This window comes from Rutidosis leptorrhynchoides, chromosome 2 (genome assembly GCF_046630445.1).
Source record: "Rutidosis leptorrhynchoides isolate AG116_Rl617_1_P2 chromosome 2, CSIRO_AGI_Rlap_v1, whole genome shotgun sequence".
Lineage (NCBI taxonomy): Eukaryota > Viridiplantae > Streptophyta > Magnoliopsida > Asterales > Asteraceae > Rutidosis > Rutidosis leptorrhynchoides.
In genome coordinates this window covers 660,863,285-660,935,373 of record NC_092334.1, presented here as the reverse complement: position 1 = coordinate 660,935,373, position 72,089 = coordinate 660,863,285, and the positions used below count along the sequence as shown (strand labels likewise).

At 35.3% G+C, this 72,089-nt stretch overlaps 1 protein-coding gene, 1 long non-coding RNA gene and 1 pseudogene across 12 annotated transcripts; 2 read left to right on the top strand and 1 right to left on the bottom strand.

Moving 5' to 3' along the window:
• Positions 1-36,253: 36,253 nt before the first annotated feature.
• Positions 36,254-38,849, top strand: LOC139893851 (uncharacterized). Of its 5 annotated transcripts, none has more exons than XR_011774729.1 (6): positions 36,254-36,447; positions 36,560-36,684; positions 36,761-36,897; positions 37,008-37,097; positions 37,543-37,705; positions 38,394-38,849. It is a non-coding gene; the product is annotated as an uncharacterized lncRNA (long non-coding RNA). The 5 variants fall into 5 exon arrangements; XR_011774727.1 differs by having other exon boundaries at positions 36,560-36,897; positions 38,394-38,438; positions 38,606-38,849; XR_011774728.1 differs by lacking the exon at positions 36,560-36,684.
• A 705-nt stretch (positions 38,850-39,554) lies between these two features.
• On the bottom strand, positions 39,555-42,811 carry LOC139893849 (uncharacterized). 7 transcript variants are annotated; one of them, XM_071877037.1, is made up of 8 exons: positions 42,490-42,811; positions 42,330-42,404; positions 42,144-42,193; positions 41,949-42,000; positions 41,464-41,723; positions 40,259-40,336; positions 40,043-40,111; positions 39,555-39,889 (listed from the first exon to the last, which is right to left on the bottom strand). In XM_071877037.1, the coding sequence occupies exons 5-8, from the start codon at positions 41,569-41,571 to the stop codon at positions 39,818-39,820; spliced, it is 327 nt and encodes a 108-aa protein (XP_071733138.1). In that variant the 5' UTR covers positions 41,572-41,723; positions 41,949-42,000; positions 42,144-42,193; positions 42,330-42,404; positions 42,490-42,811; the 3' UTR covers positions 39,555-39,817. The 7 variants fall into 7 exon arrangements, with proteins under 7 accessions (XP_071733138.1, XP_071733136.1, XP_071733133.1 ...); XM_071877035.1 differs by lacking the exon at positions 42,144-42,193; XM_071877032.1 differs by lacking the exon at positions 42,144-42,193 and having other exon boundaries at positions 40,259-41,723.
• Positions 42,812-44,392: 1,581 nt separating this feature from the next.
• Positions 44,393-46,673, top strand: LOC139893848 (HVA22-like protein f; annotated as a pseudogene).
• The last annotated feature ends 25,416 nt before the right edge of the window (positions 46,674-72,089 follow it).

The following is a 72,089-nucleotide window of genomic DNA, read 5'->3' as shown; positions in this document are numbered from 1 at the left end:
CGGGGGTTCGGGGGCAGCGCCCCGGATAAGCGGGGTCCAAGGGGTGGCAACCCCTGGCTGGGGTCGAGCTGCCTGGTCAGCTTGGAATTTTTTTTTTGGCTAACATTGCTTTATTAAAAATGTCTTAAAATTTTATTTTGGCCCGGTTTGACCCAAAAATAAAAGCCCAGTTTTGAGCCTCTTTTACAGTTATAAATCCGTCCATATTTGAATTCTCGTTCCGATTCCTCAAAATTTCTACAAGTATATCTAGGGTATATGTAACCGTATCATACCCAGCTTCTATACGTATTTACTATTGGTATATACCAACAATAAACTTCAATGATCAGCCACTAGACATGATGTTACATGTGGGAACCAGCCATTTAACCTCATGTGTGACTTTTGTGCAAGAAAACAAACTAAATCTCCTATATATCCATCCCATAATCATGCTATTTTGCACACACACACATACAATTTCATTTCCAATTTTCTTTCAAGTTAATTCACTCCCTAATCTCTCTTCATTTACCTACTCAAGAACGTATCAATATAGTCATTCGATTTCAAGGAGATTACTTCCAATCTTTCAATCCCACTCCACCACTCTTTTGATTCCAAGATTTTTCTTACCTTTTCCAGTAGCTTTGTCCAAGTAACTTGAGGTAGTAACCTTATTCATAACCTTATTCGATTCATATTTATATAGCTATCTTATTTTGTGCTATAAAATTTTAACAACAAGAACATAGTTTGAGTGATTTCAAACTTGTTCGCAAACTAAATAGATCCTTCTAATTTGATTTTTAAAAAACACTTCAAGACCTGTAATATATCATATTATGACAAAATCGGATTAATCATATCTGGGCTAATTAACATAATATTTAATATATATTTACTTATGATTTTATTTTATATATTTCAGGACCGCCCGTAAACAACACGAGAAGATTAATCATAAGACCTCATGATTGTACGCAACACGTCATTTGACAACACGGTACTTTATGTACGCAACACGTCATTTGACAACATGGTACCATGGGTCAAGATTAATTCTGATCAACACGAATACGATGGGGTCTTTATTTATTTTATTTAAGCAACTAATTGTGGACCACTAACATCGGACTGCTAACTACGGACTAAGAAAATATTAAAAGTATATATATATATATATATATATATATATATATATATATATATATATATATATATATATATATATATATATATATATATATATATATATATATGTAACGATTACTTGAAAAGAAAATATGTTGATATATTATATATATGGTTAGGTTCGTGATATCTATCGGAGACCAAGTCGAGTTAAATACCTTCAAGACAAAAGTGAGTATATAGTCCCACTTTTAAACTCTAAATATTTCGGGATGAGAATACATGCATTTTATGATTTACGTTATGGACACAAGTGATTAAAAATATATATTCTACGTTGAGTTGTACCACTGGCATACTTCCCTGTAACTTGGTAACTACTATTTACATGAGGTATTGTAAACGCGAATCCTGTTGATAGATCTATCGGGCCTGACAACCCCAACCGGACTGGACGACCAGTATTCAACGGTTGCACAGTACTTCGTTTCGGTGACTACACTTGGTACGGTGTAGTAAGATTTCATAATAAAGGGAATATGCGACGTTGATTAAATGTTAAGTATGGTTATCAAGTGCTCAACAACTTAGAATATTTTTATTAAAACGTTTATATATGAAATCTTGTGGTCTATATTCATAACGCTGCCGGCATTAAACCTATATCTCACCAACTTTATGTTGACGTTTTAAGCATGTTTATTCTCAGGTGATAACTAAAAGCTTCCGCTGCAACATGTTGAATTTAACCAAGATCTTGAGTATGCATATTTGTGTCAAAAATAAAACTGCATATCGGAGGATTTGTAATGTAAAATATGTTGGAGGCCGTATTGTTATTATCACATGTAAAGTTTGTAAGTCTAAGATTATCGCTAAACGATAATCATTATTAAGTTGTTTAAACCTTGTATTTGTAATAAAAGCTATGGTTTGTATTGTAAAAACGAATGCAGTTTTTGAAAAATGTCGCATATAGAGGTCAATACCTCGCGATGAAATCATATGTTATTGTATTCATCCTTATGGTTAAGGTCGGGTTATGACATGTGGTATCAGAGCGTTGGTCTTAGAGAACCAGAGAATTTGCATTAGTGTGTCTTATCGAGTTTGTTAGGATGCATTAGTGAGTCTGGACTTTGACCGTGTTTGATTTCGAAAACTATTGCTTATCCTTGTTGGTTAAAAATTAATATGTAAATATTATGTGGTATTAACGTGCTAGTTGTTATGTGATAGATGTCTGGCTTAGAACTTATTATCACATTCAGCGACTCCGAACCAGACTCTTCAGATGGTGTTCCAGTCATTAATCTATCTGATGATGAAAACGATACCTTTGGGGAAGACTCACAAGTTTCGGATGAATCAATTGAAGAGGAACTGGAAAGTGATCCTGAGGAGGAAGAAATACAGGAAATTACGAAATACAAGTTCGAACGAGGAAAGAAACGAAAGGCTACTGAAATGGAAAATCTAAATCCCGAGTCTAGAGAGGATGTTGTGGCACCAACTCCACCAGATACTTCCACACCTATTCCCGCTATTCCTATTAGTTCTATCCCGACATCCAGTTCTTCGGTTCCTCAGCCAAAACGCAGGGAGACAACCAGGATAACCTTTAAGCGATTTCTTTGAACACAAACGCTTTGGGTTAAATGATGCGCTGTTGTTTTAAACCATGGGATCATATAATGTTTTGTATAATATTACTAGTGTGTTTTGCTTAATGTTTGATGTAAGATAAGCATATGTAAAATAGTGAAGTGTGAAATGCAATAATTTTCCATGGTTAAGTATTATTTGGGTGGTAGTAATTGATTTTCGTACTAAGCTATTAAGTATGAACTTTAACGGGTAGGTACTACCCTAGATATAATTATAAAACGCTAATAAGAAGAAAAGGCTTTTATAATAATAACTGGTTCATATTATTAATAAGCTACGATGTACTGTAAATACATACTACATCTATAATATTCCATGTGAATAATTATTTTTTTTCATTCTTGTTGAAGATTATGGCGCGATTGAACCGAATTACGGAACAAGAAATCCAGGAACTCATCAATCAGCGAGTGAACGACAGAATGTTATGGGTCGAGGCTGCAAGAGGTGCTGCAGTTAACCCAAATCCTCATGTGGGGTGCACTTACAAAACTTTTCAAGGTTGCAAGCCCTCATCATTCAGTGGAACAGAAGGACCGGTTGGTTTAACCCGGTGGATCGAAAAGATTGAGTCTGTGTTTAAAATCAGTGGTTGTATTGAGAAGGACATGACCAAGTATGCATCATGCACCCTACAAGATAGTGCACTCATGTGGTGGAAAAACTATGTGAAGGCCGTAGGAGGAGATGTAGCTTATGATACTCCTTGGGAAGAATTCAAAACAATGCTAATCAACGAATATTGTCCAAGGAACGAGGTTAGGAAGTTGGAAGCTGAATTACGAAGCCTGAAAGCTGTTGGTACTGAACTCACCACCTACAATCAGCGATTCATGGAATTAGCTTTGCTATGTCCCGAATTGGTACTAACCGAAGAACGGAAGATTGAACTGTACAAAGACGGTTTGCCTAAAAAGGTCAAGGCAAATGTTACAGCATCCAAACCCAAGACTATTCATGAAGCTATCACCATGGCAAACGAGTTGATGGACCAGATTATTCTGGATAAGAACACCGATGTCAAGATATCGGGAAACAAAATAAAGTGGGAAGGTAATCATCAACAATCCAACAAGAAACAAGAAACCATGTAAGGTGCGGGTAGTGATTCGAACTCAGGTTACAAGGGACGAAATCCTTTATGTAACAGATGCCACAAATATCACTCTGGTTATTGTAATGTGGTGTGCAACAATTGTAATCGAAAAGGTCATCTTGCTGAAGATTGTAGGGTTCCCGCTACAAATACAAACGGTACCAAGACTCCTGCCACCAATGCAAATAGAACTGCCTTGGCCACTGTTACTTGTTATGGGTGTGGGAAACAGGGTCATTATAAGAGTCAGTGCCCGAATCCAGAGAAGAATAACGGATCTGCACGTGGAAGAGCATTTATTATTAATGCTAGAGAGGCGTATGAAGACCCGGAGCTTGTTACGGGTACGTTTACCATTAATAACTTATCCGCATCTATTATATTTGATACTGGTGTCGATAGAAGTTATGTGTGTAGAGACTTTCACGCTAAATTGAATTGTTCATCATTACCTCTAGATGCTAAGTACATGATTGAGTTAGCTAATGGTAAACTAATTAAAGCCGATAAAATTTGCCGTGATTGTAAAATAAATTTAGCCGGAGAAACATTTAAGATTGATTTGATACCCGTAGAATTAGGAAGTTTTGATGTAATAGTCGGCATGGACTGGATGTCCAAAATAGGAGCTGAAGTTGTGTGCGCCAAGAAGGCAATTCGCATTCCTCGTAAGGATAGAACGCCATTAATGATTTATGGAGAGAAGGGTAACTCAAAGCTAAAATCATTAGTTGTTTGAAAGCTCAAAAGTGCTTGAAGAAAGGGTGCTATGCTATCCTAGCACATGTTAATAAAGTCGAAACGAAGGAAAAAGTGAAGAGCATCAACGACGTGCCTGTGGTAAGAGAATTTCCTGAAGTATTTCCGGAAGAGTTGCCGGGATTACCTCCATTTAGATCTGTAGAATTTCAAATAGATCTAGTACCAGGAGCTGCACCAGTGGCTCGTGCTCCATATAGACTTGCACCATCTGAGATGAAAGAGTTACAAAGCCAGTTACAAGAATTACTGGACCGCGGTTTCATTCGACCGAGCACTTCACCGTGGGGAGCTCCGATTTTATTCGTTAAGAAGAAAGATGGATCTTTCCGAATGTGTATAGATTATCGTGAATTAAATAAGTTAACTATCAAGAATCGGTATCCACTACCGAGAATTGATGACTTATTTGATCAATTACAAGGATCATGTGTGTACTCGAAAATCGACTTAAGATCGGGCTATCATCAATTACGTGTCAAAGAAGAAGATATTCCGAAAACTGCTTTTCGGACACGCTACGGTCATTATGAATTTTTGGTCATGCCGTTTGGGTTGACTAATGCGCCAGCTGTATTCATGGACCTCATGAATCGAGTTTGTAGTCCGTATTTAGATAAGTTTGTTATCGTTTTCATTGACGATATTCTTATCTATTCCAAGAGTGAGCAAGAGCATGAGCAGCATTTAAGGTTGGTATTAGAATTATTAAGAAAAAAACAGTTATACGCCAAATTTTCTAAGTGTGCATTTTGGTTGAAAGAAGTGCAATTTCTTGGCCACGTTGTTAGTAGCAAAGGAATTCAGGTTGATCCAGCTAAAATTGAGGCCATTGAAAAATGGGAGACTCCTAAGACACCAACGCAGATACGCCAATTTTTGGGTTTAGCCAGTTATTATAGAAGGTTTATTCAAGATTTTTCCCGAATAGCTAAACCATTGACAGCGTTAACACAAAAAGGGAAGAAGTACGAATGGACCGTCGAGCAGGAGAGTGCATTTCAATTACTCAAGAAGAAGTTGACCACGGCACCTATTTTATCGTTACCTGAAGGGAACGATGATTTTGAGATATATTGTGACGCTTCGCGACAAGGTTTTGGTTGCGTCCTTATGCAACGAAAGAAAGTTATTGCATACGCATCTCGACAATTGAAGATTCACGAGCGGAATTATACGACGCATGATCTAGAATTGGGGGCAGTAGTGTTTGCATTGAAGATATGGAGACACTATTTATATGGAGTTAAATGCACTGTGTTTACTGATCATAAAAGCCTTCAACATATTTTCGATCAGAAACAGCTGAACATGAGGCAACGTAGGTGGGTCGAGCTGATAAACGACTATGATTATGAGATTCGCTATCATCCCGGGAAAGCGAATGTAGTAGCCGACGCTCTAAGCAGAAAGGAACGGGAACCAATTCGAGTACGAGCAATGAACATAAAAATTCGCATGAATCTCAACTCAGAAATCAAAGAGGCTCAACGAGAAGCTCTTACTAAAGAAAACATAGGAAATGAAATAATGAAGAAGTATGAGAAGCAACTCGTTATGCGGGAAGATGGAATTCGATATTTTGCAAACCGTATTTGGGTACCGAAGTTGGGTGGATTAAGGAAGTTGATATTGAATGAGGCACATAAGACAAGATACTCGATACATCCTGGAGTTGGAAAGATGTATCAAGATCTTAAGACGCATTATTGGTGGCCTAATTTAAAGACAGATGTTGCAACATATGTTGGGGAATGTTTAACTTGTTCTAAAGTCAAACTAGAACATCAGAAGCCGTCAGGGTTACTTCAACAACCAGAAATCCCAGAATGGAAATGGGATGGTATTACCATGGATTTCATCACAAAGTTACCTAAGACTGCCTGGGGTTATGATACTATTTGGGTAATAGTTGACCGTCTCACCAAATCTGCACATTTCTTGCCTATAAAGGAAACGGATAGAATGGAGAAACTATTACGATTATACATAAAGGAAATTGTTTCAATGCATGGAATACCTATTTCCATTATATCCGATCGTGATAGTAGATTTACATCAAAGTTTTGGCAATCACTACAGGAGGCCCTGGGAACCCGTTTAGATATGAGCACCGCATACCATCCGCAAACTGACGGGCAGAGTGAAAGAATAATTCAGACTCTTGAAGACATGCTCAGGGCATGTGTGATCGATTTTGGAAATGGATGGGATAAATATCTACCATTAGCAGAATTCTCGTATAATAATAGTTATCATGCGAGCATTAAAGCTGCACCATTCGAAGCACTGTATGGAAGGAAGTGTAGATCCCCTATCTGTTGGAAGGAAGTAGGAGATCGACAATTAACTGGTCCCGAGATTATCCATGAAACTACTGAGAAGATAGTGCAAATCAAGGAGAGATTGAAAACAGCCCGTAGTCGCCAAAAGAGCTACGCCGATGTCCGAAGGAAACCATTAGAGTTTCAGATCGGTGACATGGTTATGCTAAAGGTGTCACCTTGGAAAGGTGTAATACGTTTTGGAAAAAGGGGTAAACTGAACCCAAGGTATGTAGGCCCGTTCAAGATCATCGAACGCATCGGACCGGTAGCTTATGGACTCGAGTTACCACAACAACTCATCGGGGTACATAATTCATTTCACGTCTCAAACCTCAAGAAATGTCTTGCAAAGAAAGATCTCACCATTCCTCTTGAAGAAATCCAAGTCGATGAGAAACTACAATTCATAGAAGAACCAGTCGAAATCATGGACCGTGAAGTTAAACGGCTCAAGCAGAGCAACATACCAATCGTTAAGGTTCGTTGGAATGCTCGAAGGGGTCCCAAGTTTACTTGGGAACGAGAGGATCAGATGAAACAAAAGTATCCACATTTGTTTCCGGACAACGCAAAATAGGTACAACTTTAAAATTTCGGGACGAAATTTATTTAACGGGTAGGTACTGTAACGACCCGGATTTTTTCGATCGTTTTATACTTATGAGATTAATATTTACATAAAATAAACCTTACCAACATGATAAGTAATTCAAACTGTTGAGACTTATGTTTTTGAAAAGAGTTTCACACAACGTTTGACCGTCCAATTTGACCGATGATATCACGAACTATATAACACACGATAATTATACGATTATGTATATGTACATATCTATACATATTTAACATGATTTAAGGATGGTTTAACATTTCATTGTGAACTAACAACAATGAGTTATAAGTATACTTTGAGACCACTAACTTAAGTTATCAAAACGATAACTATATGTAACATTCTTTGACATATATACTTACAGTATATAATGTGTTGGTGATCTATGTCACCAATATGATTTAAGTGTAATGGGATTAATTTGTAACCAAAATAATCTTGATAAATATCGAACAAGTTTGGGGAAGTGTGGAGTGCACACTTGTTTGAACTTATCTTGATTATGACGGGGGTTCGGGGGCAGCGCCCCGGATAAGCGGGGTCCAAGGGGTGGCAACCCCTGGCGGGGTCCAAGGGGCAGAGCCCCTGGCTGGGGTCGAGCTGCCTGGTCAGCTTGAAAATTTTTTTTTTGGGCTAACATTGCTTTATTAAAAATGTCTTAAAATTTTATTTTGGCCCGGTTTGACCCAAAAATAAAAGCCCAGTTTTGAGCCTCTTTTACAGTTATAAACCCGTTCATATTTGAATTCTTGTTCCGATTCCTCAAAATTTCTACAAGTATATCTAGGGTATATGTAACCGTATCATACCCAGCTTCTATACGTATTTACTATTGGTATATACCAACAATAAACTTCAATGATCAGCCACTAGACATGATGTTACATGTGGGAACCAGCCATTTAACCTCATGTGTGACTTTTGTGCAAGAAAACAAACTAAATCTCCTATATATCCATCCCATAATCATGCTATTTTGCACACACACATACAATTTCATTTCCAATTTTCTTTCAAGTTAATTCACTCCCTAATCTCTCTTCATTTACCTACTCAAGAACGTATCAATATAGTCATCCGATTTCAAGGAGATTACTTCCAATCTTTCAATCCCACTCCACCACTCTTTTGATTCCAAGATTTTTCTTACCTTTTCCAGTAGCTTTGTCCAAGTAACTTGAGGTAGTAACCTTATTCATAACCTTATTCGATTCATATTTATATAGCTATCTTATTTTGTGTTATAAAATTTTAACAACAAGAACATAGTTTGAGTGATTTCAAACTTGTTCGCAAACTAAATAGATCCTTCTAATTTGATTTTTAAAAAACACTTCAAGACCTGTAATATATCATATTATGACAAAATCGGATTAATCATATCTTGGCTAATTAACATAATATTTAATATATATTTACTTATGATTTTATTTTATATATTTCAGGACCGCCCGTAAACAACACGAGAAGATTAATCATAAGACCTCATGATTGTACGCAACACGTCATTTGACAACACGGTACTTTATGTACGCAACACGTCATTTGACAACATAGTACCATGGGTCAAGATTAATTCTGATCAACACGAATACGATGGGGTCTTTATTTATTTTATTTAAGCAACTAATTGTGGACCACTAACATCGGACTGCTAACTACGGACTAAGAAAATATTAAAAGTATTAAAAGTATATATATATATATATATATATATATATATATATATATATATATATATATATATATATATATATATATATATATATATATATATATATATATATATATATATATGTAACGATTACTTGAAAAGAAAATATGTTGATATATTATATATATGGTTAGGTTCGTGATATCTATCGAAGACCAAGTCGAGTTAAATACCTTCAAGACAAAAGTGAGTATATAGTCCCACTTTTAAACTCTAAATATTTCGGGATGAGAATACATGCATTTTATGATTTACGTTATGGACACAAGTGATTAAAAATATATATTCTACGTTGAGTTGTACCACTGGCATACTTCCCTGTAACTTGGTAACTACTATTTACATGAGGTATTGTAAACGCGAATCCTGTTGATAGATCTATCGGGCCTGACAACCCCAACCGGACTGGACGACCAGTATTCAACGGTTGCACAGTACTTCGTTTCGGTGACTACACTTGGTACGGTGTAGTAAGATTTCATAATAAAGGGAATATGCGACGTTGATTAAATGTTAAGTATGGTTATCAAGTGCTCAACAACTTAGAATATTTTTATTAAAACGTTTATATATGAAATCTTGTGGTCTATATTCATAACGCTGCCGGCATTAAACCTATATCTCACCAACTTTATGTTGACGTTTTAAGCATGTTTATTCTCAGGTGATAACTAAAAGCTTCCGCTGCAACATGTTGAATTTAACCAAGATCTTGAGTATGCATATTTGTGTCAAAAATAAAACTGCATATCGGAGGATTTGTAATGTAAAATATGTTGGAGGTCGTATTGTTATTATCACATGTAAAGTTTGTAAGTCTAAGATTATCGCTAAACGATAATCATTATTAAGTTGTTTAAACCTTGTATTTATAATAAAAGCTATGATTTGTATTGTAAAAACGAATGCAGTTTTTGAAAAATGTAGCATATAGAGGTCAATACCTCGCGATGAAATCATATGTTATTGTATTCGTCCTTATGGTTAAGGTCGGGTTATGACAGTTTAGTTCACAGGCAGTCTTCATTTCGTAAAAACCTAAAAAAATAAAAATTCAGAATGGGGGGAGAAGACTAGTTCTTTAGGGTCTGCTAGGGAAAGACCATTCGGGTTCCATTTTCGAGAACTACACGAAAACAGACAATCTAACTCTAACAGAAATATATATTATCCTTTAAAGACTTGATTCTCCCCACACTTAGTTAACTGTGGTGTCGAAATTGTGATTAACTTCGTTGTCGACTTCCATCGGACTATCTATGTAATGTTTAACTCTGTGACCATTAACTTTAAATTCAATTCCTTTTGAATTTATTAATTCTACTGTTCCGTATGGGAAAACTCTTTTGACTATGAATGGTCCAGACCATCTTGATTTCAATTTTCCAGGAAATAGCTTGAATCGTGAATTAAAAAGAAGAACTCTGTCTCCTTCTTTGAATTCTTTTAAACTTCTGATTCTTTTATCATGCCATTTCTTCATTCTTTCCTTATAGATTAATGAATTTTCGTATGCTTCATGTCTTAATTCTTCTAATTCATTTAGTTGACTTAATCGTAGACGTCCAGCTTTATGTAAATCAAGATTACATGTCTTCAAAGCCCAAAATGCTTTGTGTTCAATTTCTACTGGAAGATGACATGCTTTTCCATAAACAAGTCTAAAAGGTGTGGTTCCAATTGGAGTTTTGTAGGCTGTTCTAAAAGCCCAGAGTGCATCCTCCAATTTAATGGACCATTCCTTCGGATTTGATCCTACAGTTTTCTCTAGAATACATTTTAAAGCTCGGTTGGTATTTTCAACTTGTCCACTTGTTTGTGGATGATATGCGGTGGAGATTTTATAGAGTTACTCCATATCTTTTAAGAACTTTCTCAAGTTGATTATTACAGAAATGAGTACCCCGATCACTTATTAAAGCTTTCGGTGTTCCAAACCATGCAAAAAGACGTTTTAAAAAGTTGACTACAACTCGTGCATCATTAGTTGGGAGAGCTTGTGCTTCCGCCCATTTAGATACATAATCAATGGCAACGAGAATGTAGAGATTATTATGAGATTTTGGAAATGGACCCATAAAGTCAATACCCTAAATGTCAAATACTTCACATACTTGTATGACATTTTGTGGCATTTCATCACGTTGACTTATTTTTCCGGCCCTTTGACATGCATCACAGGATTTGCAAAGAAGGTGTGCGTCTTTGTAAATTGTAGGCCAATAGAATCCAGCATCGTAAACTTTTCTTGCTGTTAGTTGAGGTCCATAATGCCCTCCTGTTGGTCCTGTGTGACAATGGTTTAAAATTTTACTAGCTTCATCTTCAAATACACATCGGCGTATTATTCCATCGGGACAACTTTTAAACAGATGTGGATCTTCCCAAAAATAGTGTTTTATATCACTGAAGAATTTCTCTCGTTTTTGGTACGATAATCCTTTTTCAAGGAATCCACATATTAAGTAGTTTGCATAGTCTGCAAACCATGGTATTTCATTATAATCTATCTTCAATAGATATTCATCAGAAAAGTTGTCTTGTATGGCCGATTCATTTAGAACTTCTAACTCAGGATTTTTAAGACGAGAAAGATGATCAGCGGCGAGATTTTCTGCTCCTCTTTTATCTCGGATTTCAATATCGAATTCTTATAAGAGTAAGATCCAGCGGATTAATCTTGGTTTAGCATCTTGTTTCGAAAATAGGTATCTAAGAGCAGAATGGTCGGTATAGACCACTGTTTTTGCTAGAACGAGATATGAACGAAATTTGTCAAAAGCAAAGACAATAGCAAGGAGTTCTTTTTCAGTAGTTGTATAATTTATTTTTGCTCCTTGTAACGTCTTACTAGCATAATATATAGGTTGAAATCGTTTTTCAATCCTTTGTCCTAAAACGGCTCCCATTGCAAAATCACTTGCATCGCACATTAATTCAAACGGTAGATTCCAATTTGGTGTTATCATGATTGGCGCATTAGTGAGTTTCTCTTTAAGAATATTAAAAGATTTGATACATTCATCTGAAAAGATGAATGGAGCATCCTTTTCTAGGAGTTTATTCATAGGAGTGGCAATTTTAGAAAAATCTTTTATGAAACGTCGGTAAAAACCGGCATGCCCTAGAAAACTCCTAACTCCTCTAATATTGGTGGGATGTGGAAGTTTAGCAATTACATCTAATTTAGCTCTATCCACTTCAATTCCTTCCTTTGAAATTTTATGTCCAAGAACGATGCCTTCTTTAACCATGAAATGGCATTTCTCCCAATTAAGAACTAGATTTGATTGTTCGCATCTAATAAGTATTCGTTCTAGATTAACTAGACATGATTCAAATGTATCACTGAAGACTGAAAAGTCATCCATGAAAACTTCCATGCATTCTTCTATCATGTCGTGAAAAATCGCCATCATACACCTTTGAAAGGTTGTAGGGGCGTTGCAAAGTCCAAATGGCATGCGTTTGTAAGCAAAAGTACCATAAGGTCACGTGAATGTGGTTTTCTCTTGATCTTCGGGTGCTATTGGAATTTGAAAATATCCGGAAAATCCATCAAGAAAACAATAGTAACTATTTCCAGCTAGCCTTTCCAACATTTGATCAATGAAAGGTAAGGGAAAGTGATCTTTTCTGGTGGCGTCATTTAATTTTCTATAATCAATACATACACGCCATCCTGTTACAGTCCTAGTAGGAATAAGCTCATTTTTCTCATTTGTAATGACAGTCATGCCACCCTTCTTAGGCACGCATTGAACTGGGCTTACCCATGGACTATCAGAAATTGGATATATTAAACCTGCATCTAGCAGTTTAATAATTTCTTTCTTAACAACATCTTGCATATTAGGATTTAGTCTTTATTGGCGTTGCACATACGTTTTATGACCTTCTTCCATAAGGATTTTATGTGTGCAATACGAAAGACTTATTCCTTTAATATCATGAATCTTCCATGCAATGGTTGGTTTATGAGCTTTCAACACAGAAATGAGTTGTGATTTCTCATTTTCAGTAAGAGAAGATGATATTATTACAGGTAATTCAGATTCACCATGTAAATAAGCGTATTCCAAATGGTTTGGAAGTGGCTTTAACTCTAATTTCGGTGGTTCTTCTATCGATGATTTATATCGATATCTGTCTTCTTCTTTTAGCATTTGAATTTCTTCTGTTGTTGGTTCATATCCATTAGCTATAAGTGTAGCTAATATTTCAGCTTCATTAATTGGTTCATTACCTTCTCCTAAAGAACATTCTCCTGTTCCTTGTAATTCTGGAAATTCTTCTAACAATTCTGCATGTGAGTCTATAGTTTGAATATAATAACATGTATCATCTGCAGATTGCGGTTGTTACATTACTCTATCAACTGAAAAGGTAACACTCTCGTCCTCTATACTTAGGGTCAATTTCTTACCGAACACGTCTATCATTGCTTTAGCCGTGTTTAAGAATGGTCTTCCTAATATGAGAGGAACTTGAGAATCTTCTTCCATGTCCAGAACAACAAAATCTACTGAAAATACTAAAGTACCAACTTTAACTAGCATGTTCTCCATTATCCCTCTAGGATATTTTATTGATCGATCAGCTAGTTGTATGCTTATTCTTGTTGGTTTCAATTCTCCAAGGTCTAGTTTAGCGTATAGTGAATACGGCATTAGATTTATACTAGCACCTAAGTCTGCCAATGCTTCTATTGAACTAAGACTACCCAGAAAACATGGAATTGTGAAACTTCCTGGATCAAATAGTTTTTCTGGTATCTTATTCAACAGCACTGCTGAACAATTAGCGTTCATAGTAACAGCCGAGAGTTCTTCCATTTTCTTTCTATTCGTGATCAGATCTTTCAAGAATTTAGCATATCTAGGCATTCCTGAAATCACATCAATGAAAGGAAGATTTACATTTATCTGTTTAAACATATCCAAGAATTTGGATTGCTCGGCTTCAAGTTTCTCTTTCTTCATTTTACTCGGGTAAGGAAGTGGTGGTTGGTATGGTTTAACATAAGGTTTAGCCTTAACTGTGTTATCTTCATTAACCTTCTCAACTACCGGTTCTTTTTCCTTATCTTGATTAGGTTGTGGTTCTTGTAGAGTATGAATAGCTTCATCAGAAGTTACAGGTATTTCAGGTGGTTTAAGTGTTGTACCACTTCTTGTGGTAATAGCTTTAGCTGTTTCATTCCGGGGGTTTGCATTTGTATCACTAGGTAAACTTCCCGGTTTTCTTTCACCTATTAACCTTGCTAGGTTACTTACTTCTTGTTCCAGATTTTGAATAGAAGCTTGTTGATTTCTAAATGCTTGAGCATTTTGTTCATTAGTTTGTCTGCGTTTGAGTTTCAACTAGCTTCGTCATCATATCTTATAAATTCGGCTTTTTATCATCGGGTTGTGGTGGTTTGTTTTGAAAATTAGGTATTTGCTGATTGTAAGTATTGTTGGATACTTGTTGATTGCTAGGACCTTGTTGGTTGTTGTATGGAATATTTCGGTTATAATTCTAATTTTGATTGTAGATCGGTCTTGGCGGTTGATAATTATTCTGATAATTATTTCCAGGCCTTTGGTTTATGTATGAAATATTCTCTCTTTATTCCATTGTTAATTCAATACTGAGACAATCTTTTGTCAAATGTGGTCCTCCACACTGCTCACAACTAATTCGTATTGAGTGTATATCTTTAGTCATCTTTTCTATTCGTCTCTCGACAGCATCTATCTTTGCGGAAATGGAATCTAAGTCATGGCTAGAATCGGCTCTAGCTGCTTTAGATGATCTAACGATATCTTTTTCTTGGTGCCACTCATGTGAGTGGGAAGCAGTGTTATCAATAATTTTATAAGCATCAGTTTCTGTTTTCTTCATAATAGAACCACCAGCTGCTATATCGATGTCTTTTCTTGTAGTGATGTCGCATCTTGGTAGAATATTTGTACTATTTGACAGGTATCTAAACCATGTTGCGGACATCCTCTTAATAACTTTCCGAATCTTGTCCACGCCTCATATAGAGTTTCATTTGGCTTCTGTGTGAACGTAATAATTTCTCCTTGAAGTCTTACGGCTTTAGATGCAGGAAAGAATTGTTTAAGAAATTTTTCAACTAAAACATCCCATGTATCAATCGCCCCTTCAGGTAACGATTCCAACCAATCTTTGGCTTCTCCCTTTAAAGTCCAGGGAAATAACATGAGATATATCTGTTTATCCTCAACTTCTCTTATTTTAAATAGTGTGCAGATCCTATTAAAGGTACGAAGATGTTCATTTGGATCTTCCTTCGGTGCACCACTAAATTGGCATTGATTAGTCACCATGTGTAGAATTTGTCCTTTGATTTCATAATCTGGCGCATTAATGTCTAGATGAGTAATTGCGTGACCTTGGCCAGTGCGTTTAGCTCTCAATCGGTCTTCCATAGTTAAAGGTTCCAGATTCTCCATAATTGAATTTGTTGAATCGGAATCACTAGAGGATTCTGATTTAATGGTTCGTTCCTTAACAATCTCTGTTTGAATGATTGGTGGTTCCGGAGGAAAGTTTAGTGGTTCAGGATCTATGAATCGTCCCTGAATATTCTCCGAATTCTCAATTGTGAGGTCGGGTTCAAAAAATGGATTATCGGAAATTTGAACTGGAGTACTTGGTCGACTGGATAACGATTCTAAAGAAAAATCAACGGCGGTAATATTTGCTAAATGTCTTGATCTAGTTACAGGTGGTGAACGTACAAAAGGTGGTGAACGTCTTGCTCGGTGCATTCACTGAATATCCTATTAGTTTTTTAAAAAGAAAGAAAAATTATATAAGTTATCCAATTAATAGACTTTTCTGATTTTGCCCACGTTTCGAATAGCCAAAAGATGCAGCAGAGGGGCAGGATTCGTTTGGTCTCAATATAATTGAGGACTGTTTGGCTCCAATAACCCGGTCCACGTACAAATCCAACTATTACTACGAACCAGAAAATTTTGATGTCTATCAATTTAACCACTTAAAATAAATTTTCGTAATTTTAAGAAATTTAGATAAGAAGTAGAATAAAAATCTATGTCCTAAAACTAGAATAGCGAGAAATAAGAAAGAAAAAGAGTTCGTCGGAAAAAGGTCGGAAAATAAAAATAAGAAAGAAAAAAAATGACTTATAGAACTTAAAAACACTCGACTAACCCAACCTTATTACTATCACTAACTTAAAATTATAATCGCAAATTGAGATTACTAATTGAAATGATAATTGATACATAGGTAAAAGGCGTCTAAAAATATTAAAGCTTACAAGTAAAACTATATCCCAAATGAAAATATCTTAAAAAGAGGTAATAAAACTTAAAAAGGCGTCACAAAATTCTAAGCACCTAAATCTTAGTCTAAAGAAAAAGCACTTAAGAAATTTTACGGCAAAGCCTAAAAATCTAGAAGTAAAAAAATAACTATGGCAAAAACTATATCTTAAAACTAAATACGAGCGAAAAATACAAATATTACGCTAAAATAATTAAAAAGGGACAAAATATAAAAATATACAAAAAGTTGTAAAAAGTACAATTTTTATAAAAATATTATTTTTATATTATTTATTTTATTAAACTATTAATTTTATATTTTAATTAAACTAAAATACAATTTAATTTAAAAACTTAAAACTAATTATAATAATAAATAAGTAATTAGGGTTAATAATAATAAATAAATAATAATTACCCCGTATTTAATGCTGATTAGGGTTTCTGTCACGTGTGTCAGGGAGGCTCCGCGAGTTGCGGTATTCGAAGCTGCAAACTCCGCGAGTCGCGGGGTACCAAAATTCAACTCTGGTACAGGATTTAATTCGACGTTTTTTTATTATATATTTTAATAAAAACAAAATATTTAAATAAAACTTATATTTTTATAAAATAAAAATAAAGAAACTTTAAAAAACTTAAATATTTAACAAATTCTTAAAAATATTTATATTTTTGTTTTCTTTTTATGTTTTCGAATAATTAAAAACGTATTTTTGCAAAAGTGAATTTTAATAAAAGTAAACTAAAAATAAAAATCCTTTTTTTTTATTTAGCGTTGCGCTTCCGGCTTTTAAGTTTGATTGTTCCCCGGCAGCGGCGCCAAAAATATACTTGATGTTATGCGAGGTGTATATAAAATAGCTTTATATTTTACAAGGAAATACTATTAAATACGATACAATTTTACACAAGATATTTATTTATTTATAGAATGGATATACTTAAACCTTGCTACAACACCTATAGGCAGTGTACCTAATCGTACAGTAGTGTAGTTTTTAGTAAGTCCGGTTCGTTCCACAGGGAAAATCTTTAAACAAAGCTTAACGCTATATTAGTTTACTTTTATAAAAATACAAATATATATGTAAGTAATATTATTATTATAAAGGGGGGGCTTTTACCGTTTAATGACCGGTTTGTCGATTTTAAAACTTTAGTCGAAGTTAAAACCAAATGTAAAATAATAAATAAATACAAGACTTAATTTAAAGCGTAAAGTAAATAACGATAATGAAATTGCGAATAATAAAAGTGCGATAAAATAAACTTGCGATAATTAAAAAGTACGATAATTAAAAGTGCAATTAAATACAATAACAATAAAAATGCGATAATTAGAAGTGCCATTAAATATAAAATAAAGGAAATTAAATATGAAATAAAAGAATTATGCTTATTTAAACTTCCGTAATCATGATGTTTGACGTGTTGATTTTAGTTTTATGCCCATGAGTTAATTGTCCTTTGTCCTGGATTATTTAATATATCCGTCTGGTTTTTGTCCATAACAGTCCATCAGTCATAAATATAAAGTGCGAGTATCCTCGTCAAATTATCCTTATACCCGAAGTCAAATATTCCAACTAATTGGGGACTTAAACTGTAACAAGATTTTAATACTTTGTTTAATAATTACACCAGGATGTCGACTGAGTGTAACCCAAGGTTTTAATACTTTGTTAACAATTATGCCAAGTGTCTTTGTACATAATTTCACCCCTGTTTTAATAATTCTAGTGACTATTAATCCATTCCCGTGTCCGGTTAAATGAACGATTATTCGTACATATAAATACCCCGCCCATCGTGTCCGATCGAGTGTATGTGGTTATTTATAGGTACGTCCAATTGTAAATCTTTATATTAAAATTAACAAACTATCATTTAGTTAAACAAATATAAAGCCCATTAATAGCCCATAGTCTAATTTCCACAAGTGTCGTTCTTTTGTCCAAACCCCAATTATGGTACAAAGCCCAATTACCCAATTTTAGTAATTAGCCCAACATCATGATTACTTCGTTTTAAATAAGCATAATAATTACTTAGCTACGAGACATTAAATTAAAAAGGTTGAACATAACTTACAATGATTAAAAATAGCGTAGCGTTACACGGACAGAATTTCGACTTACACCCTTACAACATTCGCTAACATACCCTTATTATTAGGATTAAAATTAAAATTAAAATTAAAATATAAAATATAAATATAAATATTACGTATATAGATAGAGAGATTGATATATATTGATATATAAAATGATCAGAATTCGTTTGCTTTTATAGGGAATTGAGTTCAGGAGGTCTCCGCGACTCGCGGCTTTTTCTGCCTTCAAACTCCGCGAGTCGCGGAGTTTGAAATTCCAGCTCACCAACTTTGGAGTCTTTCTTGCCGATGGATTTTTATTATTTATATAATATATAAATAATTATAAGAATTATTTAAATATTATATTATATTTATGTGCATAGTTGACTTGTAATTTTTAGTCCGTTGCGTCGAGCGTTGAGAGTTGACTCTGGTCCCGGTTCCGGATTTTCGAACGTCCTTGCGTACAATTTAATATCTTGTACTTTGTATTTTGAATCTTGTACTCTTATAATTTCGAGACGTTTCTTATCAATAATTGGAACCTCTTTGATTGTATTTTGTACTTTTGAGCTTTTTGGTCGTTTGCGTCTTCAATTCGTCGAATCTGTCTTTTGTCTTCACCTTTTATTATTTAAACGAATATCACTTGTAAATAGAACAATTGCAACTAAAAGCTTGTCTTTCTTGAGGAATAATGCTATGAAATATATGTTCATTTTTAGCATTATCAATACCACAATTCAAATATTGGGTCTCAGTCATATCGAATACTTAACCTAGAAAATGAAATTTGGTACCTTTTGCATATATTTTATTGAATCAAAGCGATGTATGAATCGAATGTTACTGTCAATGGATTGTTTCGAGCTTCTGACGTGATTCGACTTTGAATCCACTAACCTAGATAGAAAGTTGATACAAACCTGTTGTGATAATATATAAATCAAGTGTGAATCACTGTCCTGTTGAAAATTACGAAAGCAACTACTGATCAGTTTGTTCAATCATATGTCACACATTGACTATATAAACTGTTGTGATAATATATAAATCAAGTGTGATTCCCTGTCCTGTTGTGATAATATATAAATCAAGTCTCAATTCCTGGATAATTCTCATTGATACAAACCCTATTAGATTCAAAAGACAGGGATTATCACTGAATTTATATAAATTTTTTTAAGGCAAACTCACACACACTTTACACGAATATGTCCACGACGGGACTTGAACCCGCAACCTCTTGGTTAAAAGGGCCATGATAGGAAACTGATATAATAACAGCAGCAGGTAGCAAGTAATTAACAATAAGATGATGAACAGATGATGAAATAACAGATTGATTAACGAATAATTGATGAACTGATCTTTGTTATTATTGATAATAAAAGAAGGTAAACAGAAATCAGAGGAGATCTACTCAAACGGAAAACACTGCCTAATCAGAGAAGAAGCTCCATAGCTTACTTCCTGCCCAAGCTCAAAGAGCCAAACACATACTTAATTCATGACTGACTTCTCTAACCCTAACCCACACTATTTATAAGAGTTCCTTTGGGCTTAGAGTTGTTGGGCCTCGTGTGGGCTTGGACTGCTCAGCTATGGTTGCTTGTTCTCTATCAGGCCACCACAATACCGCCAGGCCAATGGCCCTTTGGTAATTTATATAATTAGTTCAATCATATTTCACACATTGACTATATAAACTTATTAGACAAAAGTCAGGAATTGCTAGATAAGTTAGTGAACATAGTTTGAGTTAAAATTGACCATTTCCTAAGCATGGATCTAAATGGGTCAAGGTTTGGTTTATCTGCAATTAACTTATGCCCGTTCTTAAAAAAACTTCCATTTGTGGAAAACTTTTATAGCAAAAAAAATATTGTTACCGTAATAATTTTAGATTAACCAAACTATATTTAGTAGAATGTACTATTAGCAAATTAACAATAAGACGTAAGCTACACTGAGTTCATTAGACCCATATAGATAGTAACAAATATACAAATATACAATATTTATATCACCCAAAAAACCTTCATTTATAGTATCCAAATAACTAATAACTGAAATTAATATAAATGAAAGGACTATAACATTGTAGAAATTTTGTAAGTCATTCTGGCATATCTCGATTATTTCTAAAGGTTATGCATAGATTAATATCCTCTATTACACTATATGAAACTCATTTACAGTGTAACTTCTTAAAATTAAATCCTTTAATACTGGCACTGAAAACATTTACCGAATATTAACGAAATTTACAAACAATAAAGCACATACCTTGTCGAGATTGATAAAGCAATGAAGAAGAATTGACAATAGAGAAACGTGCATGAGCCCATCCTGCTAGCATCAACAATAAATTCAAGAATTGAGAATGAGCGAACACATATCGAATTGATCAGTTAGAAAATTGTAGAAACATATCAAAATTGTAACATCCCAATTATTTAAGGTATTATTTTATATAATTTAATTATCAAGTATTTGGATGGTATGATTTAAATTAAATAAATGGTTAATAGTTAATGTTTGTTAGTTAAGTTGGAAGGGACTAGAGATGAAAAGTTAGATTTAAGGACCTCCCTCATTATAGTTTTGGTGGGGAGGGTAGAAAGTGCAATTTGGTCAAAGTTATTTTAATAAAAAGAAGTAAAATGCTGAAAATTTAATTAGTTGCAAAAAATTACAGAAACTAGTGTGTGTTGTGTGTGTGTCGACACAAGCAAGGAGGAGAAGAAGAATTCATTAATTGAAGAAATTTTGTACATGCAATTGGAAATTGGTGTAATCTAGTGTGCTTTAATCATCCTAGCAAGTCTTAATTCTCCAATTTCTCCTCCTTTGTGCACAATTAGGGTTCTTGAATCCTTAAAGACAAGGTATGAACCTTTGTATCTATGTATTGCTAAAATTGGGTGTTTATGATGAATCTTAAGCTTAAAAGTTGTAGTATGTTTATATATATTAATTGAGATTGATATTTACATGATTAAATGTTTCTAACATGTTAAGCAATCAAACTTGTTAAGACTTGATTAATTGAAATATGTTTCATATAGACAATTGACCACCCAAGTTGACCGGTGATTCACGAACGTTAAAACTTGTAAAAACTATATGATGACATATATATGGATATATATATAGTTAACATGATACTATGATAAGTAAACATATCATTAAGTATATTAACAATGAACTACATATGTAAAAACAAGACTACTAACTTAATGATTTTTAAACGAGACATATATGTAACGATTATCGTTGTAAAGACATTTAATGTATATATATCATATTAAGAGATATTCATACATGATAATATCATGATAATATAATAATTTAAAATCTCATTTGATATTATAAACATTGGGTTAACAACATTTAACAAGATCGTTAACCTAAAGGTTTCAAAACAACACTTACATGTAACGACTAACGATGACTTAACGACTCAGTTAAAATGTATATACATGTAGTGTTTTAATATGTATTTATACACTTTTTAAAGACTTCAATACACTTATCAAAATACTTCTACTTAACAAAAATGCTTACAATTACATCCTCGTTCAGTTTCATCAACAATTCTACTCGTATGCACTCGTATTCGTACTCGTACAATACACAGCTTTTAGATGTACGTACTATTGGTATATACACTCCAATGATCAGCTCTTAGCAGCCCATGTGAGTCACCTAACACATGTGGGAACCATCATTTGGCAACTAGCATGAAATATCTCATAAAATTACAAAAATATGAGTAATCATTCATGACTTATTTACATGAAAACAAAATTACATATTCTTTATATCTAATCCATACACCAACAACCAAAAACACCTACAAACACTTTCATTCTTCAATTTTCTTCATCTAATTGATCTCTCTCAAGTTCTATCTTCAAGTTCTAAGTGTTCTTCATAAATTCTACAAGTTCTAGTTACATAAAATCAAGAATACTTTCAAGTTTGCTAGCTCACTTCCAATCTTGTAAGGTGATCATCCAACCTCAAGAAATCTTTGTTTCTTACATTAGGTTATCATTCTAATACAAGGTAATAATCATATTCAAACTTTGGTTCAATTTCTATAACTATAACAATCTTATTTCAAGTGATGATCTTACTTGAACTTGTTTTCGTGTCATGATTCTGCTTCAAGAACTTCGAGCCATCCAAGGATCCGTTGAAGCTAGATCCATTTTTCTCTTTTCCAGTAGGTTTATCCAAGGAACTTAAGGTAGTAATGATGTTCATAACATCATTCGATTCAAACATATAAAGCTATCTTATTCGAAGGTTTAAACTTGTAATCACTAGAACATAGTTTAGTTAATTCTAAACTTGTTCGCAAACAAAAGTTAATCCTTCTAACTTGACTTTTAAAATCAACTAAACACATGTTCTATATCTATATGATATGCTAACTTAATGATTTAAAACCTGGAAACACGAAAAACATCGTAAAACCGGATTTACGCCGTCGTAGTAACACCGCGGGCTGTTTTGGGTTAGTTAATTAAAAACTATGATAAACTTTGATTTAAAAGTTGTTATTCTGAGAAAATGATTTTTATTATGAACATGAAACTATATCCAAAAATTATGGTTAAACTCAAAGTGGAAGTATGTTTTCTAAAATGGTCATCTAGACGTCGTTCTTTCGACTGAAATGACTAGCTTTACAAAAATGACTTGTAACTTATTTTTCCGACTATAAACCTATACTTTTTCTGTTTAGATTCATAAATTAGAGTTCAATATGAAACCATAGCAATTTGATTCACTCAAAACGGATTTAAAATGAAGAAGTTATGGGTAAAACAAGATTGGATAATTTTTCTCATTTTAGCTACGTGAAAATTGGTAACAAATCTATTCCAACCATAACTTAATCAACTTGTATTGTATATTATGTAATCTTGAGATACCATAGACACGTATACAATGTTTCGATCTATCATGTTGACACATCTATATATATTTCGGAACAACCATAGACACTCTATATGTGAATGTTGGAGTTAGCTATACAGGGTTGAGGTTGATTCCAAAATATATATAGTTTGAGTTGTGATCAATACTGAGATACGTATACACTGGGTCGTAGATTGATTCAAGATAATATTTATCGATTTATTTCTGTACATCTAACTGTGGACAACTAGTTGTAGGTTAATAACGAGGACAGCTGACTTAATAAACTTAAAACATCAAAATATATTAAAAGTGTTGTAAATATATTTTGAACATACTTTGATATATATGTATATATTGTTATAGGTTCGTGAATCAACCAGTGGCCAAGTCTTACTTCCCGACGAAGTAAAAATCTGTGAAAGTGAGTTATAGTCCCACTTTTAAAATCTAATATTTTTGGGATGAGAATACATGCAGGTTTTATAAATGATTTACAAAATAGACACAAGTACGTGAAACTACATTCTATGGTTGAATTATCGAAATCGAATATGCCCCTTTTTATTAAGTCTGGTAATCTAAGAATTAGGGAACAGACACCCTAATTGACGCGAATCCTAAAGATAGATCTATTGGGCCTAACAAACCCCATCCAAAGTACCGGATGCTTTAGTACTTCGAAATTTATATCATATCCGAAGGGTGTCCCGGAATGATGGGGATATTCTTATATATGCATCTTGTTAATGTCGGTTACCAGGTGTTCACCATATGAATGATTTTTATCTCTATGTATGGGATGTGTATTGAAATATGAAATCTTGTGGTCTATTATTATGATTTGATATATATACGTTAAACCTATAACTCACCAACATTTTTGTTGACGTTTTAAGCATGTTTATTCTCAGGTGATTATTAAGAGCTTCCGCTGTCGCATACTTAAATAAGGACGAGATTTGGAGTCCATGCTTGTATGATATTGTGTAAAAACTGCATTCAAGAAACTTATTTTGTTGTAACATATTTGTATGGTAAACCATTATGTAATGGTCGTGTGTAAACAGGATATTTTAGATTATCACTATTTGATAAACTACATAAAGCTTTTTAAACCTTTATTGATGAAATAAAGGTTATGGTTTGTTTTAAAATGAATGCAGTCTTTGAAAAACGTCTCATATAGAGGTCAAAACCTCGCAACGAAATCAATTAATATGGAACGTTTTTAATCAATAAGAACGGGACATTTCATATAGGGGGTAAAATGGGCGGGTCAAGAGTGGCTTAGTGTTCTCGGATTGCATCCGTGCAAGAGAGTAACGACTAAGTGCACTAGTTGAGTAGCTTAGATAGAATTATTAGGTTCACCTAATAATTGTATCTATGGTTGATGTTTAGCTTAGGCAAGATTATTACATTGCTAATAATCTTGTCTATGGTATGGTTTAGCTAGACACCTCGGGTGTCTATGTGCTTATGTATGTTTGAAATGTGATTGAGGTAGCTTAGACATAAGTACATGTCTATGGTTGTGTTAGCTTAGACATAATTACTAAGGTTGGCCTTAGTAAGTTATGCCTATGGTAAGTAATGGGTCGGATCCGAAAGTAAGTAAGCAATCGTTTGGTTGAAGGACAAAGTAATGGGATGATTATGCCCAATGTGTTATGCTATATTATTCGCCTATAACTCACTAAGTGTAAAAGCTTACCCCCGTGTTGTTTTATGTTTTATAGGAACGAAAGGTCATCGCGAAGGTAAGGAACCCGTTTGAAGGTAGCGGAGCATTGGCATTAGAGTAAGTGGTAATGCAAGTCTCTATTTTGAATCAAGCTCTTTTGGGTACCGCTTATCAACGCCAAGCCTTTTGTATTTAACGATTATGTTTTCGCTATGCTTTGGGACCAAATAATGTTGTTAAATTGTGTGAACACGTGTTCTTAATTCAAAAGATTTTAGTAATGTCTAATGATGTTTGAAACTGGTTTAGTCAAGTTTAAATATGTCTTGTGATGTTAAAAAAATGTGTTTTGAGCTATTGAATTGGGTAAAGTGTGATTTTGTTAATAAGTTGCAGGTTGGTGCCAGTTCGTGGGTTATGTCGCGCCGCGACATTTGGTGTCGCGCCGCGGTATTAAACGCATTTTGGTAACAGAAAGGCAGGTTAACATAAGATAAAAACCCTTTATATGTCGCGCTGCGACAAAAGGAGCCGCGCCGCGGCAAATGCCTTGACCTGGGCAGGCACCCTTTTTATAAAAAAAAAAAAAAAAAAAAATTCTATCGTTTAAATGGCGTTAAAAAAATACCCTAGGTTCCTTCCCCGAAGCTGGTATTTGACTGGCAGAAGTGTCCAGGTATGACAAAGATATTAAATTTTGTAGAAGACTGAATATAACTTCTGTTTTGGGTCAACCTTGGTTATAGTCAAGTGTGTTTTTATCTCGATTCACCCTGTTTCTAGGACACCATATTAATAAACATAGAAATCTGAAATGTCAATCACTCCATACAATTAAGCTACTGCCCTACATAACACATATAAGGGCTATATGGGTATATGTTAATTTGTAAATATTAGTTGTGGTAGTATCGATTAGTCGAAAACATATATTGTTAACATCACCACATTGTTTTGTTAAAACAAATGGTTGAAGTACAAACTCAAGTGATAGTAAAATACGAAATAATAATACTAACTGTGATATTACGAAGCAAGAACATAAGCTAGGAAATTACCTTTGCAAAGCAGCCTTAAACTTCTACACAAAAATTTGTCATCATCGTCAACATCCAAAGCTGAATCAAAAACAAATTCAATGAAAATAACTGAATTCATAAGCAACCAACAATCAGATGATAGTAAAGATGAAAAAAAAGAAAAGTAAACAAATCTTCTGAAACAAACCTGAAATGGACGAAACAACTTCAAGGCTTCCGGCGAGAACATCAACAACGATTGAAAAGTGAATGAAACCCTGAAAATCGAAACCCTAACTTTCATCGCAATCGATGCCGCCTTCTCAATCGCCTAACGTTCAAGATAAAACCACCAAATCCAAAAACGTTTAATCTTATTCGAATATCAATCACCTTAAATCGCCGGATTGTTTTTTGATCGAATTGTATTTCATCGCCGTTATAATCGTAGTAGTATTTATATTCGAATCGAAGTTGGAGAGATAATATGTGATGACCCGAAAAATTTTGACTAATTTAAACCATTTCTCTATATGATTTAATATTATGTAAATATACATATATATATATATATATATATATATATATATATATATATATATATATATATATATATATATATATATATATATATATATATATATATATATATATATATTATAAGATGTACAAGTAGAACACTAATTGCTACTGTAAAAATGACTTTGCTACAGTAAAACACTATTTACTACAGTAAAACACTATTTGCTACAGTGAAACCGTATTTTGCTACAGTGCTGCAGTGAACACTATTTGATGTCGACGAACTAGCAAACAAAATCGGAAAAGGCGGCCATGCGATCGCATGGCAAAAACACTGAAAACTCATGCGATCGCATGAGCTACAGTAAATGAAAAGGTACTATAAAAATGCCAGTTTGCTCGACGGATTCTCACATATTTTTCTTCTTCTATATTGAATATTTATATATATATTATAATTATAATTATAATTTTAAATTTAAGTTTAATAATAATAAGGTATATACAAGGGTATTTTTAATTCGGGTTTCAAACTGTTTTAAGCTAAGGAAATATTGGGTATTGTTCGGGGTATTGTTCTTGAATCCAAGGTCAACCATACAGTCGTCTACCATCATTACGTGTACGCAATTTGCCTACAATATTGAGTCTCAATATTGAACTGTGAGTTATATTCTCCCTTTTTAAATACTTTAAATATTTTTGGGCTGAGAATACATGCAATTTATTTTAAACGCAATAAGACACAAGTACATACAAAATTCTACACTGAGTTAAGCCGAAAATCCCTTAGCTTTGGTAACTAGTAGCTGCCATTACATAGGATATGGACTGGTGGGCGCGAATAATTGTATATGGATCCATAGGGCTTGACATCCCCGTCCGAGCTAGAGCGCTAGCCTTTTAACGGACGTATGTTATTTGAGTTTAAGACACGTTGGTTTGCGTGTATTAAAACGAATGGGGTAATTATCACTATAGCGTTAAGTTTAGTTACCAGGGTGCTCTGTTACGTAGAATCTATTGATAAACTTTTGATGAAATCTTGTGGTCTATCTTTATATATGTTTATGACTCGAGCAATTAAACCTATAACTCACCAACATTCGTGTTGACTTTTTAGCATGTTTTATTCTCAGGTCCTTAGAATGCTTCCGCTGTGATGTGCTTGTTGCCTGCATGAAGTCTCTCATGCTTTGTACAAAGTTTATTGCATTCAAAATAAAACTGTGTTGTGTAATAAATAATTGGACTGTGATGTCAACCTGTAAATTAAAGACTTATGTATTTCGGGGTTTTGCTTATACCTAAGCACTCGCCCACATGTTTATAACTTTCTATGTTTAGAAAGTCACTTATTTTAATGAATGTAATATTTTATCAAAACGTATCATATAGAGGTCAAAACCTCACTGTGGAATCAATGATTAATGTGCTGCGTCAATAGCGATTTTGACGGGTCGTTACAGTTGGTATCCGAGCTTGAGGTCATAGGGAACCAGAAAATACATTAGTGTGTTTAACTGGTAATTGTTAGGATGCATTAGTGAGTCTGGACTATGACCATATCTGTTTTTACTGATTTTTGCTTATTATTTGGTTAAAAACATTATATGTGATATATTTATATGCTAACGTAATTGTTGTTTCAATTATGTGATAGATGACTTCTTCTAATCCTATCATTTTGTACGACTAGGAATCGGACACTGAATCTATTCTATCCACAACTGAAAAAGGCGTTCCAATACCTATTAAAGAAGAAATTGTGTTAGCCGGGGAATCTCAACTCCCGGTAAACCCAGAGGAGGTTCCAGCTTCACCCAACTCCAGTTTTCCGGAGCCACAGTATCGTTGGCATGGACCCATGATCCCTGGAGTAAACGAGGATCGTCCATTTCTAAATAAATATGGACATTGGTCCAGATATACCGCCGACGGGCGGGTTGTGCCGATTACGCCTGGCAGATTTCGGTTCATGACCACCGGTACATATTCTCGCAGTTCGTCATCATATTCTCCTACACATGACTCAGACAGTTCGTCATCAGACGAGATCAGTAAGGAGGAGGATTTCGCTAATGAAATAAAAGAGATCACTAAGGAGAAATTCCAACTTGCTATAGATAATAAAAACAACCACAATAATAAAAAGTCCTTAATTATTAAAAAGGAACATGACCATTCGATCCGTAACCACCCTTATTGTATTAAACCCACTGAGGCAACGGGTACCTCAAAACCCCAACCAAAAATAAAATACACTGCCAGAATGTCTGTTGGACCATGTGCACACAAACAATTGGCAGAGAGAACCAAATGGGAAGAAGTTTCTGATAGTTCTGAATAAACGACCTCGCAACCATAAATCTTCCATGCGCTATTCTATTGCTTATGTGTGCTACTCTATCTTGTTATGTAAAATAAGCATATGTAAAATATCAGTATTGTATGGTATTGTATTATTTTGGTTTATTAATAATAAATGCATGGAATGATTATTTGTAGTAATATTCTTATTATTATTATTATTATTATATAATAATGTAGTAACTCGCTATAATTTTTCATAGTGGAATATTATTAGGATTTTAGTAGTTAATTCCTTGTACTAGCTATTATGTATGAACTTAACAGGTAGGTAATACCCTAGAAATAATTATAAAATGCTAATAAGAAGAAAAAGCTTTTATAATAATCGGTTCATATTATTAATATGCTACGATTAACTATTGACAACTCATTTTACCTATAATATTCTATATGATTAAATTATATCTGTTGTGTTTATTGAAGAAACATGTCTCAAATGTCGGATGCTGAGTTTGAGCAACTAGTCGAGAAACGTGTGAATGAAAGAATTGCTGCAGCCGAGGCAGCAAAAGCAACAGCCGAAGCAGCAGCCGTAAACACAAACTCACGAAACGGATGTTCATACAAAACTTTTCAAGGATGCAAACCACAGACGTTTAGTGGAACCGAGGGACCAGTCGGTCTAACCCGATGGTTTGAAAAGATGGAGTCCGTTTTCAAAATTAGTAATTGTGCGAACGGAGACAAGTCAAAGTATGCTTCGTGCACGTTGCAAGACGGTGCACTTACTTGGTGGAACAATTATGCTAAAGCAGAAGGAATAGATACGGCATATGATATCTCTTGGGAAGAACTGAAAAAGATGCTAATCGAGGAGTACTGTCCTCGAAACGAGATCAGAAAAATGGAATCTGAGTTACGTAATCTGAAGGTTATCGGCGCGAATCTCAATAACTATGAAAAGCGTTTCATGGAACTAGCCTTGTTGTGTCCCGAATTGGTGCCAAACGAGAAACGAAAGATAGAAATGTATATTGACAGTTTATCGATCAATATCAAAGGAAATGTTACATCATCCAAACCAAATACGATGCAGGAAGCCATGACAATGGCACACTAACTCATGGACCAGATCACGGAGAGTTCGATTAAGGCACCAATTACCGAAGTCAAGACAACTGAAGGAAAGAGGAAATGGGAAGACTATAAGGGCAAAAGTACTCAACTGAAGAAACAAGAAACTTTTAAAGGTAAACTAGATGGGGCAACTGCTAGTCCAAACTATAAGGGACCTCATCCGTTCTGCAAAAGATGTTACACACATCATGCAGGTTATTGCCAAGTGGTCTGTGATAAGTGCAACAAGAAAGGACATGTGGCGAAAGATTATTATGCCACCGTTTCTGAAGTAAAGACAAAACTGACCGATGTCAAGAAATGTTATGGATGCGGGAAGTCTGGTCACTTTATAAATCAATGCCCTGATAAGGAGAAGAACAAAGAACCCGCACGTGGGAGGGCATTTAATGTTAGTACCAGTGCAGCACGTGAGGATCCTAATCTTGTCACGGGTACGTTTACCGTTAATAATCAACTAGCTTCTATTATGTTTGATACGGGTGCTGATAGAAGTTATATGTGTAAAGACTTTAGTTCTAAACTAAAATGTGCATCATTGCCTCTAGACGATAAATATACTATTGAATTAGCTAATGGTAAACTGATAAAAGCCGATAAAATTTGCCATGGTTGCGAAATAAATCTCGCTGGTGAAACCTTCAAAATCGATTTGATACCCGTAGAATTAGGAAGTTTTGACGTAATTTTTGGCATGGAATGGATGTCCAAAACAAAAGCGGAAGTTGTTTGCGCTGAGAAAGCAATTCGCATCCCTCGTAAGGATGAAACGTCATTAATGATTTATGGGGAGAAGAGCAACTCAAAGCTGAACTTTATCAGCTGTATGAAGGCCCAGAAACTTATAAGAAAAGGTTGTTATGCTATTCTGGCACACATAAAGAAGATCGATACTGAAGAAAGAAGCATTAATGATATGCCGGTTGTAAGAGAATATCCCAGAGTATTTCCAGAAGAATTACCGGGGCTACCTCCACACAGATGTGTAGAATTCCAGATTGATCTCATACCAGGAGCCGCACCTGTAGCCCGATCCCCATATAGACTTGCACCTTCAGAAATGCAAGAATTACAAGACCAGTTGCAAGAATTATCAGACCGTGGATTTATTCGTCCCAGTTTTTCACCTTGGGGTGCTCCTATTCTGTTCGTCAAGAAGAAGGATGGATCTATGAGAATGTGCATAGATTACCGAGAATTAAACAAATTAACGATCAAGAATTGGTACCCATTACCGAGGATTGATGATTTGTTTGATCAATTGCAAGGATCAAGTGTTTATTCCAAGATTGATCTACGCTCCGGATATCATCAGCTGAGAGTGAAGGAAGAAGATATTCCTAAAACCGCGTTCAGAACCCGTTACGGTCACTATGAATTTCTAGTCATGCCTTTTGGATTAACTAATGCTCCAGCAGTATTCATGGATCTAATGAATCGCATCTGAGGACCGTATTTAGACAAATTTGTCATTGTTTATCGATGACATATTGATTTACTCGAAGAACAAGGAAGAACATGAGCAACACTTAAGACTGGTACTAAAGATACTCAAGAAAGAAGAATTGTACGCAAAATTTTCGAAGTGTGATTTCTGGTTACAAGAAGTACAATTTTTGGGCCATGTTGTCAGTAAACATGGAATTAAAGTTGACCCCGCCAAGATCGAAGCCATTAGTAAATGGGAAACACCGAATACTCCAACACAAATCCGCCAATTCTTAGGTCTTGCTGGTTACTACCGAAGATTCATTCAAGATTTCTCTAGAATCGCCAAACCCTTAACTACATTGACTCAAAAGGGAAAGAAGTATGATTGGTCCACGGAACAGGAATCCTCATTCCAGTTATTAAAGAAGAAGTTAACGTCTGCACCCATTTTGTCATTACCGGAAGGAAATGATGATTTCGTGATCTATTGTGACGCTTCGCGCCAAGGTTTAGGATGTGTATTAATGCAACGCACAAAAGTTATCGTATATGCCTCACGACAACTAAAAATTCATGAAAAGAACTATACGACGCACGATTTGGAACTTGGAGCAGTAGTTTTTGCACTCAAAATATGGAGACACTACCTATATGGCACCAAGTGTACGGTGTACACTGACCATAAGAGTCTTCAGCATATTTTTGATCAAAAACAACTCAATATGAGGCAACGTCGCTGGGTAGAGTTGTTAAACGATTACGATTGTGAAATCCGTTACCACCCCGGAAAGGCTAATGTTGTAGCTGATGCCCTAAGTCGAAAAGAAAGAGTAAAACCTCTTAGGGTCCGAGCTTTGAATATTACAATTCGTACTTATCTCACAAAGCAAATTCAAGCAGCACAGTTAGAGGCTTTAAAAGAAGAAAATGAAAAAGGCGAAATGAGCAGAGGGTTAGAAAAACAGCTTGAAGAAAAAGCCGATGGAACCCTGTATTTTGCTGATAGGATATGGGTACCAAAACATGGTAATCTAAGGCAACTAGTACTGGATGAAGCACACAAAACGAGGTACTCAATTCACCCAGGAAATGGGAAAATGTACCACGATCTCAAGAAGTTTTATTGGTGGCCTAATATGAAGACAGAAATTGCTACTTATGTAAGCAAATGTTTGACGTGTGCAAAGGTCAAAGCTGAGCACCAAAAGCCGTCAGGATTACTGCAACAACTAGAAATTCCGCAGTGGAAATGGGAAAGAATAACCATGGATTTCATTACGAAATTGCCAAGGACTACAAGTAGTCATGATACTATTTGGGTGATAGTTGATCGTCTAACTAAATCAGCTCACTTTCTACCAATAAAGGAGACAGACAGTATGGAGAAATTAGCACGCCTATATTTGAAGGAAGTAGTTTCCAGGCATGGTGTACCTATCTCCATCATATCTGATCGCGACACCCGATTCACATCACGTTTCTGGCAGTCATTACAAAAAGCATTGGGAACTCGATTAGATATGAGCACCGCTTATCACCCACAGACAGATGGTCAAAGTGAAAGAACAATACAAACATTGGAAGACATGTTACGGGCATGCGTGATTGACTTTGGAACCAGTTGGGATCGACACTTACCGTTGGCAGAATTTTCATACAATAACAGCTATCATACGAGCATTAACGCAGCGCCATTTGAAGCACTTTACGGTAGAAAGTGCAGATCTCCTATCTGTTGGAGTGAAGTAGGAGAAAGACAACTTACTGGACCAGAAATTATTCACGAAACCACCGAAAAGATCATTCAAATACAACAGCGATTGAAAACGGCCATGAGTCGCCAAAAGAGTTATGCTGATGTAAGAAGAAAACCGCTAGAATTTCAAGTGGGCGACAAAGTCATGTTGAAAGTGTCACCCTGGAAAGGCGTTGTACGATTCGGTAAACGATGAAAGCTAAGTCCTAGGTACGTAGGACCCTTTGAAATCACCGAAAGAATTGGAGCAGTTGCTTATCGATTAAGGCTACCACAAGAACTTAGTAGTGTTCATGACACATTTCACGTGTCAAATTTGAAGAAATGTTTAGCTGAAGAGGATGTCGTAATTCCTCTTGACGAAATACGAATCAATGATAAACTCCATTTTATCGAAGAACCTGTTGAAATCATGGACCGTGAGGTCAAACAATTAAAACAAAGCAAAATACCGATAGTTAGGGTTCGTTGGAACGCTAGACGAGGACCCGAGTTTACTTGGGAACGTGAGGATCAAATGAAGCAAAAGTATCCACATTTGTTCACTGATATCGCTCATAAAACAGGTACTACTCAAAATTTTGGGACGAAATTTTCTTTAACGGGGAGGTTATGTGAAGACCCGAAAAATTTTGACTAATTTAAACCAATTCTCTATATGATTTAATATTATGTAAATATACATATATATATATATATATATATATATATATATATATATATATATATATATATATATATATATATATATATATATATATATATATATATATATATATATATATATATATATATATATATATTATAAGATGTACAAGTAGAACACTAATTGCTACTGTAAAAACGACTTTGCTACAGTAAAACACTATTTGCTACAGTGAAACCGTATTTTGCTACAGTGCTACAGTGAAAACGACTTTGCTACAGTAAACACTATTTGCTACAGTGCACACTATTTGCTATAGTAAACACTATTTGCTACAGTACACTATTTGATGTCGACGAACTAGCAAACAAAATCGGAAAAGGTACTATAAAAATGCCAGTTTGCTCGACGGATTCTCACATATTTTTCTTCTTCTATATTGAATATTTATATTTATATTATAATTATAATTTTAAATTTAAGTTTAATAATAATAAGGTATATACAAGGGTATTTTTAATTCGGGTTTCAAACCGTTTTAAGCTAAGGAAATATTGGGTATTGTTCGGGGTATTGTTCTTGAATCCAAGGTCAACCATACAGTCGTCTACCATCATTACGTTTATGCAATTTGCCTACAATATTGAGTCTCAATATTGAACTGTGAGTTATAGTCTCCCTTTTTAAATACTTTAAATATTTTTGGGCTGAGAATACATGCAATTTATTTTAAACGCAATAAGACACAAGTACATACAAAATTCTACACTGAGTTAAACCGAAAATCCCTTAGCTTTGGTAACTAGTAGCTGCCAGTACATAGGATATGGACTGGTGGGCGCGAATAATTGTATATGGATCCATAGGGCTTGACATCCCCGTCCGAGCTAGAGCGCTAGCCTTTTAACAGACGTATGTTATTTGAGTTTAAGACACGTTGGTTTGCGTGTATTAAAACGAATGGGGTAATTATCACTATAGCGTTAAGTTTAGTTACCAGGGTGCTCTGTTACGTAGAATCTATTGATAAACTTTTGATGAAATCTTGTGGTCTATCTTTATATATGTTTATGACTCGAGCAATTAAACCTATAACTCACCAACATTCGTGTTGACTTTTTAGCATGTTTTATTCTCAGGTCCTTAGAATGCTTCCGCTGTGATGTGCTTGTTGCCTGCATGGAGTCTCTCATGCTTTGTACAAAGTTTATTGCATTCAAAATAAAACTGCGTTGTGTAATAAATAATTGGACTGTGATGTCAACCTGTAAATTAAAGACTTATGTATTTCGGGGTTTTGCTTATACCTAAGCACTCGCCCACATGTGTATAACTTTCTATGTTTAGAAAGTCACTTATTTTAATGAATGCAATATTTTATCAAAACGTATCATATAGAGGTCAAAACCTCACTGTGAAATCAATGATTAATGTGCTGCGTCAATAGCTATTTTGACGGGTCGTTACATAATATTAGCCTAATTTTTGCTAACCCTAATCGATCCTAAATTGAAGCAAACGAATGAATAAATTAGGGTTTTTGAGCAAGACAACCAATGTATCATAGCGAAAAAGGATCGGAGCAGATGTCATCGAGGTGAATCGTTTGAGACCAAGTTTAAGCCGTTTATACAAAGCGGATACCGTTCGATTTGTAAAACTCTTAGCAATAATACTATGATGTTGCCATATAATTTCAAAACTGAAGGTGTGAAAAATGGTGTTTTGATTTATTATTTTTCTGGTTATGCGAAGAGGTAAGAGGAGATAGAGAGGGGTAAGTGAATGAATTTTTGCTTATAGATCTGGGACACGTGTTGTGTTGTAGATTTTTACGAAGGAAAAAAATAAAATGAAAGAAATTATGTGGGGTAAGACACGTGTTTGTTATGTAGGGGGAAGATTAGGTTTTGACACTTAGGATATGATGTTACGCTTTATGTGATGTAGGGGATAATAACAAAGTCAACTTCGCCTAATCATTTTCTAAAAATTTTAAATGGAGTAACAAGGACCTTTGGATCAAATACTATCTTTCAATAACAACCATTAGATTAATTGATCACTCAACAATTGTCTCTCTCATCCATTTCAATTGTATATTGACAATACTACCCTAAGCAAAGTTAAACGGGTTGATCATTTTTCTACCAGATCTATTTTCTCTCCATTATCACAAAAACACTATTCTTTCTCTCTTCTCACGATCTGCTAACTTTTAAACCAAAATAACAACAATCTTCCATGGGATATAGCGATTCTTTATAATCCATGGGATATAGCGACTTCTTAATTCGATTAAGGTTATTATTCTTATTATTAATTATCAATTATTAATCATATGAAAGATTTTTAGGGTTTTGTTATATTCAGATTTTTATTACCTTTTCAATTAATATTTATGTCTTTTTATAGGTAAAACGCCCAGATCAGCTAAAACTTTGGTTCTAATTGTGTTTATTTGTTAATACAGACACCTGGATGTCGTACAACAATTCTATCTACCTGGATGTTGTACAACAAATTCGCTTTATAATACTGTCTGTTGCAGGTTATTATGTTCACTTGAACTAAATTTCATCAGATAACTTATTTTATAAATTTTGATTTTTGCAGCTTTTATAAGCACACAAGGTGTTCGATGTAATGCCAATGAGAATTTTAGGCACCGTGTCCTCATCATGTAGTTGTTGGTGACTGGTCATAATGTTATTATTGTGAATCTTCAATTATTCCATCGTTATATTTTGTAGGTAGTATCATAATCCTAACTATGTTGATCATTTGCCAATTTTAATATCTTGCATAGTTATAAATTTACATAAAACTCAATACTTAATATTTATAACTCCTGTACTTGCAGGTGGTGTACTTATAGGTGGTGGCTTAACTGATATAATATGTATAATTGGAGGTAGTTATGTACATAAAGCATGTGGTGATGGCTTAACCGGTATTGCTCCTGCTCTTATCAAATACTTGTTGGATCTTGTATCAATGTTTATGATAATATGATTCCTACAATCTTTTATTCTTTTTTACTTTGATTTAGTCATGTATAGGTAGAATTCTTAACAATACTGAACTATGTCATGTATAGGTAGATTCCTCAAAAATATTGGTCAATCTTTATTTCTAGACCATGAACGACATCAAAGAGACATGTAAATATTACATTTTGTTTGTTTGTGTGTTAATGTCTGTGTTAGCTAAATAATGTCCTAACTACTTCTTGATCTGATTTTGGATATAAAAAAAATTTAGGTACATTGCAACAAGTATAGGAACAAGTTGCTGAAAATCAAAAGATTTAATGCTTTTTGTGCATCTTATGCATAACTAAATTTATCTGATTAATGGGGTGCTTATCGTCTATACAATTTACATTCACTTGCCAGGTTTTCTTGGTGGAAATTTTTCTAGCTTGAATGAAGGTGGATGCTTAAGGTCAGATAAGGGTCATTGGAATGATCAAGAGTTGATGAGGGTTGGTTCATGTTTGTATCTAGAGATGTGAAAACCTGCCGGTCAGTCTATTATGAAATTACGCACGAAATCACTGTAAGTGATTTTCTGTTTTACCATTAATATGAAAGCAAATCATATGAATGTAAATTACAACATCTTTCATAGTAAGAATTCATATATAGTGATTTCATTATTAAATTCTTGCTGCCTTTTGTGCTTGACATATGAAGTTGGGTAAAACTTCATATGGTTGAAAAGCATATGCCTTTTTATATGCACTGCCATAACTAATTATTTCGAATAAAATAGTACATAATTTGTACTGTTCTCTTAGTATGTTTTTACTTTGTTGGTTTATGTGTATGTTGGTATTCAAGTACGACAAACCTTTTCTCAATACCTTTTGAAATAGCAAAAAGTAAGGTTTTTTTTTTTTTTTTTACTTGGTCTTAACTTTCTTTGATTGGATTTGTTCAAAATGAGTAATTTCATTTTGTAGACAATCCTTTAAAACCACTTGCATTCGATTAAGCCATCGCGGAAATATAGTTTGTGATATTTAATACCTTGAGCCCCATAAAAGATAAAGCATGGATAAACAACTATAGACTTTGATAGAGGTTTGATGGTTTCCGATTAGTTTGAAATGTATCGAGATAGTACTGTAGATGCACCCATTTTGCAAGTTTCTTTTTCGTTTTTTTTGTCTTTGTATGCTCTATCGTAGGATCAGGCACATTATTTACGTTCTTGTTGTCTTAAGATGGGTTCCCTGTGATAGGTACATGAAGTATTCTCGCTCTAATCCAAAACATAAGAGCCACAAGTAAATTGAACGAAGACGATTCTTTTACCTATATAATAAGCATAATCATGCTAAATATTGATATGTAGGCTAATGTATATATTAAGGCTAAAATCTTATTATAATTGCCAACTTTGAGAACTCTGAATCTTAACTTCTTTTTTTATCAGATGATAAATATGAGCTAGAAATAGGATGTCTGCGCCTTCATTATAGCTTGGAAGAATTTGAGCGATCATGTATTAGAGAAGCACACCCTTATTAAAATGGGCACCTACAAGTTGCAACTTTATACAAACCACTTTAATTTCGTCATCCTTGATTATATATAAAGGCAGAAAAAGTATATGAATTGTACCATACTCTTAATCTTCATGTTACGTTCTTTTTGTACTTCTTTTTCCATTCTTATATGCAATTTACCTCTTTAGTATATAACTAGAGAAAGTCCGGCCGCGCGTTGTTGCAGCTAGACTGTTAGACAAAGGTCCAATGTGGGGCAACTGATACGTATTGATGTAGGTGCAATCCGATGTTGCTTAATGATAATATTGAAATAGCTAGCTTTACAAAATGGCCTTTTAGTAGCATATTAATATAGCTACTTTTTCCTGTTTAGTAGTGATGTTACAGGTACATTAACAAAAGTATCTTTATGGTTGATATCCGATAAAACATTTGCGTTCCTGGCTACACCTTGGTTGGTATTTACTGCTTTTTTTCTCCGTCTTGCTGCTTTTTTCAGCTACAATAATGTATGTGTGCTATTAGTATTTGCTATTTGGTTATGAAATAATTATTGTTGTTTGGTATATACTTGCTGCTTGGTTGAAATAGCGTTCTTTTTGCAGTTGGGTTGGATGGGGAACTGTCCATATTCTCTGCAGTGACAATCGAGCTCGTTAACTTAAAATCGGGTATCTTAGTAATTTGTATTTGCAAACTGTTGAGCCGCGACAATCTTTCCATTGTAGTACAATGATAACAGATGGCCAGTAAGTTGAAATTTACAACCTACATCAATGATTAAACAATGGGATGAAATACAGATATAGGATTTGAAGGGGAAAAAAACAAAAGTGATCTGGAGATTACAATTAGCTAAAGCAAAAAGATAGATGGAAAAAAAGTTAAAAAGAGTTACCCGTATAATATAAACTACGGAGCAAATATTACGGAGTAATGGTAGAGAGAGAATAAAATTAATTAAAGCAAGGATCGTAGGATCGAACACATGACGTTATGAATAGCTACACTCATCTATTACCACTTGGGATACACCCATATACACTTTTGAATAGGTTATAACAATTACGAAACGACAATTCAAATAACACAAAACGACCACAATCTGGGTGCGTATTTTCACCTTAGAAAGTATTATTAGTGAAAATTGAAAATTACCTCTTATCACGTCCATGTAAAATGATGACTTTATCAGTGAAGTTGTTGGCCTTGACAACTTCATTTACCTGGTTCAAAAATTCAATAGAGCAACATAACGATGGAAATAATTTCAAAATATCAACTATATGGGTTTTGCTAAGATGTAGAACTCTGAGTTATACAGTAGTGTATTATAGGTATGTGTGTAACTTTGTACTATAGGTGAAGTTAACAAATACCTCTAGTATGTAAAAGCGATCAATTAGTATGTTGCTGGAACGTATGTAAAAGCGATCAATTAGTATGTTCTAGGTACAATGGCAATAAAAAAAAGTCATTAACAAAATGTTGCAGCGGTACTAATATTATGACCGGGTCATGTTAAGAGGTTTATTGTGTTTGCAACGTATAACTGTAATAAATGTATAACACAATTCTTAAAAGAATTGACTTACATGATGATTGAAGCATTTGGACAGCCTTGTGAGCTTCTTCGACTGTACTCCGTACTCATTGTCACAAACCCGGAACCCCTACTTTGATCGGTATCTCACAAATAAAAAAAAATCATCACACCAAACTGCAACATACTTTCCGCATATTTTTCAAGTATATACAACTTATACCATTCAATATAAACAATCTTATATTCTCATACAATTGAAAGAGGATAAAAATTACAAAGAAACACATAACATTCACTTACTAAAGTCCTCTGGTTACCCTATGTACTAAGTAAATGCTATGAGACTGAGAATCATTTTAACGCTTTACTCAAAATGACACCAAAAAATGAATGACGGCCTAAACTCTTATCGAATGTATCCGCTTGTATTTACAATCTTAAGCATTAGTGATTATATTTATCCATGACAACGTGAAATTCTAGTCTAATTTTATTTTGCATTTGATGTTTATTAAGGTTTTGCTATGTTTTGGGTAAGTACTTTTTCAGGCAAACAATAAGAAATGCATACTACAGGTTAGCGAAAAAACATGAGTCTGAAGTTAAAGATATGAAAGTGTAACTAAATACCTTCAGACTCATGTAGAATGGTCTTCTAAAAACAGGCCCACAATAATTTTTGGAACACATGTTGCTGTTGCTGCTCAACAGCAACCCAGCAGCAGCTGCAAACCCTTCATTTTGACGCCCGTTTAAAACATGTTTACACTCGACAACACCAAACATATTATATACCATTTTAAAGATTGTCCGAAATACTTTCTATCATTATTAATAATTTTCATCCAAACTCAACCATTTTCAAGTTACGGACCTGCAAAGTAAGGCCAAGAGTCATTTTAACACTTTTACCCAAAATGACACCAAAAATGGTTGGCGACCCAAACTCTTATCCAAGGTATCCGTGTAACCCAGAATCGCTCCAAAACTTTAAAATAACATTATAAACGTGTAGACAATTTCAAATTTGCATAAATAACGTAAACGGGTCAAAATGGACAATTATGACCCAAATGAATCATAATTTCCCACCTTATTAACACATGTATTGGGCATCAAATGCAATACCCGAATTCAGAAGACGTAACGACTACCGATTATAAAGTAGCACTTACAAACACGATACCAAGTATATATAAATAAATTAAGAAAATCAGTATGTAGGAGAAGCTATGAACAACAACAGCAACATACCGTTAACACTATATGGCGAAGCCAAGTGTAAAACATTAGCATCAGAGAACTGAATCGGCCGCAGATTAGGAGAACCAACACACTCAGTTTGGGTACGCTCATAATCATCTCCAAAAGCAGACTGTTACTTGGTTTTTTTTCTTTTTCCTCAATACAGAACCGGAAACGGATGGCATAGTGGTGTCAATGGATCTGTTAATTCGTTTCTTAGGTGCCATTGTTTACCCTTTCAAATACACAACCCCACACAGCAAAATATACTGAAACAAAATAATACATAGCCGCATAGAAATTAACATCGACACATATGCATAAATGAAGGAAATTAAACTGAGAATAATAAACAACAACAATACAAAAAACTTAGAGCAATACACGACAACAAAATATACCAACAATTCGATTAAGCAATAGTCAATACATATTGCTAATATAGATACATAAATGATTCTTTTCTTTAAAGTGTAGTCTGGATTAGTGATTACCGAAGTTAGTACTGAAGCTTTTGCCTTGGAAAGATCAAGTTTTTGCACAATCCTGCATAAATTGAAAAAAAGAAGTAAGAAAGTCAGGTTGTTACATACACAAAACTATAGTTTAGAACTTCACGATAGTTGCTAAAAGGAAATATAGCAATTCATCAAGCAAACGCATCTTGAGTGGCTGGAACAGAGATCTACCAATCTTTATCACCTTTTAGCCGTTTCTATATCAAACGCCCACATCTTCACTTTTTGTGGATAAAGCCGATGGTAATTGAAAAAAACAAATACAATAAGGTATATTAAAAATGAAATTCACATAACCAAATACAATAAAAATTTAGCTACCAATGTTTAGCATTAACAAAGTTATAGAATGGTTACCCGCAACTGAAAATGGAATGGCGGAGATAGTGACGACGACGGCGGTGGACATACAACCCTAATCTTTCCCCCAATCTGAACAATTAACAAATGAAATCAACTGAAATAACCTACAATCTACATAAATTGTACTAGTAATTACGGATTGGATTTTGCTTACCCATGATGATTATCAGCCACCACTGATGATGAGGGGAATCTGAGCACCACCACCACGAATGTCGGTGACAACCATCGCCGTCGTTCATATCCGCCACCATGGACAGATCCGGTGAGAGTTGTGACGGTAATGGGTTTAAGTGGTGTTAAGTTGTGGATTTCAATGGAACCCATGAGATGGTTGCTAAGCATGCTGATTTGATGAAATCATAAAGCTTTTTGAGATAAATTTTTATTTAGAGAGGTAAGAGATGATGGAAGAGTAGGTGAATAAATAAACTAGGAGGAGGAACTCTCTGGAGTTGGGGTATTAAAATAAATTTAACCCTGAAAGTGTAGCAGGCAGAGAAATAAAGGGCGGTTTAGGTGGGTGATGATATATCCACCATGATTTTTACTTCATCCACCATAAGCTATGCATTAACAGGTTGTACTGTATAATCTGTTAATGCATAATTATGGTGGAAGAAGTAAAAATCATGGTGGATATATCAATCCCCAGGAAGTGAATGAAGCGACCAAAAGTAGCATGGGTTTTAGTATGTAAGGAAAAAAATAACATTTATTACTAAATAACAAAGAGTTATTGTGAATTTAAGTACGGGAATGTTAAAGAGAGAATTAAAGAAACGGGTTTAAATGGGTAATGAACTAAATGGGTAAGATTTTTAAAAGGATCTAAACGGGTTGGATTTTAATGGGTCAAATTGTCAAAACTAACTACAAAATCTTTTATGTAATATCCCGCGAAGTCGCGGTTATAAACTAGTTAAAGAAAGAAAAGAGAGCGGAAAAATGAATAATGTATCATGGATTAGACACATTGGTTCATTTATATTACAAACTATCTTGAATATTAAATTAAATTAAATTAGCTTAAATCATATACTAAAACATAAAACAGAGAATTAGATGGCACAATCCTATTTAGCAAGAGTGAAGTGAATAGTACCAGAAAATGATGTCATATTTTTCCCCTTACCTCAATATATTTCTTTATTTTTTCCCTCCTTTTTTTTCCTAATGAATTTAGCAAACGTTTAGTTAATAATGTACAAAAAATAATGTGACTTCTAAAATTCGTTTTAGATACGTGTTATACGTTTTTTTTTTTATCGAATTTAGCAAATATTTAGTTAATAATGTAAAAAAATAAGGTGGCTCTTAAAATTGTTTTTATATACTGGTTATATGTTAATTATTGATTATTTTATCGTTCCATTGAACAATTAATTTGTACTCCGAAATTTCATTTATGACAATTAATTTGATATATATAAAAAAAAATTATCTATGCCGCATTGCATGAGCTTCCTACCTCGTTTATAACACGTTTTAAGTTTTAGTTAATAGTAAATAGCTTATATGATATTTGGAAATCATTCAGAACTAGACGTAGTGATCGACATCCTGGACGTAGTGATCAACATCCTAACATATTTATAAGAGGTCTCAGGTCCAAATCTTACTAGCATCACATCTTAAAGTAATCAAAGAAAGGGTACATAAAATAACAGTTATAGAATTGTCTAGTTAGTCCGCGTACATTCAAATATAATTAGTTGTCCTTTGATAGTCTCAAAAAGAAAAACCTCATTTATTTTCTCGTTTACTTGATTTCACCAATTCTTTCCACCTGCCCATATATACTCTCATTTGGGATAAATGAGCATGCTTACGGCCATATGCATTTGAATGAGATGTCTGACACAACAATATGAAAATATTCCAAGGACAATTTCATAGACATTTGTCATGCACTATACACACTCTTTATTGCTTGTAACTCAAGTAAAGAAGATTATACCCAAAAGTTATGCTTTGCTTCATGTTAAACAAACAAATCAACATCAACATACTTATATAAGATGCATAATGTAATCATGTACATAAATAATAAATTTCTTCGATTAGTAAATAAGTAAACGGCATTGAAACACAAAATAACAATGGGGCTTCTTGCAACGATTGCTAGAAGTTTGGATACACTAGTCGGGTAAGTATTAGGGATTGAATCGATACATTTGAGCAGTTTTTTTCATTTGACTAATTTGCTTCATTTTGTTATGTTAATCAGGCCCGGAGTAATGCTTCTTTACCCCTTGTAAGTGTTCGTTCCCTTAATTGAATTACAATATAATAAGACGTAAATCATGTTAATTCATGTTCGTTCCCTTAAACAAACAAAAGAGTTAAGTCCTAAGGTCTAAGGTGGAAAAAAATCTTAATCTTAATTTGATTTTTTAGAAGTCACATACTGAAAAATAATGTGGATGGTGGAAGGGAAACCTAAAGCCCACTAATTGTGGACTGTTTGACCAAACAAACCTTACGTTGGCCATTGGGCCAAGGTAGCTAATGTTGTTTTCTACTACAGTATTTTTTTGAATATTCATGGAATCTTTTTTTTGTTTTTGTTTTTTTTTTTTTTTTTTTTAATTTCATCTTTATCTTTATAGTTTTTTCATCTATTTTCTAGCAAGTAATAGACTTTGTACTTAACCATCAAGACTCAAAACTTTTGCTTAATATATTGCTTTATAAGTATTGTGGTTTTGTGTGTGGAATGTATGGTTGTCATGTTATGGTCTGTTTTCTAAGGCTGTTTTTTTTTTTTTTTTTTTTTTTTTTTTTGTACAAATTAAAGAACATAATAACAACATTGTTAGCTTATTGAGCTTAACTAATTTCTACGATTGTACAAATTTATGAAAAGGTATGCGTCAATGCTAGCAATCGAGCAGGGGTCTACAACCGAAGATGACCAACAATGGCTCACTTATTGGGTTTTATACTCATTCATTACTCTCTTCGAGCTCTCTTTTTGGAAAGTACTCCAATGGTAATTAATTTTATTCCAGATACATATATTGGCAAATCTAAATGCACCCCGTAAGATCAAGATTACGGGTTGCTATGCAGGGCGCTTATTTATTTATTAATTTTTAACGCGCTTCATATTCACTTGAAAAAAAAAACAGGCTTCCATTTTGGCCCTACTAGAAGCTATTGTTTTGTATGTGGTTGGTTCTACCGGGGATCAACGGGGCAGCTTACATTTATGAAAATGTAGCAAGGAAATACGTTAAGGTTGGAAGCAATGTAAGCTCAAAGTATCCCGAGGGACAGCGTAAAGTTCTCCAAATGATGAGTCTTGATGCTCGAAAGTCTGTTGAGCGTTACATTAAAAAATACGGGCCTGAAGCTTTTGATCGAGTAGTCAGAGCGGTAAACTTATAACCTTACAACTTGTGTCACATTAATGTACCTGTGTGTGACTATTTTAACCCATTTACACATAAACCGGGTGATTTTGGTTTACTCTTTTAGCAGAGGGTATATTTGATAACATAAAATAAAATTATACTGTATTATTTAACAGGATAACATGGTTGTTTATTGAGTGATCATATGGGTCAATGGTCACCCACAAAGTATTCAAGATTCAGAAAATATGATATAAAGTATCATTTTATGGAGAGTTTAGTGAATTTTTATACGTTTAATCATATCGTATCTATATTGTATATTATACTTAGATTATTAGTAAAACTGAAAACAAGAAATTGTTCATAGGTCGCCCACCCTGTCCTGTTTCAATTCCATCCAAATTTATACTATTTCTACCCACAACCTGCTCTCCCATTTGTCCGACCCGCCCATGTTACCACTTACGTATGGCTTGAATTTGAATCCTGGCTAATGTATTTTAGGGTAAATCAACAGTTAAACAAACAAATTTTCATCATTCCATTTGTTGCTTCAGAAATCTTTAAAACTAAATCTTTATTAAAAGTTAATATTAATATATGGAAAAATGTACCTAACTGTCACTCATTAGCAAGTGTCGGTGCTAGTTTATTTTATTTTTTTTGGACAGCTGTTAGGATCACCCAAGGGGAACTTAACCACCCACGCGTTCATCTCCTACACAGTTATACCCACCCCCAACTGCGTGCCCAGGAGGAAACCCGCACCAATCCCATACGGGGCATGGACGGTAAACCTCCCTCCCCTTTACCTCCCCAACGTGATGTGGGAAAGGTGCCATGGATGGAACTTCATAGGAAATAAGCTTTAATCATTTAAGCAAGTTCTCAACTTTTTTAAAAAAATATTCCTGATTATGATTGTGGGTTGTTACAGGCTGAAAAGGAAGCAAACAGGAAATAAGAACAAATATGGGCTTCAACTCTTTCAATGCGAGCACAATATAGCTATATATTGTGGTCTAATTCTAACATTCTAACATCAAACATTTATAATAATATTAATATAAATGATTAAATGATGAATGGTGATTCAGTATGTTGTAATAGTTTGATTTCTTATCTTATAACTAACTGTAATTCAATGTCCCAGTAAGGTCTGGCAAATTCAATTTAGCAGGACACACCTGAACGTTGTTTCATTACCACAGAGCTTGAATCTATTTTTTTTTTTTCAAATATAACGAAAACTTATATAAATAGGGAAAACATTTTCGAATAAAAACGTCTTCAACGAAGGATACAAGAGAGAACCCCGATGAGGCTCGCACCTAGAAAGCGGCGATTATACAAACTATCTTTACCGAGCTTTATATTGACTAAACCGAAAAAAAACGAGACGAGCTAGGACATAAACTAACTAAAATCCAACACGCTCAACAAAATAAAAAGAAACAATCTCAAAACCGAGTAAAACAATGAAACATCAATCCAAGGAACACTGGGAAATATCTTTAACAAAAATTTCGAATTTTTCCATTTCTGCGCCATGAACAATGTTTTCTTTCCTTTTGGTTAATTCTGATTATTTAACGGCACACTAGGGATAAGGATTAGTAAGAGTAGCCGTACCCGGTTCGCTCTCCTTAGCCATACTTGTCATCATTTCATCCAATGCCGCAAAAGCCTCCACAGACATTTTTCCTTTCCCGTTTTCCGTTAAACCCCACCATTTTTATTATCTTGATAACCCATAACCAAGTTTTGAATTGTGCCCCTGTAATCCAAGTCATCAGTGTGATTTCTAAACTTTTAAGAACCCAAAGTAGAAGTCTCATTCGCCTTTTTTCTAGACCTCGGATTAGCTTCTTGGAGAAGACCTCTTGAAACATTTATATTCAAGATGTACCACGATTTACAAAAACCTTCGCACGAGGGGCCTCATAATTGCAATATTTTTTCCCACTACGACCAATCAACACCGGTAAAGGCCTATCTTTGTTTGTTTCTTCTTTATGTTTTTCCAACAATTCTTTCTTTTTCTTTTCCTTCTTCAATCGAGCCAATCTACTATAACACACTTGTATGGTTGTATGTTGATTCATTATGACAAACAATGCGTAGAGTTTGAATATACTAAATGTAACGTCCCGTCAAAATCGCTATTGACGCGGCACGTTAATCATTGATTTCACAGTGAGGTTTTGACCTCTATATGATACGTTTTGATAAAATATTGCATTCATTAAAATAAGTGACTTTCTAAACATAGAAAGTTATAAACATGTGGGCGAGTGCTTAGGTATAAACAAAACCCCAAAATACATAAGTCTTTAATTTACAGGTTAACATCACAGTCCAATTATTTATTACACAACGCAGTTTTATTTTGAATGCAATAAACTTTATACAAAGCATGAGAGACTCCATGCAGGCAACAAGCTGTAAGACTCGAATAATTATCTTGCTTGCTTGTGTATTAAGACATTCGAGAATGGGCTTCGTGGATTAATTATATGGAATTAAGATGCAAAGGAATCTGGTTCAGCTATGTCGCGCGCCGCGCGGGGTTGGGGCGCGCCGCGCCGTTTGCTGCTGACAGACCCCTTTTCTTTTAAGTGTTTTAAATGAAGGGCAAATGGGTAATTTCACTTGAGGCCGGATTTGTGAGGCATATTAGCTACTTTGGATCAGTTTTGGATCTCATTCACATCCACTCATCATCTTCACCCATTTTTAGAGAGAGAGTAAGAGTTTAGAGAGAGATTGGAGGTTTTGGTGAGGAAGGAGCTCAAATCGTTCAAAGTCTCGGTTTTCAAAGTTGTTCTCCTCGTTCCTAGCTACGTTGTGGTGGTATTGGTAAGCTCAAACTCCGAATTTCATTTGTTTAATTTGATATTCAATTTAGGGTTTTGAGTTAATTTGTTGTGTAACCCACTTAGGTGATGAAATGGGTTTATGGTGACTAGTTATTCTTGTCACTTGGCGGGTTTTGGGTTGGTTGGCGGTTTGGCCTTGATTAGGCTTTGGTTATGAGTTTAATCACTTGGACTAGTGATTATGGAAGTATTGGAACCCATTTAGGGTAATTTGGTTGACTAATTGTGACTTTGGGTCAAATTAGGGTTTGGTGGTGATTATGACCCAATTGGCGATTTAACAAAGTTTATAAACTTAAAATGGATTAAGTTGAAGTGTTAAACCGAGTTAAATATGTTTTGGTGTCAAAACTTGCTAATAGCGTGATATTGACTTCTTATGGGTCAAACTAGGGTTTAAGTGTCATTTTGGGCAAGATAGGTGTTTAACACCTATGATCGGGTTTAATTGGCGTATTAAGACCATTCTCACTTGTGTTAGTGATTATTGGTTAATTTTGGGAGCGTTTTGTACTTGGAAGTGCATTTGGGTCAAATTTGCACTAAGTGTCAATTTGGGTTGATTTGTGAATCCATTCTAAGTGTATTGTTGTAATTATGATAATGGAATAGGTATTTTCCATTGGCGAGTTGCAGATTATTTGGAAGCTTTCATCAAGACTTCAAGGTGAGTGTTAATATCCTATATGCATATGTATGTGTAGGATGGGTGCGGGTCGGGTGAAGTGATTCTCGGCTTTAGAGCTCACTTCACATATAGGTGGATTTGATGGACTTGTGCATAGGTCCAATTGGCACGATTGTGCGTTTTGGTTGACTACCTTTGGCAAAGTACACATTTTGGGTGTACGTTATCACACGTGGTTGTGAGTGGAATAATTATGCGTGTATGTATGTAATGTATTTAATTGTGTTGTACGAATGTGGTATTGTCGCGTTGTTTAAGACACCACGTTCTATGAAACGAGTAGTATTGTCGCGGTGTTTAAGACACTACTCATTGTGGAATTGACGAGTAGTATTGTCGCGGTGTTTAAGACACTACTCATTGTGGAATTGACGAGTAGTATTGTCGCGGTGTTTAAGACACTACTCATTGTGGAATTGACGAGTAGTATTGTCGCGGTGTTTAAGACACTACTCATTGTGTAATTGACTTGTGGTATTGTCGCGGTGTTTAAGACACCACAATGTCATGGGAGTGGAAGTGTCGCGGTGTTCAAGACACCACTCATTGTATTGAATGAAGTGTGGATTCGTCGCGGTGTTTAAGACGCCACATTGTTGTAAGGGTGAGTTAGTCGCGGTGTTTAAGACATCACCCGGGGGACTAGTGATTACGCGGTGTGTAAGTAACACTAGTGGATGTTATGAACATCCAACGGACTTTCATGTACCGTTCTCTTGTGTACTTGGTTAACCATGGTTGTATGAGTTATGTATTGGCATATTTAATTATGAACTATATGCTTTTGGTATTGCTAGCTATTGTGGACTTGCGGTTATTGGTATATGCACGATATGTTGCATGATTGTCGAATTGCTAATTCGTGATTAATGTTGTGTTGTCGTGATGTAGTTAACCCTCCGGGGGTAGTTATTGGCGTTGTTCACATTGGCGTTGGTGAACTTACCTTATTGATGGTATTATTAGCTTGTTGCTTAGTGATCGTATGGTACACTTAGATTAGCTTGCCTTTAGGCTTGGACGCTCCGGTATGCGGTATTTGTTTATTTATGTGGCGTGTCCATTTTATGCATATATATGTATGTAGTATATTATCATTCACTAAGCGTTAGCTTACCCTCTCGTTGTTGACTCTTTTTATAGATTGCATGCGGATTGGTGGCTCGGGTAAGCGCGAGGACTAGAAGACGTGCATAGTTGCTTTAGTGACTTACTTTTGGATCATTTAGGATTGGGTAGCGTATTCCCAATCGCCATGCTCGGCTTGTTGTATTAAAAGTCTTTTGGTCAAATATTGTATTTCGGTACTTAAGGTGGTAAAATGGGTCGTTGTGGGACCCGCTTCGTAAACTCAATTTTATTAATTAAACGTGCTAGTTTTATATATATGAATTTATGGTTAAAAGCGTTTTGGCTAAAAATATCGGGAACTAGTCAAACATTTTCGTTAAATTGACTTCCGGGGACAGCGGGCTGTCCAGGTGGTTTGGCGCGCCGCGCACCCACCTGGCGCGCCGCGCAAATGAACTGCACCAGAAATTTTTTTTTTATGTTGTGAAATTTAACGGGAATTGTCGTGGTTTGGTTTAGGTTGTTACAAGTGGTATCAGAGCATGGTCTAAGGGATTTAGGTGACTTGAGATAGGTGCCTAGACTTAGACTTTTGTGTGTGCTTAAATTGTTGCGGGACTTGTAGGATTTCGGGTCGGAATGGGTTTAGTTAGTGCCTTGTTTATAGGTCGACTAACGTATATATTAGTAATGCGGATATTATTAATATGCTTTTGTGTTGTGGTAATAATTCTCGCATGTGTTTATATCGCGTAGAATTTTGTTTGTGTTTGCATATATCATCGAGTGAGACGGTTGTTGTACTAACGAGTCGATGCGGCGTGTGTGCGTAATAAGAACTTGCAAACCTTATTACGGGTACAAATCGTGTCTAACAAGTGATGTACGACGAGTGTTTAGCAAGATGGGACGGTGTTGTGCGTGCGGTTTTATACGTTCGTGGACTAATCGTTTTGCATTCTTTTGAATGACGACGCGAAACGAGACCGAGGCGAATGACGCGGAGTTTAACGCTAGAGTTGCGGCCGCCGTTGCGGAGCAAATGGGTGCGTTGGAAGAAAGAATGGAAAGGAGGTATTCCGAACTTCAAAGTAGTAGTGAAATGGAGCGTTATCTTAAGAGCTTCATGAGGACTAAATCCCCGATGTATGACGGAAAGTCGGATCCTTTGGTGAGCACAACTTGGATTTCGGATGTCGAAGGGTGTTTTCGTACTATTGATTGCCCTCCCGAGAGGAAGACGAGACTCGCTACGAGTTTGTTGCGTGGTAGGGCAAGGGATTGGTTGGATGGTAAGATTGATCTTGTCGGTGGCGAGACGTTTATGGCCTTATCGTGGGACGAGTTTAAGGAGGAATTCTTTGAGGAGTTTCGGACTTCGGCCGATTTGTGGGAATTGCGTAATGAGTTGCGAAATTTGTGACAAGGATCTATGGATTTAAATACTCTCAAGACGACCTTTATGGCGAAGGCTCGTTTTTGTCCGGAGTATTTGGGAAGTGATCGTTTATTAATGGGGGATTTCTATCGGACTTTGAATGACGACTTGAAAAGTAAAAATTAGTCGTGGTCAAGCGAAATCGTTTTCGGAATTATTCGACTTGGCTAGGGGTTTCGAGTCGCATACACGATCGAAGAAGGGTGAACCTTCAAGGGATAGAAGGGTTGTTTCTTATGGTGCTCCGAGTAAGAGGACTAAGGGTCCGAGCGTGAGCACGGGTGGTACACGGACGAGTATATCGAATTCTAGCGCGTCTAGATGTTACAATGGTGGCATGAGGAGTCACAAGTCTTGGGAATGTTCGATGCCGTTTGAGTTTGAGTTGTTAATGCCTTGTGTTGTGCATATTGTTGTTATGGGTGACGTTCCTAATGGAAGTACCCTATGGTGACGTTTGATTGTCGGGCGAAGGGCGTAAGACTTGGTGCAACCAAGCATTCCTTGATATTTGTGAAATGTTTCTACCAAGCCACGGAAATGGTTTTGGTGTTCGATTGTTAAGCGCGTGTTCACTTTTATGTTGAAGTGATGAACCATGAGGTTCGTCGGGTGGTTGGAACCCTTGAGATCGAGTGTTTTTAATCTCGATGTGTGTTGGTAATGGAGTCTACATGATGCAACATTAGGTGCCACTTTTATACCTACTAGCGTGGTGTTCGACTCCGATTGTGTTGCGGTACGCTTTCGTTCAAAGTGTATAAGGATTGGTTAAAATCCTTCGTGAACTCGAGGTTAGAGCGAGATGTGGTGATGGGTCGTGTGTACCCAATCGTTGGTAAAGTCTGCATTTGGTAGCACTGTACGGTTGTACGAGTTGTGGATATGGAACGTAGTTCCAAGTGAGGGAGTGGCACTCCCGCACGAGGAGGTTTTAGTGTGAGATTTCGGATGATGCTTTTGTTAGATCCGGAAATTTGGTCGAGACCTAGTTTTTGGTCGATTTGTGGTGGAGTACAATTTTGGTTCAAGTTGTACTATTGGTTTGGATTTAAATTACCACCGAGGTGGTAATGTGGTAAATCTCATTGTGAGATAATGGATGTGTTTGACGAGCAAGGTGTAATCCCTCGGTTAAGGGATGTGCGTATCGGATTCTCTTCTAGAGAAATATTGTTTTGTGCCTATGTTTGATATAGGTGGTTCTTGCTCGATAGTGTAGACGGTTAGCGGTATCCGTTAGGGTTCACTATAGTGTAGCGGAGCGCGATGTTGCACTACTCGTTGTGTGAGGTATTGTTATAGTGGTGAAGCATGACTTTCGGGGTCCGCTGACTTCATCATGAGGTATTGTTATATCGGTGAAGCATGACTTTCGGGTCCGCTGACTTCATCCGGTGTTGAGTGATCTATCAGTTGTTTTATACTCCTATGGTGGGATCGTGAGGACCATGTTGTGTGATTAGGGATGCGATAGCCGTGTTTCGCTCACATGTTGTTACGGGTGTGACAATAGTCGATTTTGTACACCTTGGGCTTAGCGTTTCCATAGTCGTTTGGGCGCTATCGGTTTCTAACCGTTGGATTGTGTTGTTACGGTAGTTGCGTATGGGTCGTATTGCGCACTACAATGGATGTTTAGCGATTGGTATTATCCGTAAGGATTCGTTTGGTTCGGTCTTCATCATTTCGGGTTGTTGACCTTAGGCTGAGACTTGGTTGCCTTTAGCGTTGTACTCGGTAATATTACACTAAGGAATTAATATCTCGGTATGAGATTGGTTGAGTTTTCCCAATGTTAGGGAAGGAGTATGGTGTTAGTGCTCGGATTGTGGTTTTGATAAATCGCGGGTGACGATTTAGTTGTTGAAGGCGATTCGTTGGGAAGAATTTCCTGAGAAAGTCGGATTGGAACTTATGTTGAGGACCGTAGAGTGGGGTCCATTTGGTCAAGTGACAGGGATCACGAGGACGTGATCGAGTTTAAGTGGGGGAGAGTTGTAAGACTCGAATAATTATCTTGCTTGCTTGTGTATTAAGACATTCGAGAATGGGCTTCGTGGATTAATTATATGGAATTAAGATGCAAAGGAATCTGGTTCAGCTATGTCGCGCGCCGCGCGGGGTTGGGGCGCGCCGCGCCGTTTGCTGCTGACAGACCCCTTTTCTTTTAAGTGTTTTAAATGAAGGGCAAATGGGTAATTTCACTTGAGGCCGGATTTGTGAGGCATATTAGCTACTTTGGATCAGTTTTGGATCTCATTCACATCCACTCATCATCTTCACCCATTTTTAGAGAGAGAGTAAGAGTTTAGAGAGAGATTGGAGGTTTTGGTGAGGAAGGAGCTCAAATCGTTCAAAGTCTCGGTTTTCAAAGTTGTTCTCCTCGTTCCTAGCTACGTTGTGGTGGTATTGGTAAGCTCAAACTCCGAATTTCATTTGTTTAATTTGATATTCAATTTAGGGTTTTGAGTTAATTTGTTGTGTAACCCACTTAGGTGATGAAATGGGTTTATGGTGACTAGTTATTCTTGTCACTTGGCGGGTTTTGGGTTGGTTGGCGGTTTGGCCTTGATTAGGCTTTGGTTATGAGTTTAATCACTTGGACTAGTGATTATGGAAGTATTGGAACCCATTTAGGGTAATTTGGTTGACTAATTGTGACTTTGGGTCAAATTAGGGTTTGGTGGTGATTATGACCCAATTGGCGATTTAACAAAGTTTATAAACTTAAAATGGATTAAGTTGAAGTGTTAAACCGAGTTAAATATGTTTTGGTGTCAAAACTTGCTAATAGCGTGATATTGACTTCTTATGGGTCAAACTAGGGTTTAAGTGTCATTTTGGGCAAGATAGGTGTTTAACACCTATGATCGGGTTTAATTGGCGTATTAAGACCATTCTCACTTGTGTTAGTGATTATTGGTTAATTTTGGGCGCGTTTTGTACTTGGAAGTGCATTTGGGTCAAATTTGCACTAAGTGTCAATTTGGGTTGATTTGTGAATCCATTCTAAGTGTATTGTTGTAATTATGATAATGGAATAGGTATTTTCCATTGGCGAGTTGCAGATTATTTGGAAGCTTTCATCAAGACTTCAAGGTGAGTGTTAATATCCTATATGCATATGTATGTGTAGGATGGGTGCGGGTCGGGTGAAGTGATTCTCGGCTTTAGAGCTCACTTCACATATAGGTGGATTTGATGGACTTGTGCATAGGTCCAATTGGCACGGTTGTGCGTTTTGGTTGACTACCTTTGGCAAAGTACACATTTTGGGTGTACGTTATCACACGTGGTTGTGAGTGGAATAATTATGCGTGTATGTATGTAATGTATTTAATTGTGTTGTACGAATGTGGTATTGTCGCGTTGTTTAAGACACCACGTTCTATGAAACGAGTAGTATTGTAGCGGTGTTTAAGACACTACTCATTATGGAATTGACGAGTAGTATTGTCGCGGTGTTTAAGACACTACTCATTGTGGAATTGACGAGTAGTATTGTCGCGGTGTTTAAGACACTACTCATTGTGTAATTGACTTGTGGTATTGTCGCGGTGTTTAAGACACCACAATGTCATGGGAGTGGAAGTGTCGCGGTGTTCAAGACACCACTCATTGTATTGAATGAAGTGTGGATTCGTCGCGGTGTTTAAGACGCCACATTGTTGTAAGGGTGAGTTAGTCGCGGTGTTTAAGACATCACCCGGGGGACTAGTGATTACGCGGTGTGTAAGTAACACTAGTGGATGTTATGAACATCCAACGGACTTTCATGTACCGTTCTCTTGTGTACTTGGTTAACCATGGTTGTATGAGTTATGTATTGGCATATTTAATTATGAACTATATGCTTTTGGTATTGCTAGCTATTGTGGACTTGCGGTTATTGGTATATGCACGATATGTTGCATGATTGTCGAATTGCTAATTCGTGATTAATGTTGTGTTGTCGTGATGTAGTTAACCCTCCGGGGGTAGTTATTGGCGTTGTTCACATTGGCGTTGGTGAACTTACCTTATTGATGGTATTATTAGCTTGTTGCTTAGTGATCGTATGGTACACTTAGATTAGCTTGCCTTTAGGCTTGGACGCTCCGGTATGCGGTATTTGTTTATTTATGTGGCGTGTCCATTTTATGCATATATATGTATGTAGTATATTATCATTCACTAAGCGTTAGCTTACCCTCTCGTTGTTGACTCTTTTTATAGATTGCATGCGGATTGGTGGCTCGGGTAAGCGCGAGGACTAGAAGACGTGCATAGTTGCTTTAGTGACTTACTTTTGGATCATTTAGGATTGGGTAGCGTATTCCCAATCGCCATGCTCGGCTTGTTGTATTAAAAGTCTTTTGGTCAAATATTGTATTTCGGTACTTAAGGTGGTAAATGGGTCGTTGTGGGACCCGCTTCGTAAACTCAATTTTATTAATTAAACGTGCTAGTTTTATATATATGAATTTATGGTTAAAAGCGTTTTGGCTAAAAATGTCGGGAACTAGTCAAACATTTTCGTTAAATTGACTTCCGGGGACAGCGGGCTGTCCAGGTGGTTTGGCGCGCCGCGCACCCACCTGGCGCGCCGCGCAAATGAACTGCACCAGAAATTTTTTTTTTATGTTGTGAAATTTAACGGGAATTGTCGTGGTTTGGTTTAGGTTGTTACACAAGCATATCACAGCGGAAGCAGTCTAAGGACCTGAGAATGAAACATGATAAAAAGGTCAACACGAATGTTGGTGAGTTATAGGTTTAATTGCTCGAGTCATAAATATATAAAGATAGACCACAAGATTTCATCAAAAGTTTATCAATAGATTCTACGTAACAGAGCACCCTGGTAACTAAACTTAACGCTATAAGGATAATTACCCCATTCGTTTTAATACACGCAAACCAACGTGTCATAAACTCAAATAACATACGTCCGTTAAAAGGCTAGCGCTCTAACTCGGACGGGGATGTCAAGCCCTATGGATCCATATACAATTATTCGCGCCCACCAGTCCATATCCTATGTACTGGCAGCTACTAGTTACCAAAGCTAAGGGATTTTCGGTTTAACTCAGTGTAGAATTTAGTATGTACTTGTGTCTTATTGCGTTTAAAATAAATTGCATGTATTCTCAGCCCAAAAATATTTAAAGTATTTAAAAAGGGAGACTATAAACTCACAGTTCAATATTGAGACTCAATATTGTAGGCAAATTACGTAGACGTAATGATGGTAGACGACTGTATGGTTGGCCTTGGATTCAAGAACAATACCCCGAACAATACCCAATATTTCCTTAGCTTAAAGCGGTTTGAAACCCGAATTAAAACACTCTCGAATATACTTTATTATTATTAAACTTAAAATTAAAAATTAAAATTATAAATATAATATAAATATAAGAAAGAATCAGAGAGATTGAAATGTGTATTACTTCGTCGAGCAAAACTGACCTTTTATAGTACTTTTCTATTTACTGTAGCTCATGCGATCGCATGAGTTTTCAGTGTTTTTGCCATGCGATCGCATGGCCGCCTTATCCGTTTTTGTTTGCTAGTTCGTCGAAATCAAATAGTGTTACTGTAGCAAATAGTGTTTACTGTAGCAAGTCGTTTTCACTGTAGCAAAGTCGTTTTCACTGTAGCACTGAAGCAAAGTACGGTTTTACTGTAGCAAATAGTGTTTTACTGTAGCAAATAGTGTTTTACTGTAGGAAAGTCGTTTTTACTTGTACATATATATATATATATATATATACATACATATAATTATTCATGAATCGTCGAGAGTAGTCAAAGGTAATTGTATATATGAAACAGTTCTAAAATTTTGAGACTCAATCTAACAGACTTTGTTTAACGTGTCAAAATAATAAATCGTATAGAGAATTGGTTTAAATAAGTCAAAATTTTTCGGGTCATCACAGTACCTCCCTGTTAAAGAAAATTTCATCCCGAAATTTTGAGTGGTACCTGTTTCATGAGCGATATCAGTGAACAAATGTGGATACTTTTGCTTCATTTGATCTTCACGTTCCCAAGTAAACTCGGGTCCTCATCTTGCGTTCCAACGAACTCTAACTATCGGTATTTTGCTTTGTTTTAATTGTTTGACCTCACGGTCCATGATTTCAACAGGTTCTTCGACAAAATGGAGTTTATCATTGATTCGTATTTCGTCAAGAGGAATTATGACATCCTCTTCAGCTAAACATTTCTTCAAATTTGACACGTGAAATGTGTCGTGAACACTACTAAGTTCTTGCGGTAGCTTTAATCGATAAGCAACTGCTCCAATTCTTTCGGTGATTTCAAAGGGTCCTACGTACCTAGGACTTAGCTTTTCTCATTTACCGAATCGTACAACGCCTTTCCAGGGTGACACTTTCAACATGACTTTGTCGCTCACTTTAAATTCTAGCGGTTTTCTTCTTACATCAGCATAACTCTTTTGGCGACTCATGGCCGTTTTCAATCGCTGTTGTATTTGAATGATCTTGTTGGTGGTTTCATGAATAATTTCTGGTCCAGTAAGTTGTCTTTCTCCTACTTCACTCCAACAGATAGGAGATCTGCACTTTCTACCGTAAAGTGCTTCAAATGGCGCTGCGTTTATGCTCGTATGATAGCTGTTATTGTATGAAAATTCTGCCAACAGTAAGTGTCGATCCCAACTGGTTCCAAAGTCAATCACGCATGCCCGTAACATGTCTTCCAATGTTTGTATTGTTCTTTCACTTTGACCATCTGTCTGTGGGTGATAAGCGGTGCTCATATCTAATCGAGTTCCCAATGCTTTTTGTAATGACTGCCAGAAACGTGATGTGAATCGGGTGTCGCGATCAGATATGATGGAGATACGTACACCATGCCTGGAAACTACTTCCTTCAAATATAGGCGTGCTAATCTTTCCATACTGTCTGTCTCCTTTATTGGTAGAAAGTGAGCTGATTTAGTTAGACGATCAACTATCACCCAAATAGTATCATGACTACTTGCAGTCCTTGGCAATTTCGTAATGAAATCCATGGTTATTCTTTCACATTTCCACTGCGGAATTTCTGGTTGTTGCAGTAATCCTGACAGCTTTTGGTGCTCAGCTTTGACCTTCGCACATGTCAAACATTTGCTTACATAAGTAGCAATTTCTGTCTTCATATTAGGCCACCAATAGAACTTCTTGAGATCGTGGTACATTTTCCCGTTTTCTGGATGAATTGAGTACCTCGTTTTGTGTGCTTCATCCAGTACTAGTTGCCTTAGGTTACCATGTCTTGGTACCCATATCCTACCAGCAAAATACAGGGTTCCATCGGCTTTTACTTCAAGTTATTTTTCTAACCCTTTGCTCATTTCGCCTTTTTCGGTTTCTACTTTTAAAGCCTCTAACTGTGCTGCTTGAATTTGCTTTGTGAGATCAGTACGGATTGTAATATTCAAAGCTCGGACCCTAAGAGGTTTTACTCTTTCTTTCCGACTTAGGGCATCAGTTACAACATTAGCCTTTCCGGGGTGGTAACGGATTTCACAATCGTAATCGTTTAACAACTCTACCCAGCGACGTTGCCTCATATTGAGTTGTTTTTGATCAAAAATATGCTAAAGACTCTTATGGTCGGTGTACACTGTACACTTGGTGCCATATAGATAGTGTCTCCATATTTTGAGTGCAAAAACTACTGTTCCAAGTTCCAAATCGTGCGTCGTATAGTTCTTTTCATGAATTTTTAGTTGTCGTGAGGCATATGCGATAAATTTTGTGCGTTGCATTAATACACATCCTAAACCTTGGCGCGAAGCGTCACAATAGATCACGAAATCATCATTTCCTTCTGGTAATGACAAAATGGGTGCAGACGTTAATTTCTTCTTTAATAACTGGAATGAGGATTCCTGTTCCGTGGACCAATCATACTTCTTTCCCTTTTGAGTCAATGCAGTTAAGGGTTTGGCGATTCTAGAGAAATCTTGAATGAATCTTCGGTAGTAACCAGCAAGACCTAAGAATTGGCGGATTTGTGTTGGAGTCTTCGGTGTTTCCCATTTACTAATGGCTTCGATCTTGGCGGGGTCAACTTTAATTCCATGTTTACTGACAACATGGCCCAAAAATTGTACTTCTTGTAACCAGAAATCACACTTCGAAAATTTTGCGTACAATTCTTCTTTCTTGAGTATCTCTAGTACCAGTCTTAAGTGTTGCTCATGTTCTTCCTTGTTCTTCGAGTAAATCAATATGTCGTCGATAAAAACAATAACAAATTTGTCTAAATACGGTCTACAGATGCGATTCATTAGATCCATGAATACTGCTGGAGCATTAGTTAATCCAAAAGGCATGACTAGAAACTCATAGTGACCGTAACGGGTTCTGAACGCGGTTTTAGGAACATCCTCTTCCTTCACTCTCAGTTGATGATATCCGGAGCGTAGATCAATCTTGGAATAAACACTTGATCCTTGCAATTGATCAAACAAATCATCAATCCTCGGTAATGGTTACCGATTCTTGATCGTTAATTGTTTAATTCTCGGTAATCTATGCACATTCTCATAGATCCATCCTTCTTCTTGACGAACAGAATAGGAACACCCCAAAGTGAAAAACTGGGACGAATAAATCCACGGTCCGATAATTCTTGCAACTGGTCTTGTAATTCTTGCATTTCTGAAGGTGCAAGTCTATATGGGGATCGAGCTACAGGTACGGCTCCTGGTATGAGATCAATCTGGAATTCTACACATCTGTGTGGAGGTAGCCCCGGTAATTCTTCTGAAAATACTTCGGGATATTCTCTTACAACCGGCATGTCATCAATGCTTCTTTCTTCAGTATTGATCTTCTTTACGTGTGCGAGAATAGCATAACAACCTTTTCTTATAAGTTTCTGGGCCTTCATACAGCTGATAAGGTTTAGCTTCGAGTTGCTCTTCTCCCCATAAATCATTAATGACGTTTCATCCTTACGAGGGATGCGGATTGCTTTCTCAGCGCAAACATACTTTCGCTCTTGTTTTGGACATCCAGTCCATGCCAACGATTATGTCAAAACTTTCTAATTCTATGGGTATCAAATCGATTTTGAAGGTTTCAACAGCGAGATTTATTTCGCAACCATGGCAAATTTTATCGGCTTTTATCAGTTTACCATTAGCTAATTCAATAGTATATTTATCGTCTAGAGGCAATGATGCACATTTTAGTTTAGAACTAAAGTCTTTGCACATATAACTTCTATCAGCACTCGTATCAAACATAATAGAAGCTAGTTGATTATTAACGGTAAACGTACCCGTGACAAGATTAGGATCCTTACGTGCTTCACTGGTACTAACATTAAATGCCCTCCCACGTGTGGGTTCTTTGTTCTTCTCCTTATCAGGGCATTGATTTATAAAGTGACCAGACTTCCCGCATCCAAAACATTTCTTGACATCGGTCGATTTTGTCTTTACTTCAGAGACGGTGGCATAACAATCTTTCGCCACATGTCCTTTCTTGTTGCACTTATCACAGACCACTTGGCAATAACCTGCATGATGTGTGTAACATCTTTTGCAGAACGGATGGGGTCCCTTATAGTTTGGACTAGCAGTTGCCCCATCTTGTTTACCTTTAAAAGTTTCTTGCTTCTTCGGGTGAATACTTTTGCCCTTATAGTCTTCCCATTTCCTCTTTCCTTCAGTTGTCTTGACTTCGGTAATTGGTGCCTTAATCGAACTCTCTGTGATCTGGTCCATGAGTTGGTGTGCCATTGTCATGGCTTCTTGCATCGTATTCAGTTTGGACGATGTAACATTTCCTTTGATATTGATCGATAAACCGTCAATATACATTTATATCTTTCGTTTCTCGTTTGGCACCAATTCGGGACACAACAAGGCTAGTTCCATGAAACGCTTTTCATAGTTATTGAGATTCGCACCGAAAACCTTCAGATTACGTAACTCAGATTCCATTTTTCTGATCTCGTTTCGAGGACAGTACTCCTCGATTAGCATCTTTTTCAGTTCTTCCCAAGAGATATCATATGCCGTATCTATTCCTTCTGCTTTAGCATAATTGTTCCACCAAGTAAGTGCACCGTCTTGCAACGTGCACGAAGCATACTTTGAGTTGTCTACATTCGCACAATTACTGATTTTGAAAACGAACTCCATCTTTTCAAACCATCGGGTTAGACCGACTGGTCCCTCGGTTCCACTAAACGTATGTGGTTTGCATCCTTGAAAAGTTTTGTATGAGCATCCGTTTCGTGAATTTGTGTTTACGGCTGCTGCTTTGGCTGCTGCTTCGGCTGTTGCTTTTGTTGCCTCAGCTGTAGCAATTCTTTCATTCACACGTTTCTCGACTAGTTCCTCAAACTCAGCATCCGACATTTGAGACATGTTTCTTCAATAAACACAACAGATATAATTTAATCATATAGAATATTATAGGTAAAATGAGTTGTCAATAGTTAATCGTAGCATATTAATAATATGAACCAATTATTATAAAAGCATTTTCTTCTTATTAGCATTTTATAATTATTTCTAGGGTATTACCTACCCGTTAAGTTCATACATAATAGCTAGTACAAGGAATTATCTACTAAAATCCTAATAATATTCCACTATGAAAAATTATAGCGAATTACTACGTTATTATGTAATAATAATAATAATAATAATAATATGAAGTAGTAATAATACAAATAATCATTCCATGTATTTATTATTAATAAACCAAAATAATACAATACCATACAATACCGATATTTTACATATGCTTATTCTACATAACAAGATAGGGTAGCACACATAAGCAATAGAATAGCGCATGGAAGATTTATGGTTGCGAGGTCATTTATTTAGAACTATCAGAAACTTCTTCCCATTTGGTTCTCTCTGCCAATTGTTTGTTTGCACATGGTCCGACAGACATTCTAGCAGTGTGTTTAATTTTTGGTTGGGGTTTTGAGGTGCCCGGTGCCTCAGTGGGTTTACTATGGTAAGGGTGGTGATGAACCGAATGGTCCTGTTCCTTTTTAATAATTAAGGACTTTTTATTATTGTGGTTGTTTTTATTATCTATAGCAAGTTGAAATTTCTCCTTAGTGACTTCTTTTATTTCATTAGCGAAATCCTCCTCCTCACTGATCTCGTCTGATGACGAACTATCCGAGTCATGTGTAGGAGAATATGATGACGAACTGTCTGCATCATGTGTACGAGAATATGTACCGGTGGTCATGAACCGAAATCTGCCAGGCGTAATATTCACAACCCGCCCGTCGGCGGTGTATCTAGCCCAATGTCCATGTTCGTTTAGAAATGGATGATCCTCGTTTACTCCAGGGATCATGGGTCCATGCCAACGATACTGTGGCTCCAAAAAACTAAAGCTGGGTGGAGCTGGGACCTCCTCTAGGTTAACCTGAAGTTGAGATTCCCCAGCTAACACAATTTCTTCTTTAATATGTATTGGAACGCTCTTTTCAGTTGTGGATAGAATAGATTCAGTGTCTGACTCCGAGTCGTACAAAATGATAGGATTAGAAGAAGTCATCTATCACATAATTGAAACAACAATTACGTTAGTATATAAATATATCACATATAATGTTTTTGACAAAATGATAAGCAAAAATCGGTAAAAACAGATATGGTCATAGTCCAGACTCATTAATGCATACTAATAATTACCAGTTAAACACATTAATGCAAATTCTGGTTCCCTATAACCTCAAGCTCGGATACCAACTGTAACGTCCCGTCAAAATCGCTATTGACGCAGCACGTTAATCATTGATTTCACAGTGAGGTTTTGACCTCTATATGATACATTTTGATAAAATATTGCATTCATTAAAATAAGTGACTTTCTAAACATAGAAAGTTATAAACATGTGGGCGAGTGCTTAGGTATAAGTAAAACCCCAAAATACATAAGTCTTTAATTTACAGGTTGACATCACAGTCCAATTATTTATTACACAACGCAGTTTTATTTTGAATGCAATAAACTTTATACAAAGCATGAGAGACTCCATGCAGGCAACAAACATATCACAGCGGAAGCAGTCTAAGGACATGAGAATAAAACATGTTAAAAAGGTCAACACGAATGTTGGTGAGTTATAGGTTTAATTGCTCGAGTCATAAATATATAAAGATAGACCACAAGATTTCATCAAAAGTTTATCAATAGATTCTACGTAACAGAGCACCCTGGTAACCAAACTTAACGCTATAAGGATAATTACCCCATTCGTTTTAATACACGCAAACCAACGTGTCATAAACTCAAATAACATACGTCCGTTAAAAGGCTAGCGCTCTAGCTCGGACAGGGATGTCAAGCCCTATGGATCCATATACAATTATTCGCGCCCACCAGTCCATATCCTATGTACTGGCAGCTACTAGTTACCAAAGCTAAGGGATTTTCGATTTAACTCAGTGTAAAATTTAGTATGTACTTGTGTCTTATTGCGTTTAAAATAAATTGCATGTATTCTCAGCCCAAAAATATTTAAAGTATTTAAAAAGGGAGACTATAAACTCACAGTTCAATATTGAGACTCAATATTGTAGGCAAATTTACGTAGACGTAATGATGGTAGTCGACTGTATGGTTGGCCTTGGATTCAAGAACAATACCCCGAACAATACCCAATATTTCCTTAGCTTAAAGCGGTTTGAAACCCGAATTAAAACACTCTCGAATATACTTTATTATTATTAAACTTAAAATTAAAAATTAAAAATATAAATATAATATAAATATAAGAAAGAATCAGAGAGATTGAAATGTGTATTACTTCGTCGAGCAAAACTGACCTTTTATAGTACTTTTCCATTTACTGTAGCTCATGCGATCGCATGAGTTTTCAGTGTTTTTGCCATGCGATCACATGGCCGCCTTATCCGTTTTTGTTTGCTAGTTCGTCGACATCAAATAGTGTTTACTGTAGCAATAGCGTACTGTAGCAAATAGTGTTACTGTAGCAAATATTGTTTTACTGTAGCAAAGTCGTTTTCACTGTAGCAAATAGTGTTTTACTGTAGCAATGTGACGATCGCTCCAAATCCATATGGACGAACACGTCATTCATCGATTTCATTGCGAGGTATTTGACCTCTATATGATACGTTTTGTAAACATTGCATTCTTTTGAAAAGACACACCATAAATGAATATTTAAATCAAAGGTTTTCGACATATGATGATTTCTTCATATAGACAATCACCATAAATAATAGTTTACAACAGTACTTCCGTTGACAATGCAGTCAAAATAAGATACTTGGTGATGATTTGGTGAATGCAACGTTTCCTTGGAAAAATATGCCATGTAAGACTCCATGCACATAGCTTGTCTAACATATAAGCAAACAGCGAAAGACTTCTAGGGAACCTGAGAATAAACATGCTAACAAGTGTCAACACAAAGGTTGGTGAGTTCATAGTTTTAATGTATCATATAATCTGTACATAAAGGTGGATCACAAGATTTCAGTTGTTTCATCCAGAAACGTTTATCAAAATATTCTACGAAATTGAGCACCCTGGTAACTAAACTTAACGTATATATAATTTGTACCCTTTGTATAATCATCTTAATAACACACGTAAACCAACGTGTACGCTTCTCAAATAGCATACGTCCGTTAAAAGGCTAGTGCTCTAGCTCGGACGGGGATATCAAGCCCTATGGATCCATATACTACTACTCGCGCCCACCAGTTCTTATAACCGGCAGTTACTAGTTACCAAAGCTAAGGGATTTTCGGTTCAAACTCGGTGTAGAATTTTTCGTCAGCTTTCCAAAAACATGCATATCATATACCTTTTACCAGTAACATATGTATTTAATTCGTGATTCATCATAAACTGTTTAACGACGAAATTTAGCATACAAGCATGTATAAATATATATACTCGAGCACTAGACATGGATACACAATTAATATATAAAAGATAAAATATGAGTGCTTACGTATCAATATTGAGATTCAATATTGTAGGAAAGTACGTAGACGCAACAGAGATGATAAACACTAGGTTTGATTCACAAATATACCCCCGAACATTACCCATAACCTCCTTGGCAATAACCCATAATTTCCTTAGCTCTATCCCGCTTGAAAACCATTTTGAAAGTGACACGCTCATAACCTCGTCGTAGTATTTTATGTATAATACTAATTAATAATATTAATAATAATAAGATTAATAATAATATTAATCTCAATAATAATAATAATAATAATAATAATAATAATAATAATAATAATTTATATAATATATATATATATATATATATATATATATATATATATATATATATATATATATATGAGAGAAGAGGTCGAGAGATAGATTGAGTAAAAAAAATGGCAGAAACGATCGAGCTTTATAATGTGGCCTGATATCAGACCCCATGCGATCGCATGGGGAATGTGAGGGGATTCCATGCGATCGCATGGATCCCTTTTCCAGCTCACATTTTTTGATTTCTTCCTCGTCGACATAATATTATAATATTATGATACGTAAATCAAGTTTAAAATTTTAAAAAGTCGTATTTATTAAATACTTCAGGGGTATTCTATGTAACTTATAATTAATAATTTCTATCATGTCGTTTTCATGTGAATAGTAAATGAATTAATTTAAATTCAATTATTTAAGCTACACGTTGTACGTTGTGCTTTACAAATTGTACATTATTAATTTAACTTCGTTTCTTAAAAAAAATACAAAAATTATATCATAAAAATAAAATGACTTTATACGTAAAATTTTTAATTTGAAATAGCATCGTTTAATAGTAAATTTTTAATCATTTCGTATATAAATATTATTCGCATGATTCCGTATATATCGAAAACTCTTATATTTATTAAAATATGTATATAATACATGTTATGACGTTCGTGAATCGTTGGACAAACAGGGTGGTCAACCGTTATATAAAAAAATCATTTTCAAAAGTTTTAAAACTTGTCAAAATTCGTTGCTTATCATGTCGAAAATATTAAATCATATAGAGAATTGGTTTAAATAAGTCGAAATTTTCCGGGTCATCACAGTACCTCCCCGTTAAAGAAATTTCGTCCCGAAATTTGAGTGAGGTCATCATGGTTAACAATAAAAACGTTTTTATGACGAATATGAGTTGATAAATAGAATTTCTATCACCGTTGAATAATATGGATAAAACAATCCAATTACTCGAAGCGTATGAGGGAAGTTATCGTAAAAGAGTGAAATGAAGAATAGAGATGCATCTTATCTCTTGACGTAGTAACGATTGATTTTCGGAATTTAAAGAATAGAAAATCTTCATAATCTAAATAAGATTTGATTCTTCGGTAATTGCGGAAATTAGGATTTCCTTTGATTAAATGCGTAATCTGCCTCGATTGCTATGTCTGATATTTCGCTATAAATTAACCACTTCCGTTTCATTATTTTCACCACTCCTACATCTTCTTCCTTATTTCATACTTCCAAAAGATTGTGAAATGCTTAATCCAGTTCTGATTCTTGATATACTCCTAACTTTTATATATGTCATTCTTCTTTTTCATCTACCACCAGAGGAAGTTATTTTCTTCTACCATTACCTTGGGGTTATAGTGTTTTTCATTCTCCCGTGTCTTTATATTGCTATACGCATTGATATACACGTTTGTAATTTCGGGGTTGTTATCGGGCTTTATATTCTCCATTATATTTCGGAGCTTCATGCTTTCGTTTTCTCTTCCCGACCTTAAGTCAAGCGAATAATGGTCCAGAATTCGTAGGTATGGAGTTTTGGATGAACATAGTTAATGTTCTGAGAAGGTAATCGTAATGGCACGGTCTTGATTTTTCAAATTACCAGAATATCCGGAAAAGACCGAATCATCAAGAAAAATATTTTCTTGATATGTTTAGAGGTTATATAGAATAAAAGAGTTATGTAACATGGTTCATGACGAGGGTGTGATCTGTGAACCTTTATCACGTTTCATTAGAAACTCAGCATGACTTATTGTAATATAATCACGTTGATCAAGTGTCATTATATTATACTAATTCATGCTTTAGTTCCCAACACTACTTCAAAACATTCATTTTTCGAATTTTTTTCAGATTTTAGAAACTAAAATAGTTTCTTTTATGATGTAACACAGATAGCGCGAAGAGATGAATGATTTCATATAAGAATAGTTATGAAAATATCTTCAGAATATGGAGGATATTTATAATGGAAGATACGATGATATCTTAGAATTTCTAATATCAGAGGATGATGCAGAAAATCTGTCTGTGAAGGTTTAGAATAAGAAGTAAGGTTCTTACTAATGGTTTCAATAGACACTGAATCATTTGAATTCTTTGAAGGTAGATTTCGTCCTTGTGATTTGTCTACAGCTTCCTTCATACTTTGCTCAATCCGTTTTCCAGTTTCAAACCTTCTCTTTTTCTGTGCTTTTCCAACACACTACTCTTTATCATCAAACTTTCGACTGTTAAAGTCGTTTACAGTTTTTGCTTCTTCATCAGCATTTTTCCAAAATTCGGAGAACTAGTTTCGTAGTTTGGGGTGTTTTTCAGAAACTTCTCACTCGAAGTATGTAAGTCTAGAAGATAGATGTTATCTATATATAACTGTTGTCGTAGAAAATGCTGCGAGATTCAAAATACTGATTGCTAATTCCCGGTAGTTGGTATGGCAATTACCGTTACAATATGTGGATGAGTACATGATAGGGTTTCAATGAATAATTATAATGGTTTTTCGAAGAGACTTTAAGTCACAGATTAATGAATTTGCTGGTACATTTACTGTTAATGTGGTGGAACATGAAAGGTTCCCCAGTAACAAAAACGTATATGCCAAAGTTACAAGTCTGAAAGGTCGTCGTTGACTGGTTGAATGGTTGATAATACTGGATACTTTGAAAAGGAATTGCAAGGTTATTTTTGGTAAAAACAATACCAAAGGATCTTTCACAGTTTTGAAGTCAAAGTATAGCTTTGAAAGATGTAGAGATCTAAGAATGATTTCACCGGTTCAGAGTTATGACTTGGATTCTGATCCGTTAATATCAGAATATGTAATTGAATTTGTATGAAAACGATTGTATATCGCTGTGAGCATAGTTAATAATTTTTGAATCAAAGTTGAAGAATGTACAATATAACATATTAATTGTGAACTTATATATTTCTCGAGTATTACCTACCCGTTAAAGATTTCACAATTAATACTTTGTACAAAAGAATTTTTATTACCGTTTTTATGAAAATATATGTATGTATATTTTTTTCAGATGTAATACATATTTAATGAGTTAATATCATATTAAGCTCATTTGATTTTCGGCTTGAATTAGAAATGAATAATCTCTAAAATATTAAAGATTACATAATCTTTGCGGAGTATTTCGCTAATGAAATCAATACTTCATTATTTATTCTTATTGATATTCCTTGGTGAAGGGTGTTGATATTCGTGGAATTCTTGCAAACTTCGCAAGGTGCAAATGATGTTTTCTAGAAAGTTTCGAGTGCATCGAAGATGAAAGTGTAAAATCAACTGTATTATTGAATAATACACTTGGTTTATTATGAAACGGAATTCTTTGGATTGAAACAGAGATTGTAGTTAACAATGGTTAAGTTGTTAAGGAAGGATGTACATCATTGCATATTAGTAATATGAACTAACCGAGTAGTACCTACCAGTTAAGTTTCACACGTAATAGCTTAGTACGAAAAGATTTATTTTGATTTCAAAATTCATATATACTAAATATACATAAAATTTCTTCAGGGAAAATGAGTTAATACTTCATTGGTTATTGTTGCTGGTATTTCTTGGTAACTACTGTACGTATGACGTTGATGCTCGTGGAACTTATTGTGAAGTTGAGGTTTGCGATGCGGATGTTGTTGGTGGTGGTAATGGTACTATTGTTGTTGATGATGGTGGTACTGGTTATGCTGCTGGTGCTGCTGCTGGTGTTTGTAACCTTCGCACCATATTCTCCAAAGCCACTACCCGAGCGCGAAGCTCGTTGACTTCTTCTATTATACCGGGATGATCGGTGGTTCGGACGAGCGGACAAATAAGATTTAGAATGTGAGATAGTATATAATCATGACTAGATACTCTGGAAATGAGAGAGAAAATGGTATTACGAACAGGTTCGCCGGTAAGTGCTTCAGGTTCTTCGCCAAGAGGGCAATGTGGTGGATGGAAGGGATCGCCTTCTTCTTGTCTCCAATGACTAAGTAAGCTACGAACCCATCCCCAATTCATCCAGAATAGATGATGGCTAATTGGTTGATCCATTCCGGTTACACTGTCTTCGGAGTTCAGGTGAATATCCATATCGGAATAGCTGTCAGAGTTTAAGAAATTTGAACTAGATACGGGATCCATCTTGTATAATTAGGGAGATGATTTTTGATATGAATTAGATTATAGAATTTAGTTTGGTATTCTTCAATACATAATTTACATATGTATATATAATACCAAATTCCATAAATCACGGAGAAATTTTCGGAAGATGTCAGGAAAAGTTTACAGTAACAGATACGCTAAGATATGAATTTTTTTCTATACACTATTTATGCAATAAATGCAGAAAAACGTGTTTAGACTTTAAGAATGATAAGCATGTAATTTCCGACAAGAAATAATAAGCAAAACTTTTAACATGCAGACACGGTCGAAGTCCAGACTTACTAATGCATCCTAACAACTATCAGTTAGACACACTCATGCAAGACCTGGTTCGCTAGGACCAACGCTCTGATACCAACTGTGACGATCGCTCCAAATCCATATGGACGAACACGTCATTCATCGATTTAATTACGAGGTATTTGACCTCTATATGATACGTTTTGTAAACATTGCATTCTTTTGAAAAGACACACCATAAATGAATATTTAAATCAAAGGTTTTCGACATATGATGATTTCTTCATATAGATAATCACCATAAATAATAGTTTACAACAGTACTTCCGTTGACAATGCAGTCAAAATAAGATACTTGGTGATGATTTGGTGAATGCAACGTTTCCTTGGAAAAATATGCCATGTAAGACTCCATGCACATAGCTTGTCTAACATATAAGCAAACAGCGGAAGACTTCTAGGGAACCTGAGAATAAACATGCTAACAAGTGTCAACACAAAGGTTGGTGAGTTCATAGTTTTAATGTATCATATAATCTGTACATAAAGGTGGATCACAAGATTTCAGTTGTTTCATCCAGAAACGTTTATCAAAATATTCTACGAAATTGAGCACCCTGGTAACTAAACTTAACGTATATATAATTTGTACCCTTTGTATAATCATCTTAATAACACACGTAAACCAACGTGTACGCTTCTCAAATAGCATACGTCCGTTAATAGGCTAGTGCTCTAGCTCGGACGGGGATATCAAGCCCTATGGATCCATATACTACTACTCGCGCCCACCAGTTCTTATAACCGGCAGTTACTAGTTACCAAAGCTAAGGGATTTTCGGTTCAAACTCGGTGTAGAATTTAGTATGTACTTGTATCCATTGCGTTTAAAATAAAGTGCGTGTATTCTCAGCCCAAAAATATAGATTGCAAAAGCAATTAAAAAGGGAGCAAATGAAACTCACCTTAGCAGCATATAAAGTCGTTCACCAAAATATGACCGAAACTCGGATTACCAAATAACCGTAGATCTCAACCTAGAGAACATATGTTGGTCAATAAATGTCTATCAAGCTAGGTCTGGTCATAGTGTATCACAATCCTAATGCTCGAGATCGACATACAAAAGTTATCCAAAGTCGTTTCAAAAAGTCAATTTTGACAATAGTTCACCAAAACGAGACATATCTTATATAAGGAGTCATTTACTCGGTTGGTAATATTCAAAAATCCATTTTATCAATCTCGTAAACAAGTTGTTTAAATCTTAATTGCAGATTCAAAAGCAATTTCAATTAACGTTAATCATAATTCAGTTGATCATATCTCTTAATCCGTTCATCGAAACTATTCGATATCTAAATGAAAAGTCATTGATTTTTCGTCAGCTTTCCAAAAACATGCATATCATATACCTTTTACCAGTAACATATGTATTTAATTCGTGATTCATCATAAACTATTTAACGACGAAATTTAGCATACAAGCATGTATAAATATATATACTCGAGCACTAGACATGGATACACAATTAATATATAAAAGATAAAATATGAGTGCTTACGTATCAATATTGAGATTCAATATTGTAGGAAAGTACGTAGACGCAACAGAGATGA

What these genes read in the sequence shown, in the direction of transcription:
- LOC139893849 (XM_071877032.1), bottom strand. Translation starts at nt 42,680, where the DNA reads ATGCTTAGCAACCATCTCATGGGTTCCATTGAAATCCACAACTTAACA. An exon ending in GTGGCTGATAATCATCATGG is followed by an intron (nt 42,405 to 42,489) that starts GTAAGCAAAATC and finishes TTAATTGTTCAG; the next exon opens with ATTGGGGGAAAGATTAGGGT. An exon ending in CATTCCATTTTCAGTTGCGG is followed by an intron (nt 42,001 to 42,329) that starts GTAACCATTCTA and finishes CAATTTATGCAG; the next exon opens with GATTGTGCAAAAACTTGATC.